At 35.9% G+C, this 72,089-nt stretch overlaps 1 protein-coding gene and 1 pseudogene across 1 annotated transcript; one reads left to right on the forward strand and one right to left on the reverse strand.

Annotated features, from left to right (window-relative positions):
• Positions 1–414: 414 nt before the first annotated feature.
• LOC145266780 (U2 spliceosomal RNA) lies at positions 415–569 on the reverse strand (annotated as a pseudogene).
• A 13,818-nt stretch (positions 570–14,387) lies between these two features.
• LOC145266485 (uncharacterized) lies at positions 14,388–50,927 on the forward strand. Its single transcript, XM_080122203.1, has 4 exons — positions 14,388–14,609; positions 39,250–39,456; positions 46,896–47,060; positions 50,036–50,927. The coding sequence occupies exons 1-4, from the start codon at positions 14,570–14,572 to the stop codon at positions 50,272–50,274; spliced, it is 651 nt and encodes a 216-aa protein (XP_079978329.1). The 5' UTR covers positions 14,388–14,569; the 3' UTR covers positions 50,275–50,927.
• Positions 50,928–72,089: the final 21,162 nt, after the last annotated feature.

The following is a 72,089-nucleotide window of genomic DNA, read 5'->3' on the forward strand; positions in this document are numbered from 1 at the left end:
AATGTGAGGTAAAAACCAGCTCCCCTAAAAGTAGGCAAAAAGGGGGCACTCTGGTTACCAAAAATAATAATTGTCCCAGTATAGAGGGTTTCCCCTCCATTGACTGGTACAAATTATCTTAAGTGCAGCTTCTGCCGGAACAGATGGTATTTATTTGCTCCCCCACCGAGCAAATTAGGCACAAGGCCAATTTTTAATGTGAGGAGTGAAGGGAGGGGGAAGGGAAAGGGGGGACCAGCTCCCTAGAGGTGGGAAATGGGAGCTGGTTAAAGGTCAGGCATGTGGGGTTGCCCCCACATCTGGTCTTTGCTTGCAGCATCTGCCGGAACAGATGGTATTTATTTGCTCCCCCACCGAGCAAATTAGGCACAAGGCCAATTTTTAATGTGAGGAGTGAAGGGAGGGGGAAGGGAAAAAGGGGACCAGCTCCCAAGAGGTGGGAAATGGGAGCTGGTTAAAGGTCAGGCATGTGGGGTTGCCCCCACATCTGGTCTTTGCTAGTCATAGCTTGCAGTATCTGCCGGAACAGATACTACACTTTGATCTTGACCAAAAGGCCAAGAAGGTTTTTGATGTAATGCATGTTGAATTCATTGTGTCATCGATTGTTTTGTTATATCACAGCTCTTTAGAGAGTGATTTATTGAATCACGTATAGGTAGTTCATAGTTGAGTACTTTTATGACTATTTACAATGGATTATTTTTATGTGCATGTACTTGTTGTTAACAAATAATATTTCATATTTTACCATCAAATCTGATGATTAGTCATCGATTATACAGCTTTTCAGTGTGACTACTTGGGATTATGTTTTTTCTTTATCGTGTTTTATCAGGAAAGCCATTTTCACACAACATAAATATGGCGATTGCTTAACAGCAAAGCAGGCTCTCTTAATTTCTGATTGATATCTTCGATCGTGCGATTGTTTTATATGAATAGGATTTTTTTTTATTGGGACGACAAAAAAAAAAAAATTGAACCTTCCAATTATCGCTTAATATCGATCCAGTTCTCAGTTACATGTCAAGTAACTAGGAATTCGGTCGATAGCAAGTGATATTTTTGTAGCCCCCTAAAAAGAGTTAAACACAAGGTCGTTTTTATGTGGGTAAGATTCAGCTCTCCATGAATGGCAACTCTGTATTAGAACAAAATTAGCTCGGTCTAGAAGGATTTCTTCTTCACTAGTTGAAGACAGAAAGTATGGAATGTACTATCAGAGCAGCTATTGTACTTAGCATTATATATTTATATGCAGCATTATATATTTATATAGTTAGTATTATATACTAGATTACCCGTGACCCGTTGGGTCAGTATGTTATATTAGCTATGGAATTTGTGTATGAGCGTGACACTTGTGACATAAAGAAAATAGTTTTTTTTTTGACATAACAGAAACATTTCTATGAAAGTATATTAGATTGAAAAATCACAGACGAATCACTCTAACATGCAAAAAAAATGCTCCCTATTCGTGTAAAGTTACCTATTTTTCCGAATAATCGGTCAAAAATCGAAAATTAAACATGAGCATTCCTATGAATCGAACGCTGACGAAAGTCATTTAGCAGCAAAAACGCACATGAACCTACCGATGAGAAATATAAGAATGAAAAATCCATATTGGAATCCTTCAACCAAGTTATAGAAACTTAAAATCTAAAAACAAATAATTAATAAAACCTGAAGCAAAAAAAATAAAACCTAAATAAATAAAATAAAATAAAACTAATATTGAAACAGATTAGTAAATGTGTCAGCAAATTCACCGTTCTCACACAACTATTTTGTATCTAGAAATGTAAACAAAAAATAAAAAAAGAAGGAAGGAAGGAAAACGGACGGATAGAGAGTAGTAGTAGTAGTAGTAGTAGTCTTGGCTTTACTACAATTGTTCTTATGTTTGTCAACAGGTTAAAGTTGTTTAGTTGTAAGAAAATTGCGACAGTATAGTTGTAATAAAGAATAGTTGCAAAACACACCCACTCTTCCCATGTTAAATAATAATTTCGAAATAATAACGTTAATATTTCAGTGTGCAGGTCAAAATCTGCAAAAGAAGCGATTTGTGTTTATTTGTTTACGTTGTTATGGGTTAATGTTTATGCGCGCATGCGCAACCGGATGTCATAAACCAGAAAGTGGGTTACATCACTCGTTATTTGAGTTTTATAATTATATAGATTTATATACTTCTCGTATATACTTAGTATTATATATTTATAAACTTAGCATTATATATTTATATACTTAGCATTATATATTTATATACTTAGCATTATATATTTTCTATAACTTTTTAATGTAACAAATGAGGCACAAAGCCATCAAACGTATGAAGACACTGGTAGTCGCCATGTATAGGCCAACAAGGTAAAAAAAAAAAAAATGTCTGTCCTACTCTTGATTGGAATCTAAATCTCAACAGTACAACAATTATTCTCGGTGTCATCCTACGTAACATATTCCTAAATTATTTCAAATTTGTATGTTTTTAATTATACATTAGAAGTGAACTAGGGAGAGAAGGGGGAAAAATAACGAAAGTCGATGAGTACTACACCCCTAACCCTTTATAAATAATAGACAGCTTATTGTTTTCGGGTTTGTTCTAACAGAAAACAAGGTCGATCTCAAAATGTCAGTAGGATATAAGCGGTAGATACAAAACGGAGGACAGGGTTTGAAAAATAGATAGTATCCTTCCAAGATAAATACAATTAGATTGAAGACGAAAACCAACAAAATTGAAAGAGGATAATTGACATTTTGGAGGATTTCTATCACCTCATTCATTTCATTAGTTAAGCAGAGAAACGTAACCGAAATTCGATAGAACTAGCAACCGTGTACTTAATGCTGAGACAGGCAGCAGGTATTCTACTTGGCTCATTTTCATATACACGATTTCGCTACTTGTAACAACTTTCTTCCAAAGCGCAAGGAGTGTTATTTTTTTTTTCTATCTGATCTTAACCTATAGTTGGTGCTTGAAGAATGCAATAAGATACTGATAAATGAAAGATTCAACCTTTAGAGTTTTTTACGATGCGACAACCAAGATCGTAAGAAACACTATTCATCTCTGTCTTAAAAACATTTGGGACAGGGAGAGACGAATAGAGTTTCTTACTGTTTGGTGGCAGACGGACATTTGAAATCTATACAAGCCATCACCATGCCGACATACACCTAGAATAATAATCAATAACAGGGAGTGCTGGAAGATTGTTAAGCGATCCGTGGGCCGGGGGACTACAGCCAGTTAATGAAGAATGCGAGAAAATCATGAGTGCTGCATGCTTCAGCTCTACTTTTTAAGAAGAGTTTCCTCCGAAGCTAAGTTTTAACCGATGCTTTAATTTTTGACTGTACCACAAACCGATTCTTTCTCGAACTGGACGCTCAGTCCACATCACATGTTCAGCAAAAATCCAGAAGTATAATCTTGCTGCTCTAGGCATGCAGCTGTAGATAGGGCATGATAAAAAGCTGCTTCTTCTACATAATATCATATCCAAATATTCAGCTAAAAAGTATGGTATTTGTTCATATCTATATCTCTCGCCCTGGATGATCGACATGAAACCTGTCAACAAGATCAGGTTAGCCAGGTTGGACACACATTTTCTCTGCTTTCTAGCTCCCTTGTGACATTGTCTATCTTAGGAGCCAGGATGACACATCAATCTAACATTAAAACTATGCACTTCGAATGCGTCCCGATGCAGAAAAATGAGACTCGTTCTCGTGTGGTATTTGCTGCATAAAACGTGACGATTCGAAATACAGAAACCTTTATGGCAATATCGACCACAAAGTGTCTGTTTCTCCCACATTTCTATGGCCCTGTCGGTGGGGCATTAGAATACGCCGACTGCCCCCCTGCAGAGGGTAAAAGTCCCTCAATGGGGGTCCTGGATATGACCTTAAACTATATCCAGTGGTGAGGGCCGCAGCTTGTGGGCTTTGGGGAGTGTGGAGCCACCCTTTAATTACCATTGCTCCCAGGTCCACTCTGACCCGGAGTGGTAGTACCTGTTAGGGTCCCAACTATGGGTTAAATAGAAACCGACGTGAAAACAACAAATATATTCTATTAAAAAAATTTTTCGTCAAATCTTTGGATTCGGCATTAAATAACCCGAAAAGGGTTGATATATCGTAAAACAAAAACAACCAACAAACCCACATTTCTATGAGCAACGTCAATCGTTGCAAACAGGGTGTATTTCACAAACAAGGAGATGCCCTTGTCCGGGGACTCCTATTAGCATGGCAATCTATAGATGAAACGAAGTGTGTCTCCGCTATTCAAGTTATTTTCACTCTCGAGAACAAAATATCTCTCTGAATGCGAACTGCCCGGTTTCAAGTCTACACATGGCTCTCATTCAGACTAGCTAAGCAAATTGTTACAAACTTGAATCTGACCAATTCTCTAGTATACTCACAGCTGTGTGCAATGCTGCTGACATCAAGGAGAAACGTTATTTTATAAAACTCTATGAAAAAACGGATACGTTAAATTTGGAACCCTTTCCTTGCATTCTAATAAAATTCCAAGGAAGTGGCTTTGTGCTAAGTAAGTTTTGTTTCTGATAAATTGTCCCCTTTGATAGACATAGTTTTTATATAAATAGTTTTTGTGACCAGCTGGAAATCTTTGATAATGTTGTTATGATGTAGGTACCCAGGAAATTGTTGGTGTTTTCTGGATTCTTGCCCAATTTTGGATGGAGCTTTTCTACCAGTAGGATAAATCCGTGTTATGAAGTAAATTTTGTAAATGTTTATTCTTAATTTAAAGGCAAGACTTCCGTTCTTTTTCCTCAAGAAGAATACATACATAGCTTCTTTCTCGTCACCAGCTCGAATTGATTTAGTCCTGTGAAATGAGTTGGGGTGGAGTGGGGTGTATGTGTGTGTGCAGTTGTCTGTTTTTGTAAATGTAATTTGGAGGCAGGTGTTGGGTTAATGTTTGCAAACTGAAGGCAGCTGTGCTACGGTTCTGAGCGTGGGAATTGGTGTGGGTATAGGATTTGGTGATGACAAGAATTATGTATGCTTCATCGGGGATTGGATATTCATTTCCATTTTTTACTCCTCTTTTTCTCTTTTTTATTTTCTTCTCGGGAGAGCGGCAGGCTTATGTGATCCTCCTCTAACAACAACAACAACAGCAGCACCAACTGCAGAAGCAACAGCAGCAGTAATAACATAATGTCCTCACACAGCGAGGAAGCCAGAGCCTACAAGAAGGAGGCTCTGGCTTCCTTGACAGATTATTTTTTTGTTTCCATTTTGTCTGCTGTTGGTTTTGCAATGTGAGGACATTGTGTTGTTTTTGCTGCCGTTACTTCTGCAATAATTATTGTTGTTAAGCATCGTTCCTGGTGATGGTTTTTGTTGACATTTGTTTCCCCGATATCTTTCTATTAAGGATTTTTTCTATAAGGAGATCAGATAATTACGGACCATGTGAACATTGATGACGTCCTTTCTCTAGCATGTTAGACTGCATTGCTAACCACTGGGCTATCGTCGCATCCCTGCTGCTACATAGATTGTGCAAGTATTAGAGTGTGGTATATTTCCACATTCTGCTCATCACTGTCCTTCATTCGTTCTCTGCTCTTCTAAAAAATTCCATTGACTTTCGCACTGATATTGAAGTAGCATTTGACAGTGAAGCTAGCCACGGACTAGGTGCTAATTGTGCTGTGAACAATCATTTTGGCTAAATGCAATTCTTTCCTTTGCTTCTGAGAAAACCAGCAATGCAGGCAATGACCTTCTACAATGATGTCATATACCATCCTGAAATTGTGCTGAAGCTCTGCAGCCTCATGGCTAGTGCATAGTCGGCCATGTGTATTCTGCTCTTGGACCTTACCGGGTCCACTTGCTCCATATCCTCAATCTGCCTCATGTACAATCCAAGAAAATATGCGTACAGCTAAACTGGGGTGTTGCAAATGTAGATCTGGATTCTGCCTTGACTTAGTATTCAAGCTATAGCAATATCTTCCCACTCCTCATTTCTTTCAAGTAGACTCAATTAACGCATTCCTTTGAGAACAGTAAGATGTCACATGGCAAAGCTCCTTTGGTAGATATGGGTTGTCTGAATGTTTAGCTTCTTCAAGAGCTCTGCATGACTTCTATTTGGAGTACTAAGAAGCAAATTTTCTATGTGCCAGTTTATGAGGCATAACACGAATCTCTTCCTCACAGAAACCAGACAAAGGTTGCAGTTCATTCCCTTCCATTCACTGCTTACACTTTCTTAAATACACTTCTTTATAGTCTGATGGGACATCTTCTTTTCATTGTTCTACTTCCAAGCAGACACCCTCATTGCTGCTACTATAACCTTTCTCTGGTCCATGATAATGGAGCGGGATGTTACCTGGATCCTGAAAGCTGACGAACCCAGAAAGGGTTTGAAGTGGAGAGGATCGCAAGATTAGGTAATACTGCTTTTTTTTCTGCATCCTCAGTAGAGTGGGGCTTTGCTTGTTGGTGACAGCAGCATACTTCTGTGTTGGAGGGAATGTAAGAGTCTCTGTCATACCATTGGGTTATACTTCTGCTCTTCGTACACTGTTAAAATCACAATCATTCTAGGCCTTTTTGAATAACACTCATGCAGCTATAATCGTGACTCCTGCTCTGATGAATCCCGAAATGATTATACACTAGTGTCTGTAAGTATTAAAAAAATAATTATAGTAATAATTATGAGTGCCCCTCTAAGAACTGGGTTCTTATTGTTGAGCACTTTATGTTGAAATAAAATAACTCGGTCACTTAAGCCCATGTGCTCAGATCGCGATGTTAAAATTACATGATCAATCTCGGCCTTCTTGAACAATATTTATGCTTTTATATACATGTTAATTTTAACTATATTCTTGCCGTGGTTCACGTTAAATGAGCGGTTTGCTCCCTGTTAATTGAGTCAGAGATGGCTTCATGGTCAGCTTCGAATCCCATGACAGGCAATAATCGTTACCTGCTACACTGATGATTTCCACTAGTATCTGTTAATATTAAAAATAATTATAGTAATAATTATTAGTGGCCTGGCAGGGTCACAGGGGAAACAACAAAGTAAAAAAAAAAAAACTAAATAAAATTCATCCCAAAGCAGCTAAACTGAAGCTAGCCTACCAGGACACTATATATACAAATGTAGGCAAATTTGGGCATATTTTATTGGTTTAAAAACATTTTGTTTTTTTACCAATTGTCATAAAATTTAAAGCATAGAATAGTATTATAATCTCCAACAAGTCTGCAAATTTCCATGTAGCTTCGTCCTATAGAACCAAAGATATTTCAATATTCAATTTGGCTACTAATGTAGATATAGCCATATATATATATATATATATATATATATGTATATATATATATATATATATATATATATATATATATAAAACTTGTGTATCGCTTTATTAAAAGTCAATATTTTTTAATTATGAAATTGTTCTGAAACACAGAGGAGTGAAATTTGGTATACTGGAAGAGCATAACAAGGTGCTTTATTTCTCTGATTTTTGTGGAATTTGAACAAATATTTTGAAAGTTATGCTGTCATCATGTTGGCACACCGGTTCTCACCATATCACCGAAGTTAAGCAATATAGGACCTGGCCAGTACCAGATGGGTGACCATTTGGGAAGGCGAGGTGCTGTATGTACGGCGAGGTAAAATACCAGGTCGAGAAACTGGTGCGATCTATCCTTCTCTCGAGGGTAGATGGGGCTCTCTCAAGCCATAGTAGACAACCTATCCAGTGATGGCGTCACGCTAAAAAATACTCTTGATAGCCCTGGCGAAGCATCAAGTATTCAGCTACCGACAAGATTTGATGGTTGTTGGTTGGTTGCTTTTGTTTTACGGCATATCAACCCTTTTCAGGTTATTTAATACCGAATCCAGTGATTTTGAAGAAAAATTTTTAATAGAATATATTTTTTTTTCAAGTCGGTTTCTATTTAACCCATAGTTGGGACCCTAACAGGTACTACCACTCCGGGTCAGAGTGGACCTGGGAGCAATAGTAATTAAAGGGTGGCTCCACACTCCCCAAAGCCCGTAAGCTGGGGCCTCACCATGGGATATAGCTTAAGGTCATATCCAGGACTGACAAGATTTGAATTACACTACAAAACTTGTGTAGTGAGTTCAATTTCGGCGGCGGCTGTGCTGGATGGATGGATTGATGCCCAGCTGCTTGATAAGTTGATGGCGAATTTTTCTAACATCACGAGCAGAAACTGACGTTTTATTTTTGTGTTTTTGTCCTTCCTTGGTTTGATGTTTAGATTTTCAACGAATGAAGACAATGTTCTTTGATCTCTTCCAAGCTCCTTTGCTAGATCTATGAGAGATAAAACTTCTGCAAGGCCTGCAATAACACGTTCCCTTTCACTAGCTGTCAATCGACCTTTTCAAGACATTTTGAAAGACTTGCAATAAAGTGATACACATTTAAAATTACCAGAAAATAGAAAAAAATTGCATAACTTTCAAAATATTTGTTCAAATTCCATAAAAATCAGGGAAATAAAGCACCTTGTAATGCTCTTCTAGTGTACCAAATTTCACCAAATTTCTGCGTTTCATAGGAATTTAAAAATTAAAAAAATATTGACCTGCAATAAAGCAATATACAGGGTTTATATGCAGTACTGACAAAAAGGAAGTCCGCACTTGTTATTTTTTCAAAAACCACAAATTTAAGTTAAATTGAATAGAACTGTTTAAACGACCTATACCTTATTTGATTTGCATTTTAATCCTCTATAATTTTACGTGTTCCTATTTGACTTTTAATTGTTCTAGTGTTCAAGTCAATTTAAAAAATTGAGAAGGCAAAAAAAAAAAAACCCAAAAGAAAATCCGCACAATGGAAAATTGTTATTTAAATGTAACTTTATAACATTAATGCAACACAAATACAATAGGAACACAATGAACTAGTTATCGTTTAGTAGCATAGTCCTTCTTCAATTTGACAGCCTGCAAATTTTGAGGCATTGTCTTGAATTAGTCTGCGACAATATTCCAATGAAAGGGTATCCCCCCACACACTTTTCTTTAATTTTTGTCCAAAGTTCTTCCAAATTTGAAATTTTATCATTGTGTAACTGTTGCTTGTTGTAATGCCATACGTTTTCAATAGGATTAAAGTCTGGAGATTATGCAAACCAATCCAAACACGAAATATCTTCAAGAAACCTTTTGACATTGCCAGCTGTGTGAATAGGAGATTATCCTTCATGAAGATGAGATTATCATTCAAGTCTCGGCCAAAGTAGGGTAGAAAATGCTCAGTCAACATATTAATGTACTTGGTCGAATTTATTCGACCTTGCAAGCGACCTATAGGCTCTGGACCATTGGCACTAATAATACCCTACACCAAAACTGAACCTCCCCCCACCTTACAGCATTGAAACTGTTCACCTCGGATTAAATTCTTCGTCTTTCCTTTGATGGACATACTGCCTACCATCACTGCCTAGCCTATTGAACTTGCTTTTGTCGCTAAAAATCACTTTTGACCAATATAAAGAGTCAAGATCTTCATTGCATCTAATGAAGTCCAAATGGTGCTATCTGTTCTTTATAGAAATCATTGGCTTGCGTCTTGGAACACGCCTTTGCAAATTAAATTCCTTCAATCTGTTCTGAAAGAAAGCAGTTTTTAACAAAATTACTCTGTTGTTGGATTTGGGGAGCTGTGTCAAATCTGTTTCTTAGACTGCGGACATTGACAGCATTGTCTTCCCTGTAAGAAGTAACTCAAGGATGACCAGATTTAGGGGCATCACAAACATTGCTGGTGTTTTGGTGCTTTTGCACAGTCATTTGTACCGTTTTTTCATCACATTTCAATCTGCAGCCGTTTTCTCGATTGGCTAAACCAGAATAGTGGAGATTAATGAGCTCCTGATGATCACTAAGAGAAAGTCGAGGTATATGGACTAAATGCTACGTTGTATAACCTAGAAGCAACAACAATTACGATTAGAGATGCTAAAAGATGGATATTTTAAACTTGTTTTAAGCTCATTTGTTGCTGAAGAGTTTATTTTTGCTTTCCTGATTTAAAGTTAGTTAATTTTTTTTTAAATTGACGTGAACACTAGGATGCTTTAATTAAAAGTCATATAGGAACAGGTAAAATTATAGAGGAATAAAAAGACGAATCAAATGAAATATAGGTTGTTTAAACAGTTACATTCAATTCAGCTTAAATTTGCATTTTTTGAAAAAATGACAAGTGGGAACTTTCTTTTTGGCGGCAGTGTATATATATATATATATATATATATATATATATATATATATATATATATATATATATATATATATACACCACCTTTTTTTGGCAATTTTGTAAGTTCCAAATCTCAGCGACTATTGATCAGAATTTAACAAATGAAGGCTCGTTGGAAAATAATGACCTGCATTGTGTAGTGGGCTATATGACATCTGCCCATGAGGTCGCACATTAAGGGGATCTTCTATCATTCAGAGCCTATTTTGGCACTTTTACAGCCATAAAATGTTTCGGCAAAGTTGCACTATATTTCCACTCTCAAAAAATCTTTTAAAATTACCACTATTAAAGGTTTTCAAGGGTGCGGAAAACGAAAACGTTTAAAATTCCAGGAAACAAGTAGTTTCCAAGATATTAAGAAACTATAGTTATAAAAGTGGGGGTCACTTTTTAATATTAATTTAAAGTAAAATACGAACCCACTTTTTGGCCACCTTCTTTGGAGGGCGTTTTTTTTAGCCGTTGTGTTTATTGTGGCATGGTAGACCAACACAAAACTTACCTTAAAAACAGGAATTAAGCAAAAATATTGCTTAATACCCTGAAAAATACTTATTTGCAGAAAATTTAAATGCGATATTCGTTTTTAGCACACTGGAAAACCACTAGAAAACAAGTGCCAGACCTTGCCCTCACGCAAAAGTACAAATAATTATGAATACTTCAACAGATACTCTTGTTTATTAACAATTAACAGAAACAGCATTCGATTGAACTTCCTAGTTTAAAAAAACGTTTTCAGTAATTCGGTCTCTACGTTTTGTATGAATCTGTTTGTCTGTACTATTCAGAATCCGTTTCTTAGTAGTAGATTATGTGTCCATTACAACAAAATAAAAAAAAAGATATAAATTGTTAGACTAGATCAGTCCTTGTAGTATTCGCATTCATTGGCCCGTGTTTCCTTCATCCAGTCTTTGCTACTCGGCCGAAACATTACAGCGTTAGTCACTAATCAGTTTGTATGTTGTGTAGGTAAGAGATATGTGAGACGAACCAACCTGAAACAGACACCAACTTGCATGAGCTACTTCCGTTTGGTTTACTTATTTTTCTTCCATTTATATTTCTTTCTCTTGCTCTAAAGGGAATGGACTTCCAAAAAATTTCTCAACACAAATGCAGCAAGTGATCTTGAAAAAAAAAAAGTAAAATAAAGTTAAACAATTCTAATATATGCACTCACGCGATAAAAATTCAGATTTCTTATTGCCGAGGTATTTGTGCGCCTAATTTTTGAAGATAACGACAATTAGAATCGAAACAGAAGAAACAGGACTTGTGTCAAGCTGAAAACAATGATACTCTGTCTACAATTTAAGCCAAACCTAAACAGGTAAACACAGACAAAACTAAACTTTGAAAATCACTAACGTTTGTGAAAATTTTATTTTTTTATTTTTGAAAATCACTTATATTTCTAACGTTTGTGAAAATTTTATTTTTTTATTTTTGAAAATCACTTATATTTCTAACGTTTGTGAAAATTTTATTTTTTTATTTTTGAAAATCACTTATATTTCTAACGTTTGTGAAAATTTTATTTTTTTATTTTTGAAAATCACTTATATTTCTAACGTTTGTGAGAATTTTATTTTTTTATTTTTGAAAATCACTTATATTTCTAACGTTTGTGAAAATTTTATTTTTTTATTTTTGAAAATCACTTATATTTCTAACGCTTGTGAAAATTTTATTTTTTTATTTTTGAAAATCACTTATATTTCTAACGTTTGTGAAAATTTTATTTTTTTATTTTTGAAAATCACTTATATTTCTAACGCTTGTGAAAATTTTATTTTTTTATTTTTGAAAATCACTTATATTTCTAACGCTTGTGAAAATTTTATTTTTTTATTTTTGAAAATCACTTATATTTCTAACGTTTGTGAAAATTTTATTTTTTTATTTTTGAAAATCACTTATATTTCTAACGCTTGTGAAAATTTTATTTTTTTATTTTTGAAAATCACTTATATTTCTAACGCTTGTGAAAATTTTATTTTTTTATTTTTGAAAATCACTTATATTTCTAACGCTTGTGAAAATTTTATTTTTTTATTTTTGAAAATCACTTATATTTCTAACCTTTGTGAAAATTTTATTTTTTTATTTTTGAAAATCACTTATATTTCTAACGCTTGTGAAAATTTTATTTTTTTATTTTTGAAAATCACTTATATTTCTAACGCTTGTGAAAATTTTATTTTTTTATTTTGAAAATCACTTATATTTCTAACGCTTGTGAAAATTTTATTTTTTTATTTTTGAAAATCACTTATATTTCTAACGTTTGTGAAAATTTTATTTTTTTATTTTTGAAAATCACTTATATTTCTTACGCTTGTGAAAATTTTATTTTTTTATTTTTGAAAATCACTTATATTTCTAACGTTTGTGAAAATTTTATTTTTTTATTTTTGAAAATCACTTATATTTCTAACGTTTGTGAAAATTTTATTTTTTTATTTTTGAAAATCACTTATATTTCTAACGTTTGTGAAAATTTTATTTTTTATTTTTGAAAATCACTTATATTTCTAACGCTTGTGAAAATTTTATTTTTTTATTTTTGAAAATCACTTATATTTCTAACGCTTGTGAAAATTTTATTTTAGAAAATTTAAGATTTCTTTTGTTCATAGAAGAAATTCTAAAGGAAAATTTACTCCAAATATCTTGAACGGCTTTCTATAAATTTGTAAATAAAAGCTGAATCTTTGTTTTATAGTAAGCAGTAGACTTTAGAATGAATATTCTGTTGTCGGCTATTGGCTCAAAGAAACTGCTCATTAAAACGTTTGTTCAATTAACGTAAAAGCAACATTCTATGCTGCTGCTGATATCAACAGACCGTCGGGTTAGGATCATTTTGCCATTAAATTTTAAGTATGATTTCCTTCAAAACATTTTTAACGTGACTTCCTCAATTATAGTTTTTTTTAATTACATTAATGTCCTTAGTAGAGGATGGTTTAGTTGCGGGATCGAAAATAATCTTGGCACAAAAAACCCAATAAAAATGGTTTTAGAGGTTTAAATATTATTGCTGAGTCTTTTTTTAGGCACAATTGTTGGTAATAAGACATCTGAATTTTTATTGCGTGAGTGCATATACTAGAATTGTTTTTTTTTAAAATTTTTTTCAAGATCACTTGCTCCATTTGTGTTAACTTTGGAGAAACATTACTTTTCGTTGCTACATTGGTTTGGTTAGAAGAGCTCGCACATCGCAGAGGAAAGCCTTCCGCTCTTGTTTTCGTGTTCTCCTCAAAAGACAGTTTACCGCATAGGTGTGGAAGGTGTGATAATTATGACTCTGACTAGTTTAAAGACACGGCATTAGTTAAGGATAGAATGTTTCTATTTATATTATATTCAGCCACCTGTATTTCCATTGGTCGAGACCTTAGGTAAGACAAAATGTCTACTTATATAAAGTTTAGTGTATGTATATATTTAACTATTTGTATATTCAGAATGTACTATTAAATAATTAACCGTTTGTTATGAATTGTGAAACGTAGCTGCTATGCGTAAGTGCACTAAATGTGGGTTATGTTTAGTTTAATTGATACTAAGAGGTTAAAGGAGGCGAGCAATTTTCTAGGGTGATAGATAGAGTTTACTGTCTTTGCGGCAGACTGACCAGCATCCTATGTACTGATTTCACTTCATATTAAAGGCATAAAATGGGAATGATTAATAAATGCAACGGCCAGAATTGAACTCTCGACTTTTATTTATCATTAATCAACGGTATAAGATAAAAGGCTCTTTGTGTGGCTATCAGAATTACAGAATTACTATTGATTAATTCTGTTAAGTGGGTTACTGATATGTTAACAATTGAACTAAAATCACTAGAGCATTGCAAATGGTTTTTATTTAAACCAACATACGCAAATATCAATTGTATTGAACTAATCAAGTTTCTCAAATGAAAATATGGTTTGAAGTAATTATATCTGAGTTAGTATCGATCTGTTTACCATGGATGCGTAATGATCGATCAAGAGAAGTAGTCAAATTGCAACCTCACAAGTAAATGCAAGAATAAAATTGATCAATACTAAAACAGACGTTCAACATCCAATGGAGAAATAGTAGAAACAGTACATACTAGATACAATCAGAATTCATTCGACGGTTTATTATTGCTTAAGAAGACAGTTATCATTAGGAAGATAACTACAATGAAACGGATCGGATTATTTCTGCTTTTAATAACTATCGGTAAGTATAAATAATACCGTTTTGCAATCCAAAGTTGATACTTTATTTTTTAAGCCTTATTAGCTTCAGGGTTGATTTTATTTATCAAACCTGACTTCAGGTGCGCTTGGGGGGGGGGGAAATCAGGGTTTTCAGAATGCACGAATTCTCTTGATATTTTGAAGTCAGTGATCTTATATTTATGTTTTAATCATTTATTGTTTATTATCGCCGTTTATTACTTATTTGTTTCTTGCGCCTTTTCGATAGTTTCCCCTTTGAGCGTTCTCCGCAATTCAACACATAAACAATCATTACGCAGATGTTTTCACTATTAAAACAAAATCAACATCAACTGTTAGCTATTTCATCCAACGACTCCTGAACATATTCACTTAAGTTATGTTTTATCATTATTTGTGAATTCACCCGAGTCTGTCTTAAAATAGTTCTTCTTTTACTGTTTCATTTCACCCCAAACAAGGCACAGTGTCATTTAGATGTAATGGACTACTAATTTGGGACAAAAATTTGGAGGTATACTATGTGAGGAGTGAAGCAGCAAGATATCTGTTCAGATTACACTTAAATTTCTGCATGTCAGTACAGTCTGGGAAACAGGGACCAAGGATGTAATTCCAAAGTCCAGCAGTTCAAGGGAAGAAACTATTCGAGTACAAGACATTCCGACATCTAAGGATCTGTAGAGTGTAGGCTAGGATTTTGCTGCCTGTTGAGTTACTGGGGGTATTTATGTAGAGAGGGTACAAGGGTTTGGAATTCGTTGGAGCACTTTCAATTAAAATACTTGTAAAACAGGCACAGTGATGCAGCATTTCATCAATAGGACAGAGGTTGGAGTTTGGTCAACAGTGCATGGCCTATTAGGCTGGTTACTTTTTTCTGAATCCTATCTAGATGCGATAGCCCAAATGTGGCAACAATACACCATGCATGGGCGAATGGTGTCCTTGTATAGGATACTTTTAAACATAATTACCTTTTAAATGTAATTAACTTTCTAGCACAGTAGAGAGAACACACCTTCGCAGCAGCCGTGGAAATACCCTCAATGTATTTGTTCCAATTCATCTTCCCTGTGAACGTTAAGTCGAAGAGTTTGAATGAAGAGGTTACAAACAGTGTATTATTGACTATGGCTATATAGTTGGTTGAAAAGGTTTCTTGTAATTATTGAATGACTGATTTGGCAATGTTTCAAAAAACGTCTATGCTTTATTACCAAACGATTTAATCAGTTAACTGATATAGTTTTTGAAATTTCATTTAGCCATGCATTTTAATATGATTTTTTTAATGTAACCCATCGGGTTTAGAAGTCTTAAACACAAACTATATGTTGATAATTATCTGATCGTGAAAACGCATTAGACTTTTCATATAAGCTTTCAATTTTGTGTCTAATGATAACAGCTAATGCATGCTGTAAAAGAGAATTTAAGAAAAATAGGAATATTAACTAATTTATTTTTGCTAAGAGAGCAACATATTTTGAACCAATTTGTTTGATCAGATGAACAATAGCATAGCACATTTTAAAGTTGTAATAAAATGGATTCGGAAAAATGATAATAGAGGAATTACAAAAGCATTTTTAGGAAACATCAGCTGAAGTATATACTATATAAATACATAAGTTAATGGACCCTTTCTCGAATTCACCTTCACAGTAAACTTATAGATAGCCTTCTCAAAGTATTTGAAAACATAATACCAAGATTAATTAATTTTAAAATTTAGTTTGACATTGGTACACATAGGAATTTAATTTATTTTCTAGAATAATAATTAATTTTTTGTAGTATAATTGTATATTTCAATAGAATTAAATAAATATTGTGTTTCTTTTAATAAAATATATAAAATTATTAATAGGAAGTATAATAATTATGTTTTTAATATGCGGTATATCAAAATACTAATCACAAATAATTAGAAAGAATTTTATCGTGATTTTTGTGAAATGAAGTCGTATTATGTATATTATTTTCATAAAAGTCATTCAAAATTATAGCAAAACTTTATTAAAATTCGCTAAGTTTTAATGGAATTCCATCATTAAGTCATGTTAAATACCTAAATTAATAGAATTACACAAATATTTGGATTAATTTTTAGATTACGACGTTGTTAGAAGAGAATCATACTTTTTCTACATCCGTCAGAGAAATATTGCAACATATTGGAGAATGGTTGGGTAAGTGAGAGGTGAAAAGTGAAATATTAACCTAAAACAAAAGAGATTTTTGGTTTATTCAGTTACGGTACTATACTACGGCAAATTAGAGCAGATTGAAACATATTTTGCTATGTATTTAAATGCCATAGCTGCTCTATATGTTAACATGTATATTTGCTAATAGTAGATAAGAAAAACGTTTTCGAGAAATAAACCTCTACTAATGCACATTCATAACAACAGCAAAAACATTACTACTACTACTACTACTACTACTACTACTACTACCACTACCACTACTACTACTACTGTTACAAGAAAAAGTTCCCCTTTTCTTGTAAGTAAGAAAAACATTAGATAAGTGAAAATGAGATTAGGATAGACCGAGATTCGAACATTGTAAGCAAGGTTCAGAAATAGAATTTCGCATTGTTCAATTTCATATAAAATAGTTAAGATATGTTTGTTTGCAAAAGGAACTTAATTATTCAACTCTTTTATGAAAATTGAATTAAAATAAGGTCAGCTACAGAAGGACGAATAATAGCAATTTAAAAACATATTGAAAAATAGGTTAGTGAGAATTCTTTGTCTGCAGAAGTGTGTTGGGAACATGTGCCGAACCACGCATGTTTAAGCCACGCAAGACAATCACGTGTGGAACCATACATATGACGTCATAGCAGAAAGGGAATTTCTCAATATAGGAGCTAGTTTTAATCAGATCGGGAGAGATCAAGATCGGAGGCAGTCGAGTCCGGATTGAAGTCAGCACAGATATGAGAATAAAGAAGTAATCATCATGTTTCTGTAAAACTGTGTCGCGTCGTCTTTCTACAGTAAAAGGTAATGTGTAATCAACTTATATGAACTTTGTCTCAACTCACTTTAATGAACTTTGTATAATCCATCCCAAGTAATGTATCCCTCTATCAGAAGTAATGATCCTCCCCTTCTGTCTTATAAGAACTGATCACTCTCTTTCAGCCAGTCTAATATATGTTATAAGAAACACTATAGAACTCTATAAATGTCTTCTCTCCCTCATCACCATCGTATATATGTACTCGTCATATTAAAAACCCCTACTGCACAACATAAACAACGATTTTGTTACCGTGACAACTTGTATTCAAAATGAATAAATTAAAAAAATGAGAACTTCGTGTTACCACGGAAACACAACGTAAGGGTCCATTGAAAAAAAAAAACAAAAACAAAGGAAAAATGCTAGCCGAAAAAAAATAATTAAGAAGAAAAAAAGAAGAAACGCACACACACATACACACAGTGTCAAAGAAAAAAAAAGCTAGGCGAAATACAGACATACACACAATAAAAAAAGTATACATTCTCACAAAAAAAAGATGTCGATGTACCGCAAAGAAAAAATAACAATAAAAGTCCAAATTAAAATTAAATGATTGAAAAAAGAAATCACACACACAAGTAAAAAGTTAAGAAAAAAAACTTGTTTTAATATGTGACTTTTCAGTGTGTAATAACAGGTCATAACAGGTGACTGTTCATTTTGGAAAATATTTTATAAGAATAAAAACAAAATACACACTGAATTGTACATACAGGTCAATGGGTACATTAGCATAGAAATCAATTGAAATAGATCGACATTCAGTTTGTAGACTGAATTGGGTGAAATACACACATGCACACAGAGAATGTGAAAAAAATGCAGTTTTATATACACAGTGTAAAGAAAAGAAATCGGTGTCATTAATTTTATTATTTGAAAATGTGGGTCAGAGCGGAATTGTCTAAAGGTCATCTGTCAATAAACATTTTGTAACATGTATCAAACTGGAATGTACTTTTAATATCGTGTTTGTTATTGTTGAGAACGAAATACTTTTATTGGCAAAACAAAGATTCAGAGAAATAATAGCATTTTTCTGAGTATAGTGAACTTTTCAGCTTTTCATGTGCGTTTTGTTTTTGGAAAAAAAGAAATGGACAATTTTATTGACAAACTTTGTTACAGAAAAAACATTTTTCTTGAAAAAGTTATAATTGTAAGTTTTGTGTAAATCATAGTTAAATGTATTAATGTATTGTTTGAAAATGTTTTTATGATGTTGAACAAATATTGTAAATTAGCTTAAATGTATGTACAATATTATGGTATTTTAACGTCAGGAATTCAAAGTTATAATTAGATAGATATATTAAAATGGAAAGAAACAAGTCATAAGAAAATAAAATAAAACGTTAATTGAGACAGATGGTTGGCCTAGAAATAAGTTAGAATTTTAGAGAGGGACAAAATAGAAAATTACGTATACTGGTATTTTGAGAGTGTTTTCAGGTGTGATAAGCCAAAAGAAAGATAACTTTCTTTTTTATAATTGCTTTTCGTTATTTCTTTTTTTAAATGTCCATAAACATTTTTTGCAAGATGTGTAGCTTGCCAGGTAAGCATTAGAAATGCCCTGTTGGAAAAATAATGGATCCTGTGAAATTGGATGCTTTATAAGCACCCAATTTCACAGGATCCAGGCTGCAAATTATGGCACAAAGCAGAGTGATAAGTCTTGGCTCAATAAATTAAAACCGCAGTCGGTGAAGGATACGAGAATTCCTTAGGGTACCAAAAGGACTATAAGAGTCAGTACCACAGGCAAATCACATATAGCATTATGAAGTGAAAAAAAGTAAAATATACCGTAAGTACATAGGAAGATATAACCTTATATTGTTTTTAGAGATGCATGAATGCGGGATATCTCTGCTGGATCTTGGATGCTCTGATGAAAAAAAAAAAAAAAGAAAAATCACAGAAATCGGGCCATAGTTAGAATTTAGTGCGCAAATAGGAATTTTTGCGCAAGGAATTGGGGTTATTTAGTTAAGGGTGATATTTTTTAAGTCTTTATCAAGTTCCAAGAGTCCTAGCGAGGAAATCCACATGAATCAGTGTGATGAAAAGGTATATCTTAATAATTGGAAGTCAACCACAAAGATTTAAGTAAATGAGCTTTAAGTATGTCCCAAAAAGATAAGATAGTTACAAAATGAAACAAAGCCATAATTAGTAGAGCACTCAGGCGAAAGAAACTACCAGAACACTTTTGGACGAAAGAAGTCGTCGATTTCGAGGTAAAATGAGACCTTGGGTTTACGGCATAGGGTGGCTGGATGAAGCAGCTGACGTGAATCATAGGAGGTATACCCTTCACTCAAAAAGTAAATGCCAGGAAGATCAGAGAGAATCTGATCTAAAAAAAAGGTTCAGAAGTAGAATTTCGTATTGTTCAATTTCATATAAAATAGTTTAGATATATTTGTTTGCAAAAGGAATTTTATTGTTAAATTCTTTTTATGAAAACTGAATTAAAATAAGGTTAGCTAGAGAAGAACGAACAATAACAATTTAAAAACATATTGAAAAATAAGTTAGGTCGAAAAATAGGTTAGTGAGAATTCTTTGTTTGCAGAAGTGTGTTGAGAACATGTGCCGAGCCACGCATGTTTAAGCCACGTGAGACGATCACGTGTGGAGCCATACATATGACGTCATAGCAGAAAGGGAATTTCTCAATATAGGAGCTAGTTTTAGTCAGATCGGGGGAGACGAAGATTGGAGGCAGTCGAGTCCGGATCGAAGTCAGCACAGTCAGCCAGACAGAGCTGACATGAGGTGGGTCCTTTTAGAAGTGAAGAGCGAACGGTTTAGTCATGTAGATCGACTTTGAATTCCTTGACGTCATCATCATTCAACTGGTCGATACGAGAATAAAGAAGTTATCGTCATGTTTTTGTAACTATCGTCGTCGTGTCGTCATTCAACATTAAATGTAATGTGTAATCTTCTTTAATGAACTTTGTATAACCCATCTTAAGTAATGTGTCCCCTCTCCATCATAAGTAATGACTGTCCCCTTCTGTGTTAAAAGAACTGATCACCCTCTCCTCGCTATATGTGTTAAGAAAAAACACTCCAGAACTGTAATATGTATAAATGTATATCTCCCTCATCATTATTATATATATGTCCACCGTCTCTCTCTCTTCCCCTCATCAATATGAATGTCCCCATCCTATCTCTTACGCGTAAAAAGACCCCATCCCTATGCAATACTACTACTAAAATTCTATGGGACATGCATATATAAACCGATAAACCTATCCAAGCATGAAGACACGGTGGCATAATAGTTAACAAGAAGGAGAAGCCCTGCCAGATCGTAGATTTTGTCGTTCCAGCAGACCACAGAGTAAATATCAAGGAGACAGAAAAGTGGAGGAAATATGCGGAACTGGCTAAAGAGCTCATATGGATATGAAAGATATGATATGAAAAATGAAGACAGTCAAGATAACACCACTAATGGTAGGAGCACCAGGAACAATCCCGAAAAACTTAAAAAAAAGAATCGGAAAGATTGGTATCAAAGTGATAGTGATAGTGAGAAAATAAATGGATAATACTAATGAAAACGGCTGAAATATGAAAGAAAAACCTTGAAAGTGGAGATTAATGCACATGAACTGGACATATAGAAACTGCTACAGATGTAAAACACAGAGAAACCTCACATTGAATCATGAAAACTGAAACTATATAATTGTAAGTTACCCTCCAATATAGAGTCGGCATAAGCTGATGTCACACGAAATAACTGAGGAGGGTCAAGAAGAATGGAAAGTCTGAGGAGAGAATGCACTAACTAGATCTCTTCTGGATGAGTGCGAAGAAGACTGAAACCTTGGAGAGGCTTATTGCCACCCAAATTCTTGTAAAGACCATTGAAATAAATAGTAAACGGCTATTGCAATAATACACACTAATTGAGAAAATCAATGGTAAACGGCTATTGCAATAATGCAAACTAATTTGCAAAGGTTATCAAAAAAGGTACTGCATACTGGAGATCTTGGGGAGACTTGTAACTCAGCTCGAGAGAACACCACAAGTTGTGTTCAAAGAGAATTCTTTGATGATGGCCTGTATTAAAACTCCTAGTGAATAATTATATCCACTTTTTCATTCTGTTTATCAATGTTTTTATATCTATTCAATTTTGTTACTAATTATCTAACAGTCAATTTAACCTATTCCATGTCTGTTTAGATATCGGTTCATATCATTATATTGCAATCAGTACATTCACGTTTATCTAACTATATCAGTTTTTGCCCCGCTCTCTATCTTTCTCCCTCTCTCTCTCTCTGACGCTCTATAGAAAGATACAATATAAAAGTCCAACGACAATATATTCATTATTAAACAACAGAGTTCATTCTAACAACAGTTTTTCAAGTATCCAACCAATGTTTCAAAGATATCTAGAAAATCCAGAGATAATAAGCCATAGGATGAACCAAAACTATCTCCAAACTTTTGGAGAAAGAAAAGAATTTCAGAAGATAGTTGAGCATGCCGTATAGAGGTTGTTAAATATCGAAATCACAAACTTGGTTAAGAATTTTAATTATGTTACTTCCGAATTAGTGGCACAAGATAACTTGTATTTATGTTAAACATTGTAAAATAATGTCAGTGGTTTTATACGTAATGTTATTTATTGTATCTTCAAACATTATTAATTAAAACAAATTGTTTTAGAATGTATTATTTTCGTGTCTGAGGGGAACAGTTATATTTGTTTTAAGGCTGATGAACTAAATCAGGTACATGGTGAGCCTATGGGAAATGGTAGTGGTAATTAAAAAACTGCCATTATTATTATTATTATTATTATTATTATTATTATTATTATTATTATTATTCACATTTTTTGTCTAGCTGTTGGTATTACCGATTTTATACTGAGAGGCAGATAATAACAAAAGAACATCAGCAATTTCTTTCTCAGCCTTCTAGCACTTTCCGCAAGATTCTGGCGGTTTCCTATTAGACAGTCTTTTGAAGTACTCCAACATTGCAATGGGTCCCAATTTTCTTAATGCACTTGTCAAATCCTTTTGTCACACGCCCCATGGCTCCCATCACAATAACAGGTACAACGTTCACTCTCTTCAACTTCCACAATCTTTTTATTTTCCTTTTCAAGTCTTGGTTTTTTCGACTTTTTTCTTTTTCTTCCACCTTCACATCAGCAATTTATAATGCTACATCAATGATTATTGCCTTGTGTTCGTTTTTTTTCCCAAGACTAAATCTGGTCTCCTTGCTTCAATCACATTATCACTTTGGATATTCATATTCCACAATAATTTCCCATTATCACTCTTCACCACCCCTTCTGAAACATGCTACTGCATTTCAACCATCTTTTCTTGCACATATCCCAATGGACCTTTTTCCTATATTGTTATGCTGCCTTTTGTATTCCTTTTGAGCTAACTTCTCACAACTATGGACGAAGAGTTGTACACTCTCACTTTACTGAACACACAGTCGACATACCAGATTTTCAGCCATTTTATCAATGTGAGAATTTATCCTGTTTGCTTGTTCCTTCGCGGCACATTGTAACAATTTGACGTCACATTTTGACAACCATCCCTTGTCCACTGCCTCTAGCAGATCTCTACTGAATTTGTCATTTTATCCTCAATCCACTTGTCTTTCATTTTTGTTCAATTATTGCCTTAAATTTCTTACTTCTTACTAGTTCACTTTCTTGCAATTTTTCAAATGTTTACACATCCTTTATAAGTTTTTACTTGCAGTTAGAGATGTAAACTTTCAGACTATTTTCTTCTTTTATACGTCGTTCTACACCTATTAGTCCTTTTCCACCTCTTGTCTTTATACATATAACCTATCGACATCAGAGTGTGGGTGAAGAGCTCCATTCATTGCCATCGTTTTCCTTGTCTTCCAGTTCATACCTTTCAGCTCATTTTCTTTCCATATCAAAATATAGCTACTGGCCATGTGTTTACTGCGGGCATATTGTTTCTCCCATTCAATCTTGACTTAAGAACACCCGTAGTCTTCTATTGTATTCTTTTCCTATTATTTCCTTTATTTCAGCTTCTTTTATTTTATCTAATTCCACAATTCCTACGTAGATGTATCTTTCTTCTTCAACCTATTTTATCATTTTCCCATTCCAAACTTTTATTCTCTTTTTCAATTTCAAGGCATCACACTTCTTCGTGCCAAATTCTTTACCTATGTCATTACTGAATATTTAGAACAGTCCTTACAAGCATATTAATCTGGTCTTTGTTCTTTGCATACAACTTAAAGTAATCCATAAATAATGAATGGTTTAGCTGGTACCCATTGTCCCCACTGATAACATGCATTTACTTATGAACGACAAGGGTACCATACTCAAAACAAACAATAATGGCGACAAGCTGTTCCCTTGAAAAATCCCTCTCTTTACATGAACTTCCTCAAGATTTTCTCTGTTTCACGTTGACACTTTCCATTATTTCATGCTTCTTTCAGAAAAATCTCACACGTTCGCCACTATTCCAAATATTTTAATATATTCCTTAATCCATGTAGAACCAGATTATATGCTTTGCGATAGTCTAACCATGACATGCATAGATTCGTGAATCTTCTCTTACAATCCCGAAGTATTGTCCTATCAATAAGCAAGTGATCCTTGGCCCCTCTATTACCTCAACTACATCCCTTTTGTGCTTAAGATCTCTTGCTGCTCCAGATATTTGTAAATTTCTTCTGCTAAAAATGCCTGTCAGCAGTTTACACATCAGTGGAAGCAGATGATGGGCCAACAGTTATCAACCGCAGTGTCCTTTGATATATCATTCTGGCAAATCACCGTGTGCGTGCTTTATTCAGGAATTACATCTCCTGCTAACATTCCATCAATTTGAGATGCTATCATTCCATGCAAGGAGGTAAAGTTTTTAACTAATACCTCTGTACACCATTTGGTTCGAGAGTTTTCCAATTTGGCATTTTTTTACATTGCTTACTCACTTTCTCTCTGCTCACTTTCACAACATCTTGAGGTTGCTTTAACTTACTTTGTATTTCATTCCTCAAATCTTCCAGCCGCTAAGCACTTCCATTCTTCTTCTTTTTTTACACTCCAAACTTTGTTTTGTCTTCTGACTTTGGTACTTTATTTGCGTAATTTGATCGTCTATTAAGTCATTCATAGAACTTATTCTGGTCCAAACTAAATAATCTTTTGCTTTCTAAGCTGTTGAGCTCTCTTCACTTTCACATCTTTTGCTAACATTTTTTGTTTGATCTCCTCTAGGACAGTTTCACTTTGTACTTTTCATTCAGTTGCTTGAATTTCTATTTTCCTCGCACCCAATTGTCTTCTCAAACCTCTTTCAATCAAGTTTACAAGTTTTCTTAACTTTTTATGTTATCTTTTTTCCACCTTGGTTCATTTCTATTCTGGCGTCTACCTACTTCCAATCCGAATTTTGTCGCTACCCAACCACTTTTTGTTTATTTTTGCAAATTATTTATTTTTGTGATTGTCTTGAATTTAACATTTCATTGCTTCATTTACATTTATTGCAATTTCAGAGTTTTCCTGTCTAGTTTCTTAAACATGATTTCGTCACTTCTTTTTCTTTCCATCATAATCTCTTCCAGTCTTTCAACGATCCCTGTCACTTCCTCAGTTTCTTCCAGCACTCCCGTCATCAGTTTCCCCGTTATTACTAATTACCTCGTCCTTTGTTTTCTCTCCATTTCCTACCACCTCATCCACATCTCCACTACATTCTCTGTTCTTTCTTCATTTGCACATCTTCATTTGCTGTGCCACCCCCATTATTTTAACTGTTTTTAATGGCTCCAAATTCCAGCTCTGATAACCATAAATTCTTCCGTATTGCTCTTGTCTAATCACACACATGCTGTTCTGTTAATTTAAACATTCTTCGTTCTGTACCCCCTTTGTTTCATTTTTCATCGTAAAGATTGCTCCTGGAGAAACACTCCATAATTATCTTGTTAATCTCTTAACTTTACTTCATTCTAGCAGTTGAAGGTTTATAACGTGGCGTGACGTGAAGTGTGAAGATCTCCCGGAAGAAGATCACGACTATTTTATTTTCAATGAGGTCAGAGGCCATCTGCTGACCTGGGTGAGAGGGTCTTACATTTGGTCGCCGTGACCGAAGATTGACCCTGAGGGTGAGATTAACTTCTTACACTGGTTGCCACGCGAAAGACTGAAAAAAAAGTTAAAAAAAAATAATAACACGTGGAACATATATTTGAAAATAGGACGATCGCGGAAAACGAAAAAAATCTATAATAAAATAGAGAGGAGAGACTGATAACAGACACCAAAAAAAAAAAAAAAAAAAAAAAAAAAGAAAGAAAGAGAAGTGAAGAGAGACAGAAAAAGCGTAAAGGTACACAGAGACAGTGAAAAAGAAAAAGAAAGAACCTTTTTTTCTTGGAAAAACGCGCGGACTCGAAGAGAGAGAAGGGAAGTAAGACGAACCAAGCCAAGTAACAGAAAAAGAAAAAACTCAGCCGGGTAAGGCAATTTTATTTTTGGATTTCTATTGTTGTCTGCGTAACCTGATCTCGGTGATAGCGAAAGAGAGAGAAAGGGAGGTATACGAGGCTGTTTGTTAAGAGAGTGAAAATGTTATATTGCTGAAGTCGAATTGTGTAGTCTGTGTGTTAGCAAGAGAGGAGGAGGTGTTGTTAAAACCGAAACTAATTGCCCGGGATTGAGCTATATTCAGCCGTGTTGGCTACATTGAAAAAAGAGAGAGGGTGAAGAAGAAAAAAAGAGAGAAAATAGATTTTGTGGAGATATTTGTGCAGTTTTCCTTCTTGTTGATTATATTCGATTTTCTGTAAGTAATTTTCTCTCTCTTGTTTTGATTATTACGTGTGTGTGATTCTTTTTTTAATTTGTCGTAGGGGGCAAGGGGGATAATCAATAATAATAAAAGGAACAGAAAAGTAAACAATAACAATGTGAAGTGATGACGTTAAGAGGGAACCGGTAGTCGCGACGGTCGAGGAACGGGTAGTGGCTGTAGATGTGGGGCTCAAGGTAATGAATTAGAGAAGAAACAGAATAATGATGGCATACCGAACAAATTAAAGGGGGGGACCCTCGTCTGTGGGGTGGCTGTCAGATTATGTATATGCCAACTTTTTCTTGACAGAAGAACCAACGATGGAGCAGTGTGTTTGGTTTAGACCTATTGGTCCCATGGGGAGCAATATGTCTAAGAGGGGGCCAATATGACGTGACCGCCTAGAGGAGTGATATTGCTCCCAATTGGGGAGGTTAAAATCCCCTAAAACCCTGAGTAAGGCTTGGTAAATATGCTGAGATTGTCCGTTAAACGTTGATTGGATCTGGACAGCGGAAGGTGACCTATAGAAAGGGACGAATTCATTGTGCTTTGTAAAAACAGATATTTTATTGTTTACGCTGACATTCCCTGCCATTGTTTTAATGTAGAAATGAAATCATGCACTCATTGACCTAAGGAACACTTGCTCAGGGTTGACCTTTTGAGGGCGTGTGAGGGAGATTTAAACTATGGACGCAAAAGAGTCGGGTATTTCCCGTTTGATGTGTTTGGTTCTGGTTGTCTGATCGGATCGCCTTGTTACGTTAGTATAAAAACGAATACCCTGGCCAAATAAGAAAGATTAAGCCAGACCCCTACCTGGCTGTCGCCACCACCGCCATCGTAAAGAACGAAGAATAAGATTTTGGAGAGTCTTGATGTTTTTGGTGTAAACAAACTGAACGATGTATATATGTAAAAACTTTTACTTTTGTGAAATAAAATTTTCGTAGCTAGAACCCACCGGAGTCTGTTTTTTATTTCCTGGCGTGCATGCAAGCTAATTGATTTTGAGCAGAATCAACACGAAACCTGAGATGCTGAGAATTTATGTGAAAATCTCCCGGTAGACGATCACAATCATTTTATTTTCGATGAGGTCAGACCATCTGCTGACTTGAGCGGGAAAGTCTTACAGGTTGATGATTGGGTTCTCTCTGCTGTTTCAAGATAAACATGCCAGACGTGCACCTTTCACTTTAAGTTCCAATGCCGGTATTCTCAATACTTCGATTTTCCATTTCATTCATAAAAGTTTAGTGGATTTTAGGTACACAACCACCGGTGTTGTGTTTTTAGAGACACCATCTCGTGTTGTTTGAAATTAGTTTTTTTCCTCCAAGATGGTTAGTTTTACAAGATTTCGAGCACCATCTACCGAAAGCTACTGGTTTTAAGGTGTAGTTATTTGCCTGATGCCCCCAATAAGTAACACAGGTTTGCTGGACTTGGAGACTAAGCCCCACGAAAAGTCCAGGAGACTTTGAGCATGCCTTTGAAGTAGGGCATTTAAGCATGCTTTTGTAAAATTTTATAAGGCCAGGAGCATTTCAGCATGCCTTTGAAGTACTTTATAAGGCCAGAATAATTTGAGCATGCCTTTGAAGTACTTTATAAAGCTAGGAACATTTAGGCATACCTTTGAAGAAATTCATTAAGCCAGGAGAATTTGAGCATGCCTTTAAAGTACTTTATAAGGCCAGAATCATTTAAGCATTCCTTTGAAGAATTTTATAAAGCCAGCGGCATTTGAGCATGCATTGAAAAAATTATAAGGCCAAGAGAATTAGAGCAAACCTGTGAAGAACTTTATAAGGCCAGAAGCATTTGAGCATGCCTTTGAAGTACTGCATTTTTTAAAGGCATTTATGCATGCCTTTGAATTACTTAATAAAGCCAGGAGCATTTGAGCACGAATTTGAAGAACTTTATAAGGCCAGGAGAATTTGAGCATGCCTTTGAAGAACTTTATGAGGCTAGGAGCATTTGAGTATGCCTTTGAAAACATTTATAAGGCCAGGGCCAGTTGAGCATGCGTTTTAAGTACTTTAAAAGGCCAAGATCATTTGAGCATGCCTTTGAAGTACTTTATAGGGCCAGCGGCATTTGAGCATGCCTTTGCAGTACCCTATAGGACAGAAGCATTCGAGCATTCCGTTGACGAACTTTATAAGCAAAGGGGCATTTGAGCATGCTTTTAAAAGTTTATAATGCCAGATGCATTTGCGCATGCCTTTGAAGTACCTTATAAGGCCAGAAGCATTTGCGCATGCCTGTGAAGTACTTTATAAGATCAGGAGCATTTGAGCATGCCTTTGAAGTACTTTATAAGGTCAGGAGCATTGAGCATGCCTTTGAAGAACTTTATAAGGCTAGAGGCATTTGAGCATGCCTTTTAAAATTTTATAAGGCCAGGCGCATTTGAGCATGCCTTTGAAGAACTTTCTGAGGGTAGCAGCATTTGAACATTCCTGTGAAGAACTTTATAAGGCAGGATGCATTTGAGCATAATTTGAAGTATTTTATGAGGCTAGGAGCATTTGTGCATGCCTTTTAAGTACTTTATAGGCCAAAAGAATTTGAGCATTCCTTTGAAGAGCATTATAAGGTCAGGGGCATTTGAGCATGCATTTGAAAAAATTTATAAGGCCAGGAGCATTTGAGCATGCTTTGAAGAACTTTAGAGGACCTAGAGCATTTGAGCATGCCTTTGAAGGACTTTAAATGCAAAGGAAAAATTAGCATACCTGCGATGTACTTTATAAGGCCAGGAGCAGTTGAGCATGCCTTGTACAAACTTTATAAAGCCAGGAGCATTTGAACCTTACATTGAAGGACTTTATAAGGCCAGGAGCATTTGAGCATACCTTTGACATACCTTAAAACACTAGGAGCGTTTGAGCATGCTTTGAAGAACTTTATATGTCCAGGAGCATTTGAGCCGGACTTTGAAGTTCTCTATCACGTCAGGAGATTTTGAACATGCATTTGAAGAACTTTATAATGCCAAGAGAATTTTAGTAGGCCTTTGTAGAACTTTGTAAGGCCAGGAGCATTTGAGCATGCCTTTGGATACTTTATAATGCCATGGACATTTGAGCATGCCTTTGAAGAAATTTATAAGGCCAGGAACATTTTAGCTTTCCTTTGTTGAACTTTATAAAGCCAGGAGCATTTGAGAATGCTTTTGAAATACGTTATAAGGCCAGGAGCCTTTAAGCATGCAGTTGAAGATGCTTATCACGCCAGAAACATGTGAGCATGCCTATGAAGTACTTTCTAAGTCCAGGAGCATTTGAGAAAGCCCTTGGAGTACTTTATACGGCTAGTAGCATTTGAGCATGCCTTTGAAGGATTTTACATTTCCTAGAGCATTCGAGCATGCTTTCGAATATGTTAGGCCAGGAGAATTTGAGCTTGCTTTTGAAAAACATTATAAGGCCTGGAGCATTTTAGCATGCCTTTGAAGAACTTTATTCGGCAGTTGCGTTTAGGCATGCCTTTGAAGTACTTTATGAGGCCAGAAGCATTTGAGCATGCCTATAAAGTACTTTAAAAGGCCAGGCTTTGAAATACTTTATCAGGCCAGAATTATTGAGCATGTCGTTGAAGAACTTTATAAAGCTAGGAGTATTTGAGCATGCATTTGAAAAATTTTATAATGTAATGCCAGGAGCATTTGAGCATGCCTTTGAAGTACGTTATAAGGCTAGGAGAATTTGTGCATATCTTTGAAAATAAAGGCCAGGAGCATATTGGCGTGTATTGGAAGAACTTTATAAGGCAAGGATCATTTGAACATGTCTTTGAAGCACTTTAAAAGGCCAGGGGCATTTGAGCATGCCTTTAATGTATTTTATATAGCCAGGAGCATTTGAGCATACCTTTGAAGTACTTTATAATGCAAGTGGCATTTGAGCATTCCTTTGAAGTACTTAATAGACTAGAAGAATTTGAGCATGTCTTTGAAATATTTTATGAGGCCAGGGGCATTTGCGCATTATGTTGAAGCACTTTATACGCCCGGAGCATTTTTGCATGCATTTGAGGATGTTTACAAGGACAGGGGCATTCGAGAATGCTTTTTAAATACTTTATAAGGCCAGGAGAATTTGAGCATGTTTGTGAAGAACTTTATAACGCCAGGAACATGTGATCATGCATTTGGAGTACTTTATAAGGCCAGGCGCATCTGAGCCGGCCTTTGAAGTAACTATAAAGTCAGTAGCATTTATGCATGCTTTTAAGAATTGTTTGAGGTCTGGAGCATTTGAGCATGCCGTCGTATACGTTATAAGGCAATGAACATTTAAGCTTGCAATTTAAGAACTTTATAAGGCCAAGAACATTTGAGCATGCATTTGAAAATCTTCATAAGGCCAGGGTAATTTGAGTATACCTTTGAAGTACATTATAAGGTCAGGAGCATTTGAGCATGAATTTGAAGAACTTTATGTGGCCAGGGGAATGTGAACATGACTTTGAAGTACTTTAAAGGCCATAAGCATTTGAACAAGCCTGTGAAGAACTTTCTAAGACTAGAAACAGTTGAGCATGATATTTAAGAACTTTGTAAGGCCAGGAGCCTTGCAGCATGCCTTTGAAGTACTTTATAAGGCCAGGAGCATTTGAGCATTCCTTTGAAGTACTTTATAAGACCAACAGAATTTGAGAATGCCTTGGAAGAACTTTATAAGGCCAGAAGCATTAAGGCACAATTTAAGGAGTTAATAAAGCCAAGAGCAATTAAGCATGCCTTTGAAGAGCTTTATAATGCGAGGAGCATTTGAGCATACCTTTGAAGATGTTTAGAAGCCTAGGAGCATTGGAACATGCCTTGAAGAACTTCCAGTCGCTGTGATTATTACGCCTCCTAGTGCTTGTATTGCATCAATTCCAATCAACATGTCATAGCCAAGGGGTTTTTCAGGCAAAGGGGAGATTCCATCCTTGTCAATTAAATGACCGAGAAATTGAACTTCCTGGTGGCCAAAAACACATTTATCGGTGTTTAGTTTAAGACCGAAATGTGACAGTCTTTCAAAAGTTTGTTCCAGGTGTAGCCGGTATTCTTCGAGGTTTCTGCTGGCGATTAAAACATCATCCACGTAAGCGAATATGAACGGCAGACCTATGAAAACTCCGACAATCAAACGCTGGAAAGTTTGACAGGCGTTTCTCAACCCGAAAGGCATCCTCAGGAACTCGTAAAGGCCAAATGGTGTGGTTAGTGCGGTTTTATGAATGTCTTCTTCCGCGACTGGAATTTGAAAATATGCCTTAACGAGGTCCAGTTTGGAGAACATTGTGGCGCCTTGGAGTCCATTGGCGAAGTCATGGATATGAGGAATAGGATATCTATCTGGAACAGTTTTCGCGTTTAAGGGTCTAAAGTCTCCGCACAGGCGCCATGTGGTGTTGTCAGCTTTCTGTACCATGTGGAGTGGTGATGACCAAGCACTTTTCGAGGGCCGTATTATTCCCATGTGGAGTAGGTTTTGAAACTCGGATTTTGCCAATTTTTATTTATCCTGTTTCAAGCGTCTGAGGGTTGAATAGACGGGCGGTCCTGTTGTCTTAATATAGCGCTTAGCGCTGTGTTTGATGGGGTCCATGTTTTTAAACGGCTGGGGAAGTTGAGGAAATTTTTGGAGTAACCGGCGGACGTGTAAATCTTCGGGTAGGGCGGTGCTGATTCCGGTGGTTAAAAATTTCGAGGTAGTTCCTCTCAGTAAAATCTTCGTTTCGTTGTCTGTCAATGTGTGATGAGTCATGTCGACAGACAGGTTGAAATGGGCTAAAAAGTCCTCCCCCAAAATTGGAGTAGTCACGCTGGCTATGGTGAAATTCCATAAAAAATTCGCCAGCATTCCAAGGTTCAAATTTAAAGTTTTTTCGCCAAAAGTGGGTATTTTTGTACCGTTGGCGGCTTGTAAGTTGAAAAATTGGGTCCCTGTTGGGTGGCCATGCGGTGTCGGTATGACGCTGATTTCCGCTCCGGTGTCTATTAAAAAGTTATATCCGTGAATTTTGTCTCGGATATAAAATAGACGACGTTTTAGTGTGCTCCAGCTACAGTCGTCGTTGTTACTGGCTGGAAGGTTCGTTTCCCTGTGCCGGTTTTTTGAACGCGCAGGGTTTAGTGCATCTTCTCGCGTCGACGCCGAATCTCCTGTGACAGAAAAACACATCTTGTCTATGTCGTGACGTGGATCGGTTCCTGCTTGAACTTCTTCGCCTGTAATTTCGCCGCGTGTCGTCGTGGTTTCTGTGAGAATGTTGACGCGTTTGAAGTGAGTCGGCTAGCTGCTTCGAAAGCTCCTCAACCGCCGACTTTAATTCTGCTAATTCCTCGTCTCGATTTCGGTGAGGTTGCGGAATGTTTAATGCTATGGTTTCGTTGTAGAAGTCCATCTGTTGAAGTTCCATTTTGTTTTGAAATTTTTATATTTCAATTTCGTGTGCGCGGTTTGAAATTGTTCCTCCTCGTGGTTGACAAGTTTGCTTGTTTGTTAGAGAAAAATTATATTTCGTGCGTGCCGTGAATTTTATACATTTTTAAGCATTCTATTATCCATACTTGGGGGATCCGGTCGAACGCTTGTAGTCTGCCATGGCTAAGTTCTTTTTCTTTTTGCCTCCTTCATCTTTTGATCTATATATAGCAGATCAAGCATTCCTCTTTTTCCTTTTTGGCATCCTTTCTGTGCCTCGGGGAGAAGTCCATGATTATTTAGGAAGTGGTAGATTTTTTTTCCTAAGTCTTGCTGTGAGTATTTTCCACAGAGTGGGTAAGCACGTGATCGGCCTATAGTTGCTGGGGACGGTTCCTTTTTCTGTGCCCTTCTGTAGCTGTGTGATTCTATCTTTTGTCATCCAATCTGGCACATTTGCATCTTCTCAAGTTTTGGGCTAGCCTTTCGTGTAATGTTGTGAATTTTTTGACCCAATATGCATGTATCCCGTCGTTCTCTTGTGCCATTATCCCATGGTTTTCTTTAGGGTTTCCTTGCTAATTTCATTCACTGTTCCTTCTTCAATTTGTTGTAACTCTTCTTTCACATCTTTCAGACATTCGGCATTTCTATTGTGATCCCATCGTTCTTCCCATATCTTACTCCAGTAAAGTTTTGTTTCTGTCGGGTTCGGTCGTTCTTTTTTGTTTTTCCTCCGTTCACATTTTGGTAGAATTGGCCATCATCATCATCATCATCATCATCATCATCATCATCATCATCATCATCATCATCATCATCATCATCATCATTATTATTATTATTATTAGTAGTAGTAGTAGTAGTATAATTTAATTTACGAATTATTAACTTGTTTTATTGAGCAATGATATGTTTAACTAATTTATTATTAAGGATTCACCTAAATTTCTAAGTTTTTCGATAAGTTTTTCTACTCATGGTTTATAATTTTTTAAACAATGACTATTTTGTAGACATTAGATAATTCCCTTTCGTAATCTAGAAGACAAGTTTAATCTTGTTGTTTGTCTTCATATATGCTGTTGCTCGAAAAACGTTACCAAGAAATACACATGGATATGGTTTAGGAAGTTATTTGTATTTACCATATTACAGAACACATGGAGAGCGAGAGCTGAAGTACTTAACGCCAATATGACGCACTACAAAATACATACACTACGAGAGTTGGTACCAATCAGTATATTTATAATGTTCGGAAGAATACGTATATCAGTCCTCACAACACCACACACCAAGGCTTTTTACACCGCAAAAAGTGTTAATATCGTTTCCAATTTAGGTCAAAGGGTCAGTGAATTTTCTCTTTATACCAGATAGTAGCTGTTCTGGTCGTGAGTGCAATGAGTCGAAATCGGAGGTGTCAAAATTGGCTTCAAAGAAACTGAAATGTTAGAAAGTGAAATGTTAGGCGAACCATGTTAGTATTTGTTAATTCTAGTTGCAGCTCGGATTGCTTTTTGCTTTTTTCTCAACGCTTTAATCTCTTTTTGTTTCGACATACCTTCCTTATTTATGCAAGCTGTTAATCAAGTTCAACCCTAATAAATTCCCGGAATTATTTACGAAAGCTTTCACTTTTTTCAATAATTCCGTTCAAATTTATCGTTTGTTAAGTTCTTCCACATATACGCATTTATAATTGAAAGATCGGAGCTAGTATTCAACTGTAACTTCCCCGTTTTATTACATATCTTCAGCATTACGCATTCACGTAACCTTTCGTCTGACTTTTTGTTGGATCTTCTCTGCCTAATTCTATTTTTTTTTTGCTTTTGCTTCTGCAATACTAACCTTCATAATCACGCTTGCCACAAGTTTTGTTACGAAAAGGGCAAAACATTTCACAATGTAATTATTCACATCGGTTACATGGTCTCAGGGGCAATTCTATTTCTGTATGATCTGCTCGCTTTGAAAATACGAGGAGCTATTTTCTTTTCTCTTATATTCAGGGGAGTATTTTTAAAAATTTATGCTGAGAATGTCGTTGGACATTTTTCTATTCGAAAGAAATAAAATGTTATGAAGTTTGGCCATCATTATAAGCTAAAATAATAATATAATCATAATGTACGAATATATAATGGGTTTGTACTTATTATTTAATTTTTATTCCAAATATACTATATAGAATTTGTTAAAATCCGACCGAGAATTATATATATAATGAAATCTAACGCAGATTAGAGAAAAGGCTCAATCACCATGAAAAAGATATAAGAAATAGCAATTCTCTGAATGCATTATTCTCTCATTCATTGCAGCATAATCATACTTTTGATTTCAAACAAGCAAAAATAGTAAAATTTATTTCAAATAAACCGCGACGGAGACTTGAATCAGTGCTTATCGCAAATTCAAGCGTGGAGGTTTCTATAAGTCAACTTCTATTAAAAAGAAGATAATTTTATTTTAGACATAGGCTAACTCTCTCACACTATAGAAAACACCTTCTATTATAATTAATGCATATAATCGGTTAATAAATTACATAACAAATACACTCATTTCATTTCAGTTACACATCCATATTTGAATTATAACGAACATATTTGTTTAAAAAAGAATATTAATTGCATCATACCTTTTTAAATATATCAACGGCTATACGACGTTATTTCTCTCTCTTTCTCTCTCTCTCTCACTCTCTCTCTCTATATATATATGTATATATGTGTATATTATATATATATAAATTTATTAAATATTATAATAATAAATTTCATTTTCTTCTTAAGACCATCTAAGATAAACCTTTATACTTTAGACATCTTTTATAATCATAACCATGTAAATGATTTTCATGAAATTTGGAATAAAGTTAAATAGCCTTAGTTCCTTATTTTAATTTTCGTTTTTAATTTCACGTAAAAGTTGTTACGAATGTTTTCCTTGGACAATTTATTGCACCTGTTTTGTTTGATAGTCATCTAAGAAGTAGTATTATGTACATTGTATGGAAATTAGTTTGGCAGGAATAAAAGGAGAGACAAAACCTGACAGCGTGACATCATTATCAGATTAACACAAAGGTGCCTAAAGTTTCCAGTGTTCAACCACGTCACGTAGCCCCCAAATATTTTTCCTTGTCTTATAGTGTGGCTGTTGTAATTATATGTTTTTTATTTTCCTAAAGAGAAAAAAACAATTATCCATTTAGATTATTATCACAATTATCGTAATTGCAGATTGAGATAATTTTAATCTAACAAAATATAACGGTAAGGGATATTGCTTTCGAACATTTATTTCTATCGACAGAAATCGAATATTTAATTTAATTTATTTGTTTAAACTGAAAAACAAACACTTTTTATATGAGAATATTTTTCAGTCCGTTCTTATAAGAATAAGTAAAACTTTCCATTTAGTATTTTCAAATATTTTAAAGTTAGAAGTATTTTTCACGACAGTTTTTTGTTTCTTTTTGTTGTTGTTTTGTTTTTTGTTTTTTTCTTTAACTAAAACAATCGATAAATTCAATATTTTAACACCGGGTGTAATTTATTTCTTCGAAATATATTTAAAACTTTAAAGTTTTTGTTTGTTTGTTTTATAACATTTTTATCTGTAAATAATTTACAGGACTGAAATGGGAAATGAAATAAGAAATTCTCTATCTTCTCCCGACACATACGAACACAAATTCAGCTTAAAATTTAATTAACTAATCAATTTTAATTAAAGTTTTGATATGAACTAAAGATAAAAGGTAGATTTTTACGACGTGCCCCAGCGTATTATAAACACCTCAACCTCCCCATGTTAAGAACGGCTTTCGGAATAAATAACCCTTCACTAGAAAGCCGCTCTTAATATGGGAAGATTGGTGGGGGTGTTTATTCCGAAAGCCGTTCTTAACATGGGGTCGTGGGGGTTTTTATACTACGTTGGGGCAGGTCGTAAAAATACCAAAATAAAGAGTACATTAAATTTTAGTTAACGTATTTTCTTGTGATTTATCTTACAAATAAATGTTGTATGCACCGTGCTGAAATAATGACGTTATTTAGAAAGCCATTCTTAACAGGAAGGGCGGGCTTTTTAATTATTCTGCGCTTTCACCTAACAATTTAATGAAAAAAAGAGATACCATAAAAATTTAATTTAACTTAAAAATCCTATATAAAATATAGTATGGTGCGTACACGGCACAAGCGCCATTATTATTATTATTATTATTATTATTATTATTATTATTATTATTATAACGACAACAATAATAAAAAAGGTCTTTCACGGGGAATGTGAACGATGCGTAAACAGATTTTAATTTAATGGTTGCTCCCTAAAAAGCGCATATGCAAAAGTTTTTCATTGGTTTATTTAATCACGAAACTTTTTTGAAGGTACTATTTGAGGCAAAAAAGTCCAAAAGCATTATTTGAATATGTATGAAAAATAGATGTAACAAAAAATAAAATATTTAGTGTGGAAAATATAATAAAATAATAAAAATAAATTAGAACAAAGTGAAAATGAAAATAAAAACAAGCACGAAATAAAAGTATGAATCAAATTTTATTAAAGAAATAAAACATTCCAAAAATAAAATACATGCTCTATTATAAAAAATAGTCTACGAGATCTATACGAAGAAAGTGAAAGAAAACCTCAGGGAGCAGCCATTAAATTAAAACTCGTTTACGCACGGTTCAACATTCCTCGTGAAGTGCCCCCCCAAAAAAACCCAAACAAACTGTAGATGATATCGACTGGCGCCACACCGACTAGTTTTGAAGGGTCAAGGAGGATGGAAAGTTCGAGGTGGGAGAGTACTAAACAGACCTCCACTAGAAGTGTGCAGTTCAAATCTGGTACATTGTGGAGGCATTTTGTCACCCAAACCGCAGGAAACACCAATGGCCGATGCCAACGAGATATCAATGGCAAACAGCTGTTGCGTGCAGTCATCTGCACGAGTGTTCAAGAAGTGGAGAACATTGGAAATCTAGGGAGACTTGTTGTCACTCGGTCTCCAGCGAATACCACAGGTTACTGCCAGTGGGCGATCACTGATGCAGGCTTGTGAGACAACTCCTAGTAAGTGAAATAATAATAATAATAATGTCCCCTCCTAAATTCACCACCACCCTGATTTAATATCGTAGATGTTTACTATATGTTCTTAGTTTTTAACCAATATTCACATTATAGTATGGTTGTCTTTTAGTAGTTATGTAAACTTCATTTCCAGATTCATGTATTCTGCACTGATATAGAAATGAAGACTATAGTGAAGTATAGGATTTCTAACCATGTAACTTATGAAAATACGCTACACATTTTGATGAAAAACATGGGGAAAAATAAGCAGAGAAGAACAGAAAAACAAAACTTTAAATATCATTTCTGTATTAAACGTAATAGTTATTTAAATATTTCAACATATAATCTCGTGGAGAAAATTCAGCTCCCCAATAAGGGGCGCTCTGCTTAGTAACAAAAATAAAAATTACCCTAGTCATGAAAGATTCATCCTCCACCGGCCGAGGACAGAAAACGTGAATTGTAGCAGCAGAACAGATACTACTACACTGTAATCTTCTCCCGAAGGCCTAGAATTGTTTGGGTTTATGTTTCTTGAATTGTTTGTTCCCTAAATTCATAATTCAGTTTTATCAGCATTAGATCGTATATTGCTTTCAAATTACGTAATTCTACATAGATAATATTTATATTTTATATTGAATAAAATTCAGTTTCATTATTAATCAAATTGGGTTCCTTTCTTTTCTTTTTTAACATGTTTTAATGCTCTTTTTAAAAATGCCGTCATATAGTATCGACAGTAACAGTTCAACAAATCTTACCTACATTGCCTGCAGGATTTTTTCAGTTAACAGGCCTTCTATATCTCTCTGGCTATGACAAAATATGAGCGTATTGGATTGAATCATCTAAAACGGAAAAATCACCTTGCCATTTGTTTATTTAGTGATACTCGTCTGTCATGCTCCATACAACATGTTTGACCATGTCTGATTTAAAAATTTAATTACATGGCTTCAAGTCAGTGGTTTCTTCTCATTTTCTATTCGGAAGTGAAGATTTTCAAAAGATTCTGCTTGAAGAAGCAGATGCCAATGGTTTCAACTTTCAATTAGATTGAATTTAACTATTAACTGTAATTCCTTAATTATTATGAATTTTATAAGTAACAGTTTTGTTTTATTTTTCCTCTGACATTTTGTAGGTCTCTGTTCATCGAACTGGTTCCGAATTAATTCAACCTGTTTCCAAGCGAATGAAGCGAAAGTCGACCAAAACACTGCCATCCAATTTTGCCAAGAAAAAGGCGCCGTCTTACATTCAATTAAAAATGAGACAGAATTTGAAGATTTACTACCTTTTCTAACTAACTCCTCTGATTTTTGGGTCTGGGCAAGAAAATCTTCATCCGGTAAGAGGGTTATATATATATATATATATATATATATATATATATATATATATATATATATATATATATATATATAGGATGGGTCACACTACACTTTCCAGACCCAAAGCTCAGTTAAAAAATATTTCTACCTATAACTTTTTGAAATCTATTTGGTCTTATTACTGCTAACATGTTTGTATTGTAAATATTTTTTTTTCTTTTCTTATTGCAGCTTTGACTTAACTTTACTTATCTTGTCTTGCTTTTTCTTTTTTTTGTTCTGAAATGTTTTTTTTGTCTAATATGCTATTATTAACCAATACTGTTTTCGTACATTTAAGACGAAAAGAAAAAAAGTCACCCATGAAAACGAAAACCTTCCAAATTAAAACCTTGAACTCAAAACGCGGTTTGTTCTCTGCAGTATGCATTATTTTTAACCAGTGCAAACTTAATACATAACCCAAACAGTATTACTCTAAACTAGTTTTGAAATGAGTTCTTCAAATGTAAATTAAGACAGAATAATCCGACTTCACAAATTGATAAAAGTTAATTATTGGATTTTAATTATAAGGTGAAGCTCGAAGATCCAAACTCGAGGTAGATAACGCCAAAATCACCCACGCATTAATATGAGAGAGGGGACTATCTTCAAACAGCGTCCTAAATTGGTAATTGAGCACCGGACTTATATTAAGTAGATATTGATAAGTCCCTCGTACCTATTTTTTTTTTTTAAATGAGAGTAGATAATGCAATGGATGTGTTCTCGGCAGCTCCAGTAACTCTCGCTTCTCCTTTTTTGTCCCTCTGTCCTCATTCTCATGAGTGATTTTTCTGACAAAGGGGGAAGAAAAAGCTGCTTTCCAGGTCGGTAGTACTTCATAGAACGGAAACCATATTGAGTGTCACTAAGAAGGTTATTTTTATTGAGATAGTTGATTACTCCTGTATTTAACACAGATTCCAGCAACTTACTCATGACGCACAGGAGACTTATTGGCCTGTACTGAGAGGGGGATGAGCGATCACCTGAATTCTTAAATACAGGGCATACTGATGAAATTTTCCAGGGAGATGGGAAACTATTCTCCTTAAGACAACGTTTAAACAGTTTTGTAAGTATGGGCGCTAGTTCAGGTTGAAGCTTTTTGAGTACTATAATTGGAATACCGTCCGGGCCAGTTGCTTTACTGGAATCAAGGTTTTTGATTAGCTTGGCAACATCACGTACAGATATACGTATATCACATAGCGTGTTTTCTGATGCAGGAGGAAATATTGGGGGTTGGCGGCCTTGATCGAAAAGGGTAGAATTAGCTGCAAAGTTCTTGACAAAGAGTTTGGCTTTGTCTGATGCTGACGAGATTACCTCAGGTCCATTGATAATAGTTGGGATGGAGCACACGCTTCTGTTCAGGATTCTGTTTGCTATTTGCCAAAACTGGTGGGAACCAAGCCGCTGCTCAGCTACTTTGGACTTAACAGATTGAGCATACAACTCTCTTGCATTCTTTATTACTTTCTTACAATGGTTGCTGGCAGTCCTGAAAGCGGCTTTAGTTTCCATACATCTATTACGTTGGAAACAGTGGCAAAAGTGATTTCTGTGCGCAATGGCAGCAGCACATTCTGGAGAGAACCATGGCTGGCTGTTAGGTTTTTGCTGAAACTTTTTCGAGAGTATGAAACTGTCAATACCTACAATTAACCATACCGTCAGGTCTAATACTATAGAGGACACATCCTTTTTAAACATGGAATGCAGAGGTAGATCAGATATAAATGTACGGAAGCTATCCCAGTCAGCCTTAGTGTATCGATATACTGTACGATGGAGAGGTACGTCTGGGGACTTATTACATTTCATTTTTATCTTAACTGATACAACGGAGTGGTCGGAAGATCCAAGAGGCGACAGAACAGAAACTGAACATAGTTCAGGGCAAGTTGTGAGAAAAAGGTCTAGTAGGCTCGCATACTGGCCGTCATTGTGGGGCACACGGGTGGGTTCCTGAACAATCTGAGTGAGATCATAGGCAATGGAGAAATCATGACAGAACCTCCCCTCATCATCGGTCTTGTTTGAGTGGGTCAACCATTCGACGTTGTGAACATTGAAGTCACCACATACGTGAATGTTAGCTGAAGGATAAGCAGATAGGACTTGGTCAATTTTCTCAGATATGCTTTGAAAGATAGTAACTCCGCTGTTATGGGGGCGATAGAGAGTAAATATAAATGCCGTAGTGTGAGCTAAAGCAACCCAGAAGCACATATAGGGTAAGTTAGGATCTTCCCTGGAGATGTCCCTACCACATGGAAAGCTATCTTTAATATAGGCAGATATTCCATGCCCATGGCGATCTTGGGGGTCAGATTTAGAAGTTAAGTTAGAGTATCCTTTAATTGCGAACTTTTCTAGGGAAATAGCCTGTCCAATGCCAGTTTCACTTAAAAATAAAAGGTCTGGTTTAGTCTCCTGTAATTGGGTTTCAACCTCTGGAAGGTTAGAACGTAGACCCTTGATGTTGGAGAAGGAGACATGGTAGTAGGGGTCTACGTTGGAAGTTGGAGAACCGGGTTTAATCGTGTATTTTTTCTTGAAACTTGTCATGATGAAATTTTGGAATTTGTGGACGAGGTTGTCAGATTTACTTAGAGCAGGACAGAGAAGGGAAACTAAGAGAGAAAAAGAAACAAAGAATTTTTTTTTTATTTGTAGCTAATGATAAGGTAAAGCCGTAACAATTACCCACTAGTATGGCATCGAGAGGCCCCACCAGAAGCTACTGCATGGTCCAGAATCCATTCACCAAATGGCAATACAGCAGCCCCAGTACTTTGCACCTGTTGATAGGACAGCCTCCTTAGTGGTTAATCCAAGGTTCGGGTCCCTGACTATCAGGCGGATAACGTCAGCCCAGACAAAACGTTTACCTCCAGCACCCTTACTAGTGACATGGCTACAAGGATAGACATGGAAACAGAAAATTTCCGCCATCTCTGCCAACTGTTCGCACAAAATACTGCCAACCTAGAAAACAGCTTTTTCTTCTCCCTTTGTCAGAAAAATCACTCATTAAAAAATGAGGACTGAGGGACAAATAAGAAGAAGCGAGAGTAACAGGAGCTGCCGATAACGCATCCACAATGCGTTTTCTACTCTCCATTAAAAAAAAAAAAAATTATTAAGTATTCTACTTAATAAAAGTCCAACAGACGTGTTTAAAGGAAAGTATGGTGATAGATTCCCCTCTCACGAACTAAGAATGAGTACAATTTCGTAATCTATTTTTGCAATCAACTTGGTAGATAAACATTTATGGACGAGAAAAAAAGCTAGCATTTAATAAAACAGAAATACATAAATTAAATACTGAAATAAAATGGAGTTATTAATATTTGAATCTAAAAATAAAAAGTATGATTAAAATTGAAATCACTTATCTCAACAAAAACACGTCCGTCTCCAAAATGTAAACTGAAGTGAGGAATTTAAGTTAACAGCGTTCAAAAGATTTTTTTTAAAAATTAACCGTTAAAAGAAAAGCGTGATTTTATTCTGAACTTTAGCTAGTCACGTTTTAAGAAACTTACGATATAAAAGAAAAGCGGATGGGGGGGGGGGTTCTTCCGAAAGTTAGTTGGTGACGTTATAAGTAATTGCGATATAAGATGGAAGCCAGCGTAATTAAGGGGTGTTGACTGAAAAGGATAATATAATGGATTGAGTATACAATATTTAAGATCAACTCGGTAGATAAATAAACATTTATGGACGAGAAAAAAAAAAGCTAGCATTTAATAAAACAGAAATACATAAATTAAATACTGAAATAAAATGGAGTTATTAATATAAGCAAAACTGAAATAGGGCCGACAACTTCCCTAGATGAGTTCATAATTAAAGAATACTCTAACTTAACATCTAAATCTGACCCCCAAAATCGCCATGGGCATGGAATATGTGCCTACATTAAAGATGGCTTCCCGTGTGGTAAGGATATCTCCAGAGAAGACCCTAATTTACCTTACATGTGTTTCCGGGTTGCACTTGCTTACACCTGTGCGTTTATATTTGCTCTCTATCGCCCCCACAACAGCAGAGTTACAATCTTTAAGAGTATATCTGAGGAAATAGACCACATCCTGTCTGCACATCCCTCGGCTAACATTCACGTTTGCGGTGATTTCAATGTACATAACGTGGAATTACCGACTCACTCAAATAAGACAGATGATGTGGGGAGGTTCTGTCATGATTTTGCCATTGCCTATGACCTCACTCAGATTGTTCGCAAGCCCACCCGTGTGCCTGATACTGCCGGTCAGTATGCAAGCCTTCTAGACTTTTTTCTTTCAACTTCCCCTGAGCTATGTTTATGTTCCGTTCTATCTCCTCTAGGATCATCCGACCACTCCGTTGTATCAGTTAAGATAAAAATGAAATGTAATAAGTCTTCAGACGCACCTCTCCACCGTACTGTATACCGATACTCTCTGGCTGATTGGGATAGCTTCCGTACATTCATATCTGATCTACCTCTGCATTCCATGTTTAAAAATGATGTGTCCTCTATAGTATCAGGCCTGACCGAATGGTTAATTGTAGGCATAGATCGATTCATACCATCCAAAAACTTCCAACAAAAACCTAACAACCAGCCATGGTTCTTCCCAGAATGTGCTGCTGCCATCGCGCACAGAAATCACTTTTTCCATAGCTACGAACGTAATAGATGCACTGAGACTAAAGCTGCTTTCAGGAACGCCAGCAACCACTGTAAAAATGTAATAAAAAATGCAAGAGAGCTGCTAAAAACAACCTATCCTGCCTTGACAGAGTACAAAATAGACCTCGTGATTTAGTGAGGGATGCCCTTTTCTCTTCCCTGCAACCTCTCTCCCACAGAAGAGACGTTGCGAGCCTATCTTTGTTTTATCGTTATTTCCATGGCAGATGCTCGTCTGAGCTCCAAACTCTGGTCCTCCTCGCCAATCTTTCAAAATAAACACCTGTCTAGCTGAAACCACTGTGAAAAATTTCCCCCACTCTATATCTGTGCCTAAATCAAAACGCGGATTCCATGAACAAAGATTCTTTCTTAGAACTGCATGCCTGTGGAACTCTGTTCCGTCTGCCTGCTTCCCACCGGATTGCAACTTGGATGTGTTCAAGTCCAACGTTAACAAATTCCTAATGAACCGCCCCCTTAAATAAACACTTCATCAAATCTCCACACTAACGTAATGTACTTGCAATAACCCTTATCCCTGAGTGGCTTCCGGGCCTTGATAAGTGGTGATCACTGTGTAAAAAAGAAAATAACATAAGTTACGTTCGATTTTCATATCGGTATTTGTTTTCTTTTATGTCCTCGAACATGATAAAAGAAACTAATTTAAACACTAAAAAAAATTTTTTTCTGTAGCTCTCTCTAACAAACGCGCCAACACACACACACACACACACACACACACACACACACACACACACACACACACACACACACACACACACACATATATTCTTTATTTAGACAAACGTTGTTAAAGACAGTACCTTCCATTAGATTATACCTTTTAAAATTTTTCTGATGATCTTTTTAGTGTGTAGATCGAAAGAATTAATGTTGGACGCGGTGTTGCTTTCGTCTTTCAAAGCAGGCATCATCAGGAGGGCTGCGTGAATATTATTGCAAATGTGTCTGAAAGATATTTTTTTATATCGTAGCAGCGGTGAATGCCTTCGAACTGTGAATGTCCAGTGTAGGAGAGAGGGTGCCCACTTCTATGGTCAGGGTGAGGTTGGGTAAGATGTGGGGTGTTACGACAAACATTCTGGTATGTTTTTGCTGGATTAGAATGTGATTTGATTAAGAGTAGATTTTTGTGTTTTAATGTATGTAGCTTCAAGTATTTTGTAACTTCTTGACATTGGTTTCGTGGTGTATTATTTGTGTGTTGCTGACAAGAATTTCCCTAACTTCGGATGAGAGGCAGTTATTTTGTTTTTGTAAATGTTATTATATTGCACTTGAATCTGTATTCTTTTCTTGGGCGTTAGTTCTTCAGTTCTGCTTTGCAACACCCGCGCCACGTCTTTCTTGCGTGGGAGAGATATAAATAGAAACTAAGTCCGTGAAATTGTGTTGCAAAAAAATCTCTTCTATTTCGTAATTCTATTGCGCACAACTAAAGGAATTATGAAAGCTCGAGAATTCGCAATTAAATGACTCACCTTGAATGTTGCATCGTCCAAGTGTTTGCAATTTCAGATCGTAGTTTCTTTTCCTCTAGCTGTGACTGGCTAAATGTATGTAGTTAAGTGTTTTCTTTTAGTAAAAAGCGTAAAATTTCACTTAAGATATTGACGCATTGATATACTATCCTTCAGTAAAGTTCCCGAAGAAACGATAATGCGAAGTTCTTTATAGACAGAGGAAGAAATGGAGTACGAATTTTAATGAATCACAATTTAATCATTGTAGCAAGTTGAGCTTAGAATAAGGTTCAGATATATTTTCCAAACTATTAACAAGATATATCCATAATAGTATAGACTTCGAGTTCCATTTTATGGCTTCTTCATAAATACTATCCGAGAATAATTTTCCCCAAATCTGACTTTGATCCGATGCAATAGCCGTATGTCGTTAGGGCAAAGATTTTTCGGGAACAATATCCATATATCGGATTTTGACCGATACGAACGACCGCGTGTTGACCCACTGAAGAGTCTTATTGGAACTAAGAATAATACGATTCAAGTTCAATCCCTTTATTAAAACCACGTTCGAAATAACGTTTATACGTTATTTAATCCGATTAAAGAAAAAAGGTTTTTCATGCAACTACCATAATGCCACAGTGTTTCTAGTTACGAATTCCAATAGCCAATGCCAGAAACCAATATTTCACATATCAAAGTGAATGTGATTTCAATATAAACAATCCCTAACTGCGAGGATAAACTTACACCGGGCAACTTGTTGATTAAAAAACTTGAATCAGCATTTAATATTTACATTTGTTTTTATTTTTGTTTGTTTTATGTTTGGATATGTTTATCTTTTAATGAGCTCTACTCGAATATACATGTAAGCATTCTATTATCTGCCCCTTCATAACAGTTGTTCTGTGGACGCTGATCTGAACAATATTTAATTTCAATATTAACGTAACTTCACAATTTATTTTATATAAAATACTAAATTATTTTTAAAGCAAATACGACACATATGATTAGGTATCCGAACATATAAATTGTATTCTGACTAATTTTTCAACTGTATTTCCTTTAAAATATTTCATGTACCGAAGATCCCTTTAATAATAAACCCAGATTTACTAATCACAAGTTTAACTGTGTGATCAATAGTTTAACTGTATGATCAATAGTGTGTTCCTATTTTATTCACGTTATAACAAGCATGAAACGTGTGTTCCAGGTTTCAAATGGGGCGATGGAGGGGACTATTTTCCTAAGAGTTGGTGGAGACCTGGTGAACCTGATTCAGGAGAGGATTGTGCTCGCTTGAACAACAAAAATGGCAACCTTTTGCTCATGGGACACCTATGTACTACCAAATTTGGGGTTCTTTGTTCAAAGCCTGGTATGTATTGCTTCTAGAGGAGTCGCAAAATGATCTGCACATCACCATAACCTTCTTTATTTTGACTTTCTATTCTTGTCTTTCAGTGTAACCGATATGACCGCACTCTTGGCAGTGTTTACTATGGAAGAAACATTTTTATATCTAAGTTTAATGACTTTTGGATTCTAGCTTAGAGCGACTATTCTACTAATAGTACTATAGATCCTTTTTAATAATAGCCTCTAATTATCAAATAAACCCAAATAAGCGTCGACTGGTTCTCGGACGACTGCATTTATCCACTTCGGTAACCTTTATTGGAACCTGATTCTCACCAAAAGTTTATGGAAGTTTCATGATTTAGTATGTAGAAGTTTCATAATTTAGTATGTAGAAGTTTCATGATTTAATATGTGTAGAAGGAAAACTAATTTTTTAAAGAAAATACCACTTACTCACCACTTGAGATAGTCACTCGCTTGTTGGCTAAATTCAACTTAACAATAGTTTATGTAATCTTAACAATAGTTTATGTAATCTTAACAACAGTTTATGTAATCTTAACAATAGTTTATGTAATCTTAACAACAGTATATGTAATCTTTACAATAGTTTATGTAATCTTAACAATAGTTTATGTAATCTTAACAACAGTTTATGTAATCTTAACAATAGTTTATGTAATCTTAACAACAGTTTATGTAATCTTAACAACAGTTTATGTAATCTTAACAACAGTTTATGTAATCTTAACAATAGTTTATGTAATCTTAACAATAGTTTATGTAATCTTAACAACAGTTTATGTAATCTTAACAACAGTTTATGTAATCTTAACAACAGTGATGGTGAAAGTTTATGACCATTCTGATGCTTCTTCATACTTAAAGATCCTCCGGTCATTTATAAATTTCTAAATTCACATAAACACATTTCTACATAGTAAGACGCTATTCCCTAAATACCTGCGATGAATTTTAACCTCTGACTCACCTTCAGACCCGGCGGATCGGATCACACTCCCCTCCTCTAGCTATTAGCTTGATAAGAAACCTTTAACTTTTCAATCAGATGAACCTATTTCGGCTCAAACAAAAATTTATTGATATAAATAAGCACCATCAAAATCAACACACTTTTGCCAACGCAAAACAAGTGTATTTATACAAGTAACGTGAAAATCTTGTGTTCTGCTGACGATGAAATCGCTGAAGGCGTTTTCGATATCGCTTAGGTTTTTGAAACATTTCTCATGTAAAAAGTTATCGAGATGCTTGCAAAAGTGATTAAGTTAGTAGGTGAGGGGTCTTGACAGTACGGTGGATGAGGCAGCGTTTCGAAGGTCAATTTGTTCAACTTCTGCAGGGTCCGTTTAGCAACGTGCAATCGGGCATTGTTGTGGAGGAGTATTGGGCCTTTTCTGCGTACTAATGCTGAGTGTTGTCGAAGTTTCTGATCAATTTCGTCCATTTGTTAACAGTGCTTCTCTGCCGTAATGGCTTTGCCTGCATTAAAAAAGCTGTAATGGATGAGGCCAGTTGAGACCGTCAAACAGTTAGCATGACCTTCTTTTGGTGTAACTATAGCTTCGGGAAGTGTCATGGTGCTTCGTCGCCGTCTAACGACTGAGCTGAGCATCGCCGGTTGTCGTAAAGAATTCACTTTTTATCGCAAGTCACAACCCGGTCAAGAAACAGATCGTTCTTGTTGCCTAAAAGAAGATTGCAATTTAAACAATTAGATAACGCGAAAAAAAGATATATAAAAAATGATAAATAAAGTAAAGGTATTATAACGAATACTTATTGGAAAATACATCATTTGAAATCAAAATGAAATATTCCGCAAATACCTTCTTGTCAACCAAGTAGGTACAGACTACCAGCGAAGCAGCCATATTTGTTATTCTGTAACGCAAAAAAGAAAACTCGTATTTACATCAAACCTCGGTGATGCAACCAGGAAAGAACCACGTTTTGGTATGCGAGTATTGAAGGCCAACATAATAATAGGGTGATAACGTACCCGCAGTTAATCTTCGATTTTTGTTCATTAATTGTGATCAGTAGAGAAATAGATAAAAATATACAATAAAACCCATTTAAACAACACATGTAATAGTAAAAACAGTGACTTAAAAGGAATGAAACCTTATTATTATTGTTTGTCTGTGTGTGTTTGTCACTTACAGGTCCACAAAACCTTGCATAGAATTACACCAATTTAGGTATGACGAACCCATTTAAATCGCGAGTGAGGGACATAGAGTGAAAATCCAATTATCACTTCTGCTAATACTACAAAGACAAAGACACTTATGGGATCCCAAATTACTACTCGACAAATCTGCACAAAACTACTACTACTACTACTACTACTACTACTACTACTACTGCAGCTATTTATTCTACCAGTCGTTGACAGTGGTGCTGATATCGGTGCGACTGGTTCGAGTTCATTTAATTCTATAGCACTACTTTTATCATGATCCCCTTTCATCTTTCCCAGTCATGAATACTTGATCTATCATAGAAACCAAAACAGTTTTAATCGAAAAAAAATCGCATCTTGCATATTGCATTTTTATTTCCTATAATTCGACTAATATAACACAAATAGTTGCCTCTAATATACCTGAAATAATTGCACTAAACTTAGTATGAAGAGCTATATATGTCTACTTTCCAAAGAGTAAATGTAGATAGCAACAGTATAAAAATGAAATCGAACAATTTATATGATTGTTTAGTTTATTCTCTAAGGAAAGTTATGATATTTTTGTATTTCGATGTCATCGTTTTGATTATTGAGGCTGAAGTTAGTATCACCTGAAATGAACAAATTACGGCTTCCAAAATTTTATGCACAAAAGTCGAAAACGCATCGTTTATTATTAAAATGTCATCAATAATGAAATAGAAAACATTTTAGAGATGGTGAGGTGAATTTGTAATAAGCGTATATTATTTCTTGTTCTCATTTTCTAATTTCAGTTGGCAAATGGACATTGGTGAAAAGCACCGAATATTATTGGCCGGATTTATGCGGCGTGGAAATTATGGCCAATTGCGACGGACTCTCCTGCGAAGAGGTGTGCTATGCTCATTCAGGCTGTAATCAATTTGCGAAAATATCAAATTTATGCATTAGAATAAATAATGACTCGCAGACTACAGATTGCATCGTGAAAATGAGACCAGATTTGCAATTATACGTATGGACAGTTTGTTAACACACTGCAGAAGATTAACACTCGGAATATTGTTTATATAAAAACGCTAATTTGGAACATCTTATAAAATGTGAAGAATCGTTAGACGTCACCAGTTTGTGTGTTCATTGAAAACTGCGCACAATGTTGGTATTATTTGGATATTTAGGACTACCGTTCTCATTTTAAATTTCACAACATTTCGGTCGATGTAACCTCCAGCTTTAATCTGTGGATCTTGTCTAACACAATAGCGACGACTCGTGGCGTAGTGGATAAGTTACTTGGTGTGTTCAGTTGTAATTTACACCCTTCTAGGGGTTGAAGGCTCAATCCTCAATGCGAGCTCCACTCAAAATACAACTGCGTGTTACTTAGGACATCATAGAGAGTCTCATTTGAAATTCCGTACAAATTCTGGGGATTGACAAGAAGATTTCTCAGTTAGACAAGATGAGAATATTAATCTGAAGAATCCAAATAATACGAAAAATTCACGAACATAATTCATCAGCTAGATTTCAATTGTTTTAATTTCATTGTGTTTTTTCATCTCACTAAAAGAAACTTATATTTATAAGAAGTTGTGTAAAGTAAAATAGTTTAAATATAAAATTAGTGAATGTAAAAATACTCCTATTTATTGTGAGAAATAAATAGAAAATACATTTTTCCTCCAGCGTTTGGTTATTTAATTCATGCATAAAAATTCACATTGTGATGACTATATTTTAATATTTACAGCTGGCTCAAACGGATAGTAAATAGTTATAGCAAAGACGTTATGTATATATATATATTTTACTTATGCATGTATGTTAACATCCTGAATTGTTAAAAATAAGTTTCCATTATTTATGAAGCATTAGGATAATTTTTTAGTCTTCCCGTAGTTAAATTTCTGTTTTTCAGTGATTATTATGTTTGCACATTTGTTTTTTTAGCATTATTGCTTACTGTAAAGAGTGTTTTTTTACAGCACCTGTTATTAATTTTTTAGGTGAAAGTATGCAATAGTTGCAAAGCATTATCCCCTCCTTACGTCTAAATAATCACGTGATTATTTCTGGCACTTCAGTAAATTCATCAGTCCAAAAAATATAATGAATTTCTTAAGAGGAAAAGTATGAATATATGAATAAAAAGAAATAAGTGAACACTATTCATCAACCTGCCGTACATAATTTTGTGGAAATATCGTCCTCCGCTCGTAGGCGATCAGGATGAGAAAACAGTTTTATCCTAATAAATTAGCTAACTAGTTCTTCTGCAGTTTATATCCCGTTTTTCCGTGAGTCTCGCTCGGCAACTCCCGGCGAACGACGAAAACCCGCCGGATTATATCGAATGAGCAAAAAGAGACGCGAGCAAGCAGACGACCATAAATTGGAAGAAGAAAAAAAAGGAAAAAGGGTATGTTTTTTACGATTGGACCCAACATAGTATAAACACCCCAACCTCCCTACGTTAAGAACGGCTTTTGGAATAAAAACTGCCACCCAGAAACTGTTCTTAACATGGAGAGGTTGGGATGTGTTTATTCTGAAAGCCGTTTTTAACTTGGGGAGGTTGGAGTGTTTATACTACGCTGGGTTAGGTCGTAAAAACTACTATTTTAAAGGCCCTTTAAATGTATTAGGCACAAAAAGTAGATTATCATTTTTAGGGGTTAAACACATGCTGTGTTACGTCGTAAAAAATAGTCAAAATAGATTTCCATACACAAACAAAACAAAAATATAATATGTTCATTAATTCAAAGAAACAAAACTTTTACAATCAAAACCCCCAGAAAAGACAGTTGCCATTTAAAAAATAAAGACAGTAAAATACCACAAAGAAAGTAAGAAATAAAGAAAGAAGAATGTAGAAAATACATTTACTACTGCGTATGTTGGTGTATGTTTTAGTCTTAACAAAGAAGCTAAAAAGTTATTAGTTACGTAAAAGGGGTGGAAGATTTGTCCACTGTTGTTATATGTTCGAAATTAAGTGTCTATTAATTGAAATTGATGCCATGTGAATCAATATTTGTCCTAGCGACACCATACTATAATGTTCTGAAGTGTTCTTTTAGAATAATATAATTCTGGAATAAGAGAATTAGCGGGCAACCAATTAGAGGCAGTGAACGTTCCCGAGGGAGACTTTATTATTATTTGATTCAACTACGGGAAAATTAATGGTATATCTGAGTCGATATGAGCTAGTTACGGGCAGTGTAAGTATAGAATCTGTGGAACGTGTAGGCTTCCTCCCGGTGTCGACTGGTGGCGGTGGCAGGACTAAATATTTAGAGGAAAAATGGGTAACCCTTAATCTGTGTTGCGATTGTGATGGTGTTGCTCCTAGGATGTAATGTAGTATTTTATTACCACGATTAAATGTATCTGCAAATGTGATCAAAAGTTACATAAGATAGTGGCTAGCTGTATTGGATTTCTACGTGGCATCGGTTTTTGCGAACTTAGGATACTTTGGTTCAGAGGGGAATTTCTGCAGTCATTTCATTATATATGGAGATTTATTAAATAATTTTATTTTTTGTTTCATGATGGCACAAGTGTTAAAACAAAAACACTTACAAAACTTAAAAAATAAAAAATTATTATTTTCATTTAAACTAAAAAAAATATTAAAAAAATTAAAAAATAAATGTTTATTATTTTTTATTGTTAAAACTAAAAATTATTTAAAGAAATGTAAAAAATTAAAGTTTATTATTTCTTTATTGTTTCATGATAACACAAATAATGTCGAAACAAAAACAATTTCTTGAAGCAAAACAAACTACATTGTTTTGCACTTTGCCTACAAAACAATAAAAATAATTTTTTTATTCATTTGTATAAAGGGAGTCCTTTTGAAACAATATATAAAAATATTTTAGCACAAGAAGTGTTGAAGTTGGGACAGTTTTTATGAAATGGGTATTACTGTTTTGTTTCATGCTTGGTTGCTTTCGTTTCGTATTTGCATCAACTTTATCTATTTGCGCCATTATTGTTTTAGGAGCGCAATTGTAAAAGACTACCAAATATTGTATACCCAAAAGTACTGTGAAATTACGCATATAAGAAGCATTCACTTTCTCGTTTTTGTTTTAATTTTCATTTAATCATACCGAGATGCTGCAACGCGTAGCCTGGTACGGCTAGTATATATATGTGTGTGTGTATATATATATATATATATATATATGTATATATATATATATATGTATATATATATGTATATGTATATATATATATATATATATATATATATAAAGGTTTTTGTGGTACAAAATTTTATTAAAGTTTTTAAAAGGATAAGTGGAGTCATTAGAATTTGGAGGAAGATCGATGCAGGGAGAAAAAGTAGACACTAAAGATAGTCAAAATACTATTCGACTAAACTAAAAAAGAACCTCGAGGTACCTTTCGCCCGACCATTGTCAAGAGATCACGTCGGAAGCGATTAAAATAAAACAATTACACAATTGAAAAATGGAGGCGAAGAGAGGGGGGAAAAATTATAAAACTACACGGAGGGAATTAAATGAATGAATAACCCGTGATATATCGTGCATATTTCAGAACCTGAGACAAAATGAAAAAAAAACAAACAAAAAAACAAAAACAAAAAAACGTTAATCTGCCTGCAAAGAAGTGTGAAAACAATAAATAAAGACGCAATATAGGCATTTTCTTTCCCTTCCTGGTAAATCAGAGTTCTTTAAACAGGTTTAATTTATGTGATAGCTCCGTTTGCCTACAGAGCGATGGTTTGCGCATTAGTACAGTTATGGCCTACAAAATATTGACTCATGAATAGGTGAGCGCCTGGATGTGCTCTGTAAATGCCCGGAAGTGTTCTGTGAACACCGGATGTGTTCAACAATGTGTTTATTCTAGACCCTCTGGACTTTCGAAAACATGCAGGGACATGATGTGTCAATCTGACTCCCAGCCGTTGAAACGTACGACCTACATAGTCAGCATCACACTGACATTTAAATTGATATACAACTAAACTTTCTTGTAGTGTGAGAAGTGTATCTTTCTTAAAAGCTGGGAATGCAGTTTTAGTGCCAAACACCACACGAGGCTGCACTGCATAGAAACAGTGAAATACAACCGAGATAATTTTATCCCAAAACCCTTTACTGATAGAACTAATATAAGGAAGTTTCATATAAACTGGACACTTAGCCGGACCAAAAGAAGGGTTGGTATTCAATTTAACAAGAGCTTGGCGATTACACCCTCAGGGAATCCATTTTTCGCAAGAATATTAGCTATCTTCTTCAATTCATTATCAAGTTTGCTGGTCGAGCAAATCATGAGGGCACGGTGGACCAGAGTCTTGATCAAACTGATTTTTCTCCTGATAGGGGCAAAAGAATCCCAACTTAGCCTGTAAATGTCGGTTTTCTGTATGCAGTTGTACTGAACTGATTCTCTGTCCTCTCTGCAAAGATGTCAAAAAAGGGTAAAGAGTTATTTTTTCCCTTCCTCTATAGTGAATTTGCGTGCAGAATTGAGACTATTCAAATTCAGGAAAAAATCGCTCGTTTCTGCACTTATTTGCTCGACCAGCAAACTTGATAATGAATGTTTAATAGAATAGGCATATTAGCTAGATCTTTTGCGAATTAATGCAATTTAACGACACATATATTTAAAAAAAGTTGTATTATTTTTAAATAAATAGAAAAAAAAGAGTTTTTAATATGAATATCAATACACAAACACACACATACACAAATTATAGAGGTATGGATTAAAATTTTGATCAAACCAAAGATATTTTTGTTTAGATTTTAGAAAATGGAATAAGAGTGAGCGAAGCGATTACGTACCAAAATACTTCCCCTTATATATTTTACGAAACGCTTATTTTATAAATAAATTAATCCACGAGTGAATAAGTATCGAAAATTTTATGAAAATCTGTCCATTATTAGAATTGTTTAGATTTCGTAAATACACGTCTATAGGTGCATAAAAATGAGCACTGTATTAGAACATTGTTTAAGGCGTCGATACTGTAAACACGATTTTATTTTCTTATCTTTATTATTTTCGTACTCTGTAAAACTGATTAGCAGTTTATTTTCTGATTCTTTTATGAATGGTATAAAAGTGATGCCAATATTACTTCATGTCAAAGTACATTGTGTTAAATATATGATGGGGAAAATTCTATGGTTCGTTTGGGCAGTCATTATATTTCTATTTCTCCGTGTAGCTTAATTAACCATTAATCTGTAAGTACGATTCTAATTTTATTACAGAGATTGTGTGTAAGAATAACATTCAACTTTTATTGGAAATAAAAGTTCGTTTTGATTAAAGATTTTGATTAAAGAATGACATATCGATAACTGCCATGTTTTAGAATTAGGAAGCAAACAAGGGTGATAAGGCAATGTGCAGTTTTAGTCAAATTTATTACTTCACTCGAAATCGAGTTTGTAGTACGATCGACATACGATTCAATTCGAACAAACACCAAAATATGACTGACTTGAATTCCCACACCTTTTCTTTCTCCGCTTTATTGGAATTCGTACTCTCTTCATTTTCACAGGTTTGCGCAATATTTCACACAAATGAAAATCGTTTTATACACAAAATCTGATTTAGAATAACCTATAAAAACGAAGAAATAAAAATATAATCACTCGAAGGAACAAAAAACAAACGCTCGTAACCAGCTTCCTTCGTGCTTTTAGCCGGAGACGGTGAAAGACATAACATTTAATGCAAATTTCTATTACTTCGCACACATCTAAACACATACTAACGGAATAAAATAAACCAACACACACTACATGTGATGCTAATTGCATACTACGAATATATGCATAAGATTACAATAATTAGAATAAATTAATAAAAATACACAACTTACACTAACAATAATATAAACATACACAACTCACACTAAATATATAAACATACACAACACAAACTAATATAAAACCATAAACAACTCAAGCAAAAATAAATAAACGAACTTGCCCTAAAATAAATAGTTATACACAAATCACGCACATAAATATATAAAACACTGACTCAAAATATACGTCCATACACAACTCAAACTAACAAATAAATAAACATACACAATTTGCAATATATTCGAAAGATATATAATCATACACAACTAACACTAACAAATTTATAAACATATACAACTCACATTAAAGTATATAATCATCCACAACTCATACTAACAAATATATAAACATACTCAACTTACACTAACAAATATACAATCAGAAACACTTCACGCGTAAGAAATATAAACATACACAACCCACAATAAAAATACATAAACATACACAACTAACGCTAAAAATATATAAACATACACGGCTCCCACTAAAAATATATAACTATGCACAACGCACACTAAAAAATATAAAATCATACACGCACAACGCACACTAAAAAATATAAAATCATACACGCACTACAACGAACAAACATATAAACAAACACAACACGAACTAACAAATATATATATACATACACAACAACCGCTAATAATATATAAACATACACAAATCACACTAAAATCTTAAATTACACATTAACAAATATGTAAACGTAGACAATTCGAACAACTATATAGATTAAAACAACACACACTAAAATGCACCTCGCACTAAAAAGACGCAACTCGAACTAAACATATATAAACATACAAAACACGCACTAACAAATATATAAACATCCACAATTCGCATTAACAAATATATAAACATAAACCAAACACATATAATATAATTTAATATAATTATACTTATACACTACTCGCACACAGCTCGCACTAAAAATATATATAGGCATACACATGTCGAAACAACAAATATATAAACAGACGTAATTAACGCTAAAAATATATAATCATACAGAACTGGCACTTAAAAATATTGAAACCCAACTTACACTAAAAAAATATAAGCATGCACACCACATACTAACAAATATATAAACATACACAACTCACGCAAAAATCTGTAATCACAAACACCTCATATAAACAATACTATAAACATACATAACTCGTAATAACAAATATATGAACGTGCACAACTTGCACCAACAACTATATAAACATACACAATTAAAATTTAAAATAAACAGTTATGCACAACTCACACTAACAAACAGATAAAGATTAACAAAATATAAACATAGTAAACTAATACTAACAAATATATAAATATACACAACTCACACTAACACTGATATAAACATACAAAGCTAACAATAATAAATATATAAACATACACAAATCACACCAACAAATATATAGATATACGCTGAAAAACTATAATCATACACAATTAAGAGTAACAGATATATAAATATACACAACTAACAATAAAGAATATATAAACAAACTTCACTAAGAATTATATAACCATACACAATTAATACTAATAAATATATAAAAATACAAAATTAACATAAAAATATATAATCATACACAACTAACGCTGAGTAATATATTTACATGTACAACACACGCTAAAATATAATTATACAAAAGCAAGAGTTACAAATATATAGACATACACAACTCACAATACATATATATATAATCATATATACACTAACACAAAAATATAGAAAAATACACAACTCACACTAACAAATATATAAACATACTCAACTCGTACTAACAAACTTATAAACACATACAACCTACACAAACAAATTTAAAAACACACTACTAATAAATATGTAATCATACACAACACACATTAAAAGTTCATAAACATACACACTTTACACTGAAAATATTTTAACATACCCAACAAACATCAAAAATATATAATGATACATATTTCACACTAACAAATATATAAACATACACAACTCTCGCAAAAAATATATAATCATACATAACACAGACTAAAGAATATATAAACTTACACAACTCGTAGAAATAGTTATAGAAACATACACAACTTGCATTAACAAATATATAAACATACACAAATAATAATATAGATATATAATTATACACAACTCACACTAAAAATAATCACACACTACTCGCACAAACTTATGCAAAAATGTATACAACTCACGCAAACAAATATATACACGTACACAACTCACGCAAATAAATATATTAACAAAAACAACTCACACAATACATAATGATACACATTTCACACTAACAAATATATACACATGCATAGCTCACACAAATAAATATATTAACACAAACAACTCAAACTAACAAATACATAAACATACACAACCCACACTAACATATATAAACATAAAAAAAACTCACATTAAAATATATAATCATACACAGCTCCTACTAACAAATATATTAACATACATAATTCGTACTAAAAACATATAAAATCTTAACTAAAAACTTATAGTTACACACAAACTTACACAAACAGAGAGAATATTCAGATCTATAATATAAAAAAAAGCAAAATATTTATAATGTACGTACCCGTGAGTAAAGAAAATATTGTACAGCAAACATCACGTAAATTGATCAAGTAGTTTTATTTAAAAAATCCAATTTTATGGCTAAAAAAGGACTCATTTTGCGGCACGAAAGTAATAATTCCGAATAATACTTTTGCGAGATTTTAAAAGGCAATTCTTAATCTAGATAGAAATTCCTCCGAATTCCTATTATTCACTTGAAAATGATTTTCTTCATAAAAACTACCTGATAAATTTCATTGGTTTCCCCGAGAGTAGCTTGTCGCTACACGAGAGAGAGAGAGAGAGAGAGAGAGAGAGAGAGAGAGAGAGAAAGAGAGAGAGAGACCCCATATATATATATATATATATATATATATATATATATATATATTAGTCCTTGTGCTAAAGAGCAGGACACAAAATGTTTTAAATAATAATAATAATAATAGAATAACAATAACAAAGACTTTCGCTGGCGAGGACTACTATTTATACATCCCTTTTGAAATGTTCATCTCTATTTTTCTCGTTATGTACTGAATATTTGTTAATGAAACCTATATGAAATATGTTCCTTATTAAATTAAAAAAAAATTTTATTCTGAAAGAAGTTTCTAAAAATTTAATCTAAAAAGTTATTTTAAAGTTTTTGTTTAAAAAAAAACTTCAGATTTTCTCATTATTCAGACCTGTATTACAAAGAGGAGGTTGCAAAAAATGAGTTGTGGTTTGAGGAAAAATAAAAACTGAAACAGAGAGAATATTCAGATCTATAATATAAAAATTACCTTTGATTTATTTTATGTAATGTACATTTTGTTGCAATTTAAAAACACTATCTTTCATCTAGCAATTAATGATATAGATATAAAATTTTCAATGATTTTTTAAAAAAAGTGCAACAGAATGTACATTGCATAAATAAATCCAAGGTAATTTTTTGATTCAATTTAAATTAAATTTTTATACCTTACTTTGTAAAATTTATAAAAGTCCACTTTGAAGATAAATAAATTTCAAATTGAATCTTGTACCTTTATTTTTAAAAACATTTTGTTTAACAATTTTCATGCCTGGGATTAAATGCTTTCTAACTTGTACACACACACACACACACACGCACACACACACACACACACACACACACACATGTTTTCACAAGTGACGGCACAGTTCTTAACAAATTCGTCCATGCAATTCCGAATACCACCGCCGAATGGACATGCCATCCCACGAACAATATCGTTGAATCGACACACAGGATCCCAAGCAACACCGAACACTCTCGCGACGATACGAAATGCAATAACGGCAGACACGTTATCAGAGCAGTGCATTTCAAATCCGAATCACTTATCGACTTGTTTTTTTTTTCTTGCCGTTGGGTGAAACTAAATCATCGCTTTGAGGTAAGAGAGGTGTAGTTCTTTAGTAGACTTGATTTGTAATCGAAAGAACCCGGGTTCGCTTTTTACTGAAGGTAGGTCTGACTCATACGCTTGTGCGCATCCGCGCATGCTCGGCACACTCCTCCCTGATCTTGAGATCACACAAATGACAATGCTGGGCAGGCTATTTCCTCCGTGTACTTCGCCTTAAGGGTAAAGGCTCTGGAGGTGGCTCAGTGTTGCCTGCGTCTACCGCACCATTAAACTCTCCCTGCTCTGGATCATTGGGTGTGTCATCTTTTGAGGAGCTTTCTTTATCTGGTTGTTCGTACAGCAGAGGGACTTCGTCATGTTATGAGGTGAGTTCGCAATTACGTAGGCACGCTGGGTGCACATCGTTTATGTGGCGTGGTGTTCATCAACTGATATCGAGTGTTGGCTATTTATTTTTTCACTGTTTCTGTACCAAACTGCATCGTGCATCTTCCACGTGTATTCTTCACCCAAACCGCATCTCCCTCCCTGTATAGATTAGCATCTGTAGTGTCGGGCACCATAACTTTATCGATACTCTTAACACGGATCTTATAATTGTACTGGCACAACACCCTTAGGAGGGTGTTTTTATAACAACGAGATGACTCGTACACATTCGGCTATGACGGCACTTACAAATATGCTATAGCATATTTGTAAGTGCCGTCATAGCCGTTTTGTCGTCCTTAGCCGCGACGTTGTGCCAGTACACTGCTTCTAAGATCGTGCACTTTGCTCTTTACTGCAATGCGTTTTATTGTGGGATGGGACCTCTCAATTATTCCGTTTCCGGAGGGTACGTAGGTGCACCGAAATCGAATGTGTACGCGTCACATCTGTGTAAAGTCAGTAAATGTCTTTCCGCAAAACGCCGCGCTATTATCTTTGAACAATTCGGTCGGCGGTTTCCTTTCACAGAATATGCTTTACAACTGCTTAATGACGCTAGCATAATCCTGTCAGTGCAACTGCCTCCAAATGGCAAAATGACAGTCTATCAATGTCAATTACAATTGAGTGCTGAAATTGGTTTAATCCATAGCAACTCTGCTCCAGGTTTCCGGGACATCAAGTCTACCTGGCTTACAATGCACTGGGGCTGGATCTTAATTAACATTTCCGAAGCTGCTTTACTGTGCATTCTCATCAGCCCGGACAAGATGTCAGTTATCCACCGATATACGTTCGTAGATGTATGATTTTGGCTTTCCACTTTATGCAAGGTTGACGCCTCGCAGCACAGCATCAAGCTCAGCTAAATTTGTGTTTTTGTCTCCATGCACTGCTCGGAGCAAGCGTGCGTCCTTTACCACGTAACCATTGTTTTCCACAACAACGTCCGTAGCAATGGAATTAGCGTCCACCCACACTTCCCCACAGATACACTAATTATCTTTCATTGGATCGTCCTGGGCTGCTCTTAAACAAATGTCTTCGAGCATCCGTGCTAGAATAGAGTCTCACACTTCATCATCCCATCCAGTCCTCATCATATTTGCTCTTCGTTTTACAAACGCTGTGGCGACGCGTAACCAGCAACACACCGGGAAATGACCAGTTTTTCGCACACTGAAAATACAATTCGGCGAGTAAGTTTATCGGGCATTGCTGGAAGGCCACTTCCACGCCGCTATAAAAATTTCCCGTGCTCCTTTTGGATAGGTAATCCCACGCGTGAGCACAGTCTCAGCTGTTCTGGAGTCTTGCTTTCCAGACCAAACTTCTCCAAATGTTCCTTGAGACGGGTCGCAGAACACATACCTTCATTCACAAAATGTCGTCAATATACGAAAACGTAGCCGCGTTTATAGTCTTATCCTGGCTAAGGATGGTATTAACAATGACCCCCATTATTAAAGGGGCAACGTTAAGCCCAAATCTGAGATTTATTCGGAACGGCCAGCGAGATTTGTCAACATGTACTTGCAAATAAGCTCGGCGTAAATCCAGCACTGCTACGTTTGGTCCCTGCTTTCGCCATTCCCTCAATTTTTGTAAGAAAACATTCGAGTTGGCCATATGAATGTTCACATACTTATTTAGCTCCCGATAATCCACAACGGGTCACACTTTCTATTTGTTCTCCTGCACAACAGCAATGAGGGGAATTAGATATTGGGGGGGGGGAGGGCAAGTTCGTCCTTAGGATATTACAGCAACAAACGCATTAGTGCAGTTTGCGATCATATTCCTCACAAATTATTGTTCGGGCTGGATACTCTGCAAGTGTATTTTTCAACGTAAGTGAAGGTTGGTCGCCAGTCCATTTCCACGATGTGGTCCACTTCCGAGTGTTCTGTTCATACTCTGCGGAAAAGTCAGGCTCGGTGATGATGATAGCAGCAAAATTGGTCCTGCTGAAATGTGGAACGGTCACCCCACCTTGACTAGACACAGCTACTCTTCCCAGTCGCTTGATTACGTCCAGCCCAAGTAATAAATCAAATCCCAGTAAGTATCCATCCACAACTAAGACTTGTATGCTAATGCTCCACGTTGTCCCAAGGTTCAATTGAACCATTCCTATTCCACAGCAGCTAAGTGTGCTTCCATCTGCTGTGAGCACCGGGGTCACTTTCTCCATCCATTCCTTGCAACATGACTTGCGGACCAGTGACTGTGTGCATCCAATGCACACAACGTATAAATATAAACGCACTCACAGTTCCTTAAAATAATAAAACATAAAAGATAGACTCTTTATGTAAAACTTGAAAAAACATTGTTTCGATGCAATTGAGAAGAGAAAAAAATCATGTTTAGTTGAATGTGTGATTTGTTTACTTCTACCATTGCAGTTTTGCTTTGATCTTTGTAAGACGCCAGAATGGAAGCTGAAGACAAATAATTGTCTAAACAATATCTTCCACCACAATTACTTATTTTGTCTTCTTTATAGGTTTGCACTTGTCTATTTGTTTTGCTATGTTTCATTGAAAATCTTTCTTCTTTAACTCAATTCAACACTGACATTTTACATTGTCTTTCTTCGAGTGTGCCTGGAAGCTATCTCCCTGCTCTGCAATTCTCTAAAACTAGAGATTAAATCGATAAAAGGTTGAAATAAGCACTACAGTAAGCTGAATAGTAAGGGCTGAAATGAAATGTCGATATTTTCACTTTATTAAAGGCAATCAGCGGATTATCATTCAGTGTTTCTTTTTCCTGTTACATAATATGGAAGAAAGCCATAGAAAAATGCCGTATTCCCGGAAGTGAAGTGTGTGGGTGAAAGTTGTGTATATATGACACTTTTTAGATACATATGATATACCTTAAATAGTGATAATATGCCCTTCCTCCGTAAAAAAAACGCCTATTCTCAGAAATTAGATTGCTTCTCACACAAATTCCTGTCGAAAAATAGAAATTTTTCTTCTGCCTCCAAACTCTTACCAAATTGTCCAGAGCCACCCTCCTAAGGCCATCTCATTACACGGCAGCTCGTCTAGCTAGAAGCGCCGTTAACCGACGCGCTAACCAACAATTACGACAGACAAGTTTACAGCAAACAGGCCAACAGAAAGGGGCTGTAATGTTATGTAATGAAGACGCAAGCAGAAAGACCTTCAACTGAATTTTACAACAACAAATGCAGCAAGTGGCCAGGAATGCATGTTAATAAAATAGAACAAAAGAAAATATTCAAATAAGAAAATAAAGAAAAAGCAAACGGAAAGATCACGTGAGAGGAGATATGCAAATAAAAAGAAAGCACTTTTATAAGAAAGTTATTATAAGACGATTTTAACACTCTTCCCCACTTGAAACAGAGATTATTATTAGAAAGTTTATAAATCCAACCGCTGGACTGGCTCACGAATCCTGCTAGACCGGCAGAGAGGCAACTCACCACCAGAAGAGTCAGAAGTCTCAACTTTGAGGAATTTCGGGAATTGCACTAGGCGAGGATGGCAGATTTTGGGGTCCACGTTCCCAGCAGAATCTTGAGGTCGATCTGGACATGGATTTTCACCAGGATTCTAAGATCGTGCAAAATGGGCCAAATATCTCAACGCTACCGAATCTTCCCGATCATCACGATGTCGAATTCTCGCGTGTGTAGGGTTGGCTTCGAGGAGTTTCACTACATCAATAATATGGTCATACTTACTCCTGCCAACAATTTTTTAAAATTCAATTTTCACCCCAAACAAGGCACAGTGCCACTTAAAAGTTGGGGGCTACTATCGGGGACATAATTTGCGGGGGCATTATGAAGGGAGATGAGTAGAAAGATGTTTGCTAACATTACACTTGAACTTCTGCATATCAGTGCAGTTGGGAAAGCAGAATCCCGGAAGGGAGTTCCAAAGACCTGCAGTTCTGGGGAAGAAACTATTGGAGTAAAGGGCTTTCTTGCACCTAGGGATCTCTACTGTAAAGGGGTGGGACTTAGTTGCTTGTCGGGTTTGTCGGGGGTAGTTACGTCGGGGAGGTACAAGTGTTTGCAGTTCGTCAGAGCATTTATCATTAAAGTATTTGTAGAACAGGGAGAGGGATACAATATGTCGTCGATGGGACAGAGGCTGAAGTCTAGATGACAGTTCAGGACCTATCAGGTTGGGGACTCTCTTTTGAACCCTGTCCAGGAGCGAGAGACAAGCAGCAGATGCACCAGCCCAAATGTGACAACAGTACTCCATACATGGGCGAATGGTTGCCTTACAGGATACTGTCGGGCGTAAGTAGTTTTCTAGCACGGTAGAGGGAGCCAACCTTCTTTGCAGCAGCCTTGGCAATGCTTTCAATGTATCTATTCCAGTTCATATTCCCTGTAAACGTTAGGCGAGGGGTTTAAGAGAAGTACTTTCAGGCAATGTGTTCTTGTCCATTGCTATTGGTGATAGAGAAGGTTTCTTGTAGTTATTGAAGGAAACAAGCTTAGTCTTAGCAGCATTGAATGTGCCCATCCATTTTTGTCCCCATTCCACTACAGATTGGAGGTCATCCTCTAGTGTTACTGCCATTTCTTTAGATATGTGTTCATTTGTTTTCCCCTCATATCTGTTATAAAAAGTGGTGTCATCGGCAAATATACCCATCTCCAAAACAATTTCATCAGAGAGGTCATTTATGAATATCAGGAATAATAGAGGTCCAAGGATAGACCCATGAGGTACTCCCGAATTTATATCATATTGTTTAGATGTACGGCCGTCGAGGACAACTTGGATTTTTCTCTTACTTAAGAAGGATTTAATTACATTATGTATTCTTCTAGTGATTCCATATGATCTAATTTTCCTTGGAAGAAATCGTTTTAATAACACTTTTCCAGGTTCAAAGAGCCAAATGGGCAATGCAGTTCCAATGGAAAAGCGCCTTTCACAATTAAACAGACGCTCATGAGTTGTAGCATTAGTTGTTGTGCATAGTAGAGAGAGAGAGAGAGAGAGAGAGAGAGAGAGAGAGAGAGAGAGAGAGAGAGTAGCATGTAAAACATCGTGTAGAACGTCTTGTCAAGCGTTAATGAGTAACTAATAAGATTCTAAAGCTAATGAAATAGTGTTCCATATAATTATATTATAGCGCTCACATTGGATATCTCCTCTTGGGTTTTATAAACAGTAGTGTTACTGGGTCCAATCCCTAGTCGTAGCAGAAATTGCTTGAATTCTTCCAACATAAACAAAGTTTCTCGATCAGAATAAATAAATGAGGGAAGTCCGAAGATAGTAATCAGGCACTGTATAGCGATTTGAGAAGAGCAATCACTTCAAGGGGAAGCGAAACGAAATCGACTATATTCTTCGACAACAGTAACTATGCAACGGCAACTTGATTAGGATACTGGAATAGGTCCTGTGTAATCAACAGAAAGATATTTAATCAGGGCAGTAGAAAGGATAAGAATATGATTAGAGGAATTAAGAAATTAGGGTTTTATTTTGGCATAAGTAGGACATTTAGAAACTACGCGCTGGATTTCATCGATTGAATATGGCACATTTTGTGACCTTACCAAATACCAAAAAACGTTGTACTCCAGCATGTATTAAAGAATTATGAATTGATTTTAGTTTCTCCAATAAAGAAATAGTAGTACCACATGTTCGCGATAACGTATCAGCAACAACGTTTTCATTACCAAGACGGTGCTTTATATCATATGAAAAAGCAAGAAGTTCAATTTTCCACCGTGTAATTTTATCGTTTATTTTTTCAGCGATTAGCAGGTTTAAACATAAAAAATACGGCTCGCTCATCTGTAATAACAGTGCAATGTTTCCCAGTAATTAGGTCTCTCCATTTACGAACACATTCTGCTGTGGTATACGCTTCTTTTTCGACTATAAGTCGCGTTTCAGAGATGTTTAATGGCAAAGAAAAGAACGTTACATGTCTCTCAGCTTGTAAGAGAGTGCCTCCGATAGCTTTTTCTAAGGCATCAGTTTCAATAACAAACGGCAATTCATCATTGATAATTTTACAGAAGATTCTGCAATGTTTTTCTTGAGCTCTTCAAAGGAGTTTACTACCATGAAAGGCATCAGGAATTGTTTATTTTCAACTAGTGAGCGAATTTTGGATGAGTAATTAGGTATCCATTTTGCATAGTAGGCAAACATACCAAGAGCAACACATTTTGGACGCCTTCATTAACGGCTTACATAATGCTCAGGTAAGACAACGTCTTCTTGAGAATAAGACCCTTACACTTAGATTTGCGTACAAGCAAGCCTATACATTCGAATGTGCAATACAGCAGTCTAGTTCTTATTTACAGGCAGACACCGTGGGCGCCGCACTAAACCCACCTGTTCCTACTGCCCCCACCCTCATGTCGATAGTCCGAAGTTTCAAGAACAATCGGTTACTGCCGCTTTCAAAAGGGGCACCTGCTATTTTTGGGGCTTATCTAATCATCTACGAGTTTCATGCCCTGCCAGAGATACTCGTTGTTATATATGTGGAAAACTTGGTCATTTTTCAAATGTATGCAAATCTTCTAAAACCCTATGCAAAGCCACTCGTCAAAAGACATCTGCAACTTTAGCCGCCTTCCCTTGACTGCCTTTCAAAAACTATTGTAAAAGTGAAAATTAACGAGAGATCTACAAATGCTCTGCTCAATATTAAGAGCTCAGAAAATTTTATCAAAGAAATCTTGATAAAAACCAACAAATTGTATTTTGCCCCCTCCTCCAGCAGAGTAACAATGGCAAACGCATCATTGTCTGCACAAGTAAGTGGTTATTGTTTGGTGGACTTATTATTTAATAACGTCTGCGAAATATTACCGGAACACGATTTTTTGCAGTAACACTCACAGACTGAAATTCCGTTTGGCAGTTCATTGAAAATTTGTGGATTGGTGACAGCAAAAATTCAGTACCGGCCACTTTTCAAAAACCTAACTGCAAACTGCAAACCCATAGAAGTGAGAGGCAGCTTTCCTTATAATAAAAAAATTTCATTGACTCTGAGATAAAAAGACTACTCCAGAAGGGTATAATTGAGCCTAGCAAATTACCTTGGAGGGCTCAGGTAGTTATAACCACTTCTGAAAACCATAAAAAAGATTATTCCCAAACCATTAATAGATTTACTCTTTTGGACGTCTCACTACCCAGGATAAATGAAATGATATGCGAAATATCCAAATATCGTATGTTTAGCACTTTGGATTTGAAAAACGCGTACCTTCAGATCGCTATTAGACCTAGAGACAAGCTATACACAGTTTTCGAGGCGAACGGTCGACTATATCAGTGTCGCAGGATTCCTTTTGGCGTTACGAATAGGGTAGCCAGCTTCCAGATCATAACGGATGAGAAACTAGAAGGCACATTTGCGTATATTGACAACATCAAGCGGGGACGAACTTCGAACGCTACATAACAATCTCTTTTACCCGGGCATTACTCGAATGGTTCATGCTGTGAGGTGTAGAAAATTGCCTTTTTCAGTAAATGAGGTAAAAAGTATAACAAATTCCTTCCGAACGTGTGCTGAAATAAAGCCTCGGTTTTATAAAAGCAACACAACTGTTTGAAAGACCCAATCTTGATTTTAAATTCGCTGTCTTTGGAGTTTTTGCCTATATATATATTCGGACCGAGAGGCTTCTTTCATGTCAGAGCAGCTTCGACAATTTCTACAGGAACGAAGAGTTGCTATAAGCCAGACAATTCCCTACAACCCTAACGGTAACGGCCAATGCGAAAGATATAACGGCATTATTTGGAAGACCGTTCAATTGGCCGCATGAAATAACGGATGTTCGATTGATAATTAGGAATCTTCAATCTGATAGTATACTTCAGACGAGTCAATTACACTGAAAATACGATACTAGGCTATTTGGTTTATAGGATCTTAGATTCGTGGCAAGCGATATGCATCAAACAAAGTGAAACTGGTAATAGTCTGGTAGAAATCGACTATCAATATTTCTTTTTATTAGATAAAGAAGTTAGAACAATTTGAGTGCACCATAGAGAATAACTTTGTTTAATTATATAATTCTAAAGTAATTTAAGTGTAACAGAAATGTGTAAGGAAAAATTCAAGATGGCGCCCGACTCTCTCTTTAACACGGTAAGTTCAGGAAAAGATGTTATAAATGTTGCAGCGATTCAATAATCTTTATACACCGGTTCTGCACGGAATCCAACAACGGTAAAATATCCTCACACGGCACAAGAAGCAACAGCCACACGATTCCCCGGCCAACTCAATCGTCGCTCTCCCCCCGTCTTTTTTCCTCATCCGCTTTTATCGTCGTTCTAGGCCGGCTAAATTTGCATATTGCGAGAATTCGTGTGACTTTGCGAGACATCATACTTTACAAAAGACGGCGGCCGCCATCTTGGTCTTTCTTTTCTATTTTTGGCCGGTAACGCTGAGCTGGTCTCGAGGTAAGTCTTTTTCCCCTAATCCGTCTCTCCCACGTACCCACACAACACGCAAACACGCGGGCGCTTATCTCCTGGATGCACGTTACACTCCCCCCTGATCTGATGATTACATAGAGAGCTGGGGGTGTGGTGGCCTTTTAGTGCGTGTGCTTCTGCGAAGAGGTACATTCACTGTTTCAGATTCGGGCTCTGGATCTGGTTCCGCCTCATCAGATGAAGTATCGCTATCAGTCTCTGGAAGGGGCTCACTGAATCCGTGCATTGGCAGCTCATCGCTAGACGCTTCACTGCTTTCTTCTGTAGTTGTATGACGCACCTCGGTAGCTGGGCGAAGATCTCGCACATGTCGTGGGGTTCCATCGACCAAAACAGACTGCTGGCTAATCACTCCAGATATTTGTCCTCGCTTAAACTTGTCGGTGCACCGATTTCCTGGGGGCCGCACCCACACGGGATCTCCCACTTCATATCTCTTATATGTTCCCTTGTCGGCTGGCTGCGTAGTGTTGATTCCCTTCATTCCGACTCGGTACGTGTAAATAGCATTCGCAGGTGCGGTTGAAGGGGACGTCTCGTCCTTTGGCGTAATGTTGTACCAATATGTGGCTTCCGTAATAGTACATCGCTTCCTGGCAGCAATTCTCTTGATGCTGCGATGGCTTCTTTCAGCAATGCCATTTCCTGACGGCACATGCGCACATCGCAACCGTAGTCGGACGCCCCACTCATCTAACAACTGCCGAACTTGCTGGCTACAAAACGCTGCATCATTGTCAGTCAGGAGCTTTTCCGGCGCACCTCGCTCCAAAAAAAATGGATGATAGGTGGCGAACAACATTTGCTGAATCCTATCTGGTCATCTGCCACCACACCGCAAATCTCGTAGGCCCACAATCAATGAGAGTTAGAAAGGGCTTGCCACTGTAATGGGTAATATCCATGGCCATCCGCTGCCACACACTCTCAACTTCCAAGCGACCCTTCTGCCATCGCTCTGGTGCAGGATCAATAGACTGGCAAGCCTCACAATTTCTGACGATCTGTCTGACATCAATCTTGGTCACTGCTGGGTATACGCGCCTCACAAAATAAAGGGTTCTCTTGATACCCGGATGTCCGCTCTGTGCATAAATTTTTTGTATTTGACATGGGTCGATTGCAACTGCACAAGATCGAGCAGTAATCTCCATTCCCATCTTCGCGGCTTCATACCATTTGTGAGGTACACGGGTCAGTTGGTCAGCACAATTACAATGTGATGGCACCAGAGTGACGCTCAGTGATAGCCCATACTCAGATACCAGGTTTTTTTAGCGTGTCTAGCCTTCTCCGTATTAACATTTCGCTTGCTGCCTTGGTACGGATTCGTGTCCGTCCTGAAAGTGTGTCAGACACCCAGTGGTAGACACAGAGAGAATCTGTATACAAGGTCAACTTCTTAGACTGCCACTGCAGGGCCAGATTTACCCCCTTTACAACAGCGTCCAGCCCTGCCAGGTTGATATGCTGAGAATCTGTTACGGGCCGCAGCCAACACGCATCCTCGAACACGTTTCCTCCTTGCTCCAACGATACTCCCAACGCCAAAGAACTGGCATCAACCCACACACCTACGTTGTCTCCGTTAACACACCACCGCCCACAGGCAGGGTCCTTCTTGTTCACTCTCTCCAGTGTCTCTTTAATCATCAGAGTTAGTAGGACATCATCGGATATGTCATCCCAACCCGTGGTTGTTAAATTTGCTCTGCGTTTAATTACACCAACAGCTGCGCGGAGCCAGCCACAGACCGAAGTTTTCCACACCAAGAAAAAACGGTCCGCCTTGTAACGAGGTTGGGGATGCTTGGAATTTCACTGCCACGCCTCCATTGTAGGGTGCCATCTTCTTCATAAACATACAATCCCAATACACGTACTCCTTCCCTTAAACGTTCGGGATTCTTGCATTCCAGACCAAACTGAGCCAACTTTTCTTTGACACACGACGCAGACTGTACATCTTCATTGACGTATACATCAATGTAAGCTGACGTTGAATTCCTCATGGGCTTTTCTTGGGACAATACTGTGTTGACAATAGTCTTCATGATCTGTGGTGCCACATTTAGGCCAAAGCCAAGGCGTGTAAGGCAGTACCTCTGCCCCTGGAACCAAACTGTCTGGAACGGCCACAACGTCTCATCAACTCGCACCTGTAAATAGGCTTTTCGCAAATCCAATATCGAGACATTAGTGCCTTTCTGACGCCATTCCCTCAACTTGCTGGCGCATACGTCAGCATCGGCAGTGTAGGCTTCAATATGCTTGTTAAGCTCCCTATAGTCCAACACGGGCCGTACTTTCGACTTGTTATGCTTGACTACTGCCATCAAGGGCATTAGACCCTTGGGAGGCCCAAGCTTGTCCTCAGGGTAGGGGATTAACCAGCCATCTTGGATCCACGCCTTTAGTTCCTTTTCGTATTCTGCTCGGGCCTCATTGGTATATATGGTGCAACCCCATTCTTGAGTTTAGTCGGTGCCATTCCCTCGGTCCACTTCCACGATGCAATCCAGGCCCTCTTGCGCGAGTCGTAGTCCACTGTAAAATCCGGCCGATCGATATGGAGCGCTGCACACACTGGGGCCTCCAAGAATCGCACCTTTCCATCCCGATGAATTGCGACTCCCCCCAGCGCCTTGATGGCATCGTATCCGAGCAACAAGTCAAACCCCAGGAGATTTCCTTGGGTCACGAGCACATTGATCTTAGTGGCTGCACCGGTGTCCGTGTAGATCTTGACAGTTCTAGCTCCACAGCATGTCTGGGTCTCGCCTCCTATCGTGGTGACTTTGATCTTCCTCTTAGTCCAACTTGGACACAGCCTGGCGCTCACTATAGTGTGCGAACAGCCTGAGTCGAGAAGTGCTGAGCAGGATATCCTGTTTACGTAGACGGTCATCACTGGTTGCGCCTTGTTCAAATTTTGCTCGGGGAGCAGGGCGGCGCTGACATCCTCTCCCCTGATACGTTTCCCGCACAGTTTTGGGCTAGATGCCCCAAACCGCCACAATTAAAACAGCGCACACGCCCCCTGTTGGTGC

Source organism: Euprymna scolopes, chromosome 41 (assembly GCF_053919585.1).
Source record: "Euprymna scolopes isolate OS-2025 chromosome 41, ASM5391958v1, whole genome shotgun sequence".
NCBI lineage: Eukaryota > Metazoa > Mollusca > Cephalopoda > Sepiida > Sepiolidae > Euprymna > Euprymna scolopes.

Bases quoted from the DNA above. Each gene is read 5' to 3' on its own strand.
- LOC145266485 (XM_080122203.1), top strand. From the start codon at position 14,570: ATGAAACGGATCGGATTATTTCTGCTTTTAATAACTATCG. The intron at 39,457-46,895 runs GTAAGAGGGTTA...CGTGTGTTCCAG, and splicing joins GGCAAGAAAATCTTCATCCG to GTTTCAAATGGGGCGATGGA. The intron at 47,061-50,035 runs GTATGTATTGCT...TTCTAATTTCAG, and splicing joins GGTTCTTTGTTCAAAGCCTG to TTGGCAAATGGACATTGGTG.